General features: G+C 41.2%; 1 protein-coding gene across 2 annotated transcripts; it reads right to left on the bottom strand.

Moving 5' to 3' along the window:
• Window positions 1–30,667: 30,667 nt before the first annotated feature.
• On the bottom strand, window positions 30,668–67,472 carry LOC126469695 (high mobility group protein HMG-I/HMG-Y-like). 2 transcript variants are annotated; one of them, XM_050096865.1, is made up of 4 exons: window positions 67,425–67,472; window positions 66,653–66,758; window positions 38,306–38,455; window positions 30,668–34,038 (listed from the first exon to the last, which is right to left on the bottom strand). In XM_050096865.1, exons 2-4 carry the CDS (start codon window positions 66,728–66,730, stop codon window positions 33,928–33,930), a joined length of 339 nt encoding a protein of 112 aa, XP_049952822.1. In that variant the 5' UTR covers window positions 66,731–66,758; window positions 67,425–67,472; the 3' UTR covers window positions 30,668–33,927. The 2 variants fall into 2 exon arrangements, with proteins under 2 accessions (XP_049952822.1, XP_049952821.1); XM_050096864.1 differs by having other exon boundaries at window positions 67,289–67,427.
• Between the last annotated feature and the right edge of the window lie 4,617 nt (window positions 67,473–72,089).

Raw genomic sequence — 72,089 nt, 5'->3', positions numbered from 1 at the left:
CTCCCCAAACTTGTCCTCTAAATGCTCAATAAAATCGCTCATTGTCATGAAAGATTCCCCATCAACTCTCGAACATACAAGGTACCGGGATGAATAAGATCCGCTGCCATCCTTAGCCTGACATTCCTCCCATTGTGTGGCCAAGGAGGAGAACGATTGGGGTCGTACTTCTGTGTGTTGAATTGAGCTCATGATCGCTTGGAGACTGCTGGTGTTTCACCACCAGCAAGAGATGATGGACTACACTTCATCGTGTGTCATCCACCCTGATGCCACCACACCGACCAGTGGCCCTTCTCACGGGCGCCACCCAGCCACAGCAAAGGTCACCTGGCAGGATGGCCATTGCCGGTAGTCCCGATGCCCCAGGGGGATGGGCATCTACCCCTTGGCATACGCGGGGAGTTAATGGCGCAAGCATCACCAGATTGATCCCTGCATGGTCAGGGGGCTACAACCAACAGGATACATGGCGGCCCCACCACGACGGACTGGCTACTGTGCTGAATATCAGGTGCAAAGAAATCCATGGTCATCGTCGACGCAGAAATCGACACTGCATAGTGCATGGTGGAAAACCACCCAGGAAGGTGTCCTCGCCCAAGAGATGGAGAATGGGCAGAACTGCAATGCAACGGCGAGAAGGTGGGCTAAAGATCTCAATGCACAATGGACACGATGCACCTTGTAAGGCGCCCTTCCCCAATTGACTCGCTCTTTGGGAAAATTTTGAAGAATGGAAGTCAAACCCTACAGGGAACCCACACATAAAGGTCGAACCATATGAAACTCCTTTTAGTTGCCTCGTACGACAGGCCAAAATACCTCGGGTCTATTCTAACCTCCAGACCCGCAGGTGCGTTACCAGTACGTCATAATCGGCCCGTTAATGTTCTTTTTTTCACACAACACTGAAGAATGAGTGTTCTGTGGACACAGGATTTGGTGTGTGACCTTGTAATTTTGTATTTACATTTCTCTGAATGTAGTATCTGCTGAACTCCGTATGTGGATATATTTCATTCGAAAATAGTTTTACGTTCTCAACTCTGTTTGTTCATTGTGTGGCAATTTGTGTCTTCTGTTAACAAAATATCTCGCCATAAAGCGCTGTGTACTTACGCCTTAGTTTCGATATGTTTCAACAGTCGGCACTGAGCCGTTTAGTGCCTGTCCGTTATACTTCCCAGCAAAGTAAAATGAAGCTAACATCAGGCCAGTCGTTCCACAATGACATGCATCAGGAATTTAACTGAATTTATTTATTTGCCTGTAAACAACTGTTGTCTTGTATGAAGCATCGTAAGTTCATACATAATTGCACAAACGGTTATACAAGAACAGCAGCAAGTGAGGATGGTAATGAGGGGTGTGGAAAGAATGTATTAAACTTGTCTTGTTACACAAATGTGGACCAAAAATTTTGACATGGTCAGGTTGCAACTTGCTCCATCAAAAGTCACAGAATAACTAACACGAATATCATACACTCTTTCAATGCAAGATTTTATTAAAGTGGACCTTTCCTCTCCAGACAATGAATCAATGAAAAAAATATCCACAAGGGATTTTTCCAGCTGTTCGTTATAGCTGTGCAGGCAGTCACTGTTGATCTCAATCCTAAGTTCGACATAACCAATAATTTTATTATTAGCATACTCTATATGTTTAAAGGATCATATAAACACATATCATCCACGATATGAGCTACTATTGCCACAGTACTTTCCTGTTTACAGTCTTTTCCTTTCTACTTAGTTACATTAAAACGTTCTTGGCTGAAACCTGGTTCACAATTTAGTTTCATATACCAATATAATAATAAATCTATTGTAAAAATACTGCTCGCTTTAGATAGGAGTGGAATAAATTTGTGTCCTAAACTGTCACAAATTCACCTTGTCGCGACCTGAGGATCGACCGAGTGGTCTTGAACAGACAAGTGAGACTGCAAGTGTGAATGCAATATTTTTGGATATTAGTTGGGATATTTTAGTTGGGACGCGCACGTTTCTGCTGTATACCTAGCTATTACACAGTGTTAAAATAAAGTACATATCCACAACAGTGTGTGCCTATTCAATTAGTGGTTTGTTTGCATGGCCATACCAACCAAAAATCTTAGAGTGGTGGCTCCAAGCAAGAACACGAAGTATGAACAATCTAAAAGAGCGCAACGGCATCTAGCAAGTGGAGGGAAACGCCTTATGGCAGCCATTATCACTTGCAGCAGCTGCTTTTGCAGCACAGCTTACCACGCAACGAGCACCTCCAACGCTACGTAGGACAGCGCATCATTTTAAACTGCCAGCGTTGTGGGCTATAAGACCTGAGCTGTGCTTTGCTCAAGCCAAAGCATTTTCAGCCAACATGGCGTCAGTAACTAAAATCATACCTTTCAGGCCTCGGAAATCTTGCACACGCACAGTGACTCCGCCTTAAAAACAAGCCTTATCAAACGTTCCACGCCAACGCCTGAAGCAAGGCTGCAATGATTACTAACAGATGTTGAATTGGGAAACAGATCTCCAAGCAGCCATTAACAAGAGTTCCGGTCATTAGCGAGTTTCGATCTGTTACCAGCAAATTAATTATGGATACTGTGGCCTAAAAGACTTCCCACAAATATGTGGATTGTTCTGGTCGTGGATACAGAGTTGCTTCTCGCAGCGTTAGCAGATAAGACGAAAGCCATTGCAGGTTGCATACAGTTGGGTCGTGTACATTTCACAATACTCTTTCCAAAGACTGGTGTAATCGTGACGTAGTGGCGCTGTGAAGGCGACCAGAAACGAGGCTATCGATTTGTCTATGGCTATGACACCGAGTTGAACTCCGTAAACCAAGGCAGTGTTCATTACGGAATGAAAGGATGTAGGGTCGCTAAAGCTTAATTATACTACGCTTATATCAAGTCTTTATTATCGTAATATTTCTTCAGGCCTTGTATCGTTGCTGCGTTATTAACTGGCATATAATGATAAGTGTGATGTCTCTGTGATACATTCTCATTGCGCCATTGCTTTGTAACAGCATATTGCAGCGCAAACACTACAAAGCAAATGTATAGTCGAAATGCACACAGTTCACAGAGGGGTCGTTCACAAGCGCTCGGGAAAGTCGACGGTCGAAAGCCCACTAGTGACGTCACGGCTGCAAAAAGTAGAGTGAAGTCTACTCGACCAGAATGACGTTAAATGTTGGTAGCGCCATGTTTAGAGTCGACACAGCAGACGTCCCACGCTAGGAGTGCAGCCAACCAGCGGTCCAAGGCCAAGCACTCCGAGCACCGCACCAGCGACAGATCCACAACGCTTGGCGGAGAGAGTCAAAGTGCTCGGTGTGCGGATTACGGCACTACAAAAAGTGCAAGATCCCAATGAAAAAAAGCAAAGCAGATAACGTCTTACGTTTAACAATCAACGGAACGAATGGACAACCATAGATAAATCCTACTGATGCTGGTATCACTAACGCTTCGGAGTTATGGCGCAAAATTGTGTGGCTCCTTGCAACTACCCACAATGTGTTTGACAGTGACTCAGGGGCGCCAGTGCCCGTCCTCTCATTCCCTTGCTGCGTCAACCGCGCCGGTTTTTCAGGTGACACCCGAAACCATAAATGCCCGCGTTGTGCACCCACGAAGATTTCCACGAATGGTTTGTCGCTGAAAGCCCCTTCCTTTGGAACGACTACAACAAACCAGCTCGAGTCACAGAGGTCTCCAACTTCACCAGCCACTGAGGAAGTCTCGAACTTAACTGCAGTACAAGCGACAGCATCAGGTTTCTTCTCCAGGCAAGATATGGCCCACAGACACTTGACAAAGTGCCGGGTGCCGGTATGATAAAAACGAGAGCCCACTGCCAGGCTATGAAGAACTCAGCTTCGAGTAGATCCGCCAGGAACTCCAGACGAATTCAGGCGCTCCACACGCGTGATGCCAACAACTTTAGAGAATGGGTTTCATGAAATCATTCAACAAATCAAAAAGGCACTTAAAGGACAAGATATCAGGACCCATTTCTAGCTCGACACTGCTTCTGACCTCAATGTGCTACCAGAACACTGTTTCAAAGCAAACGATGCCGCAAGAATGCAAATATTTATGGCTGCCAATAACTCGGTTATTAAGACAAACAGCGAAAAGCGCCAAGCAGGATAATACTAATACTGTATCCAAACATTACAGGATTGTTCTTCCTACTAATTCTCATGAAGTTACATTATTCCACATTTAGAACTAGCTGTCATTCTTCGCACCAACTGGAAATTGTGTCTAAGTCATTTTGCACCTTCCTACAGTCACTCAACTTCGATACCTTACCATACACCACAGCATCATCGCCGGCCGATGTGGCCAAGCATTTCTAGGCGCTTCAGTCTGGAACAGTGCGACCGCTACGGTCGCAGTTTCGAATCCTGCCTCGGGTATGCATGTGTGTGATGTCCTTAGGTTAGTTAGGTTTAAGTAGTTCTAAGTTCTCGGGGACTGATGACCTCAGACGTTAAGTCCCATAGTGCTCAGAGCCATTTGAATCATCTGAACAGCATCATCAGCAAAAAACCAAAGATTGCTGCATCCTGTCCACCAAATCACTAATGTAAATAGATAACAACAGCAGTGCTATCACATTTCCCTGGGCCACTCCTGACGATAACCTTGTCTCTGATGAACACTCGCCGTCGAAGACAACATATTGCGTTCTATGACTTAAGAAGTCTTTGAACCACTCACATATCTGTGAACATATTCCATATGCTTGTACCTTCGTTAACAGCTTGCAGTGAGGCACAGTGCCAAATGCTTTCCGGAAATCAAGAAATATGGAATCTGCCTATTACCCTTCAGCCACAGTTTGCAGTATCTCATGTGAGAAAAGGGCAAGCTGAGTTTCGCATGAGGGATGCTTTCTAAAACCATTCTGATTCGTGGATATAAGCTTCTCGGTCCCAAGAAAGTTTGTAACATTGAAACGGAGAATACGTTCAAGAATTCTGCAGCAAACCGAAGTTAGGGATATTGGTCTGTAATTTTCAGGACTGGTTCTTTTACCCTTCTTATACTCAGTAGGCAGCTGACCTTTTTTCCAGTCGCCTGGGACTTGATGCTAGGCGAGAAGTTCACGATAAATGAAAGCTAGGTAAGGGGCCAGTGCCGTGGAGTACTCTTCGTAAAACCGAATTGGGATTCAATCTCCAGACCTAGTGATTTATTTGCTTTCAAATCTTTCATTTGTTTCTCTACGCCAGGGATTTTTATTATTATGTCATCAATACGGGAGTTTGTCCCATGATCAAGTAACGGGGTGTTTGTACGATACTCCTGTGTGAACGGTTTCTTGAACGTGAATTTAAAACCTCAACTTTTGCTGTCTTCAACTGCAATACCAGACGGGTCAACAAGGGACTGGATAGAAGCCTTAGACCCGCTAGGACCATAATTTCCTCAAGTTCTCTGCCAGATCTTTTGTTAAGGTATGACGATGGTAGCTGATGTATGCTTCATGCATAAATCTTTTCATATAAGCACGAATCTCCACTAATGTTTGCTTGTAGTCAGTCATATGTGCTATCCCTTTTGAACCGAGAGTGAAATCGCCTTCTGCTTCCTCAGCATCTTCCGAATTTCGTTATAAAACCATGGTTGTCTTCTCCATCCTTTATCCACTTATTAGACACATAACTCTCCAGGTCACGATTTACAATCTTTTAAACTTTTCCCATAATTCCTTTATGTCCATCTTACTGGAACAAAGTGATGTCAGTGCACTGTCTAAGTGAAATGCTACCAACTGCTCATCTGCTCTATTTAGCACAAACACTCTCCTAGCCTTCCTGACTGATTTATTATCTTTCTTAACCATAGTTGCTATAATGACATCTTGATCTCTAATCCCCATTTCTATACCGACATTGTCGATAATATCTGGCCTATTCGTAGCTACAAGGGCTAAGATATTTCCTTTGCGTGTGGGCTGCCAAGCTCAAGACGGTTTTCAGAAAACGTGTTCAAAAGTATTTTGCATGACTGTGTCTGTAACCCGCGCAATTAATCCACAGGCATCCCAGTCTATACTCGGTAGGTTAAAGTCGCCTCCAACTAGTATTGCATGAATGGGTATTTACGCATTACTGTTAAAAGGAAAGTGTATAGCAGGAAGGAGCAAAGTGAAATGGAGTTCAGAGCAGTTGACCGCGTTCAACTCCGCCAAAAACTATGCAGCGCGGGCAGTACTACTCGTTCATCCACATCGCAACACAACTACAGCGCTAATGGTGCATGCAAGCCACGTTGTAGTGGGAGCTGCTCTACATCAATTAAGCCCCTATTACACGATGCGCGTAAGCCGTACACCCATGCACCAGCGCCCCAAGCGTGCATATCTGTAACTATAGGCTGGTTCACGTAGACTATTACACCATCCACGCGAAATATACCCGGAGCACATGCGCAGTAGACTGTGAGAACGGGCGAAACGCAAACAGAATTGTCTGATCTCTTGTCGTTCGTTCTACTGTGCGAAACACAAGGGGGGCCGTGTGACGTATTGATACGTCATTCGTTCAAATTATTTATGTGACTCAAGGTTGCTATTTAATAAGAGGTTTATTAAGTAATTGTTATTCTCTTATGTAGGTTACCACTGTTCTGCATTACAGACTCAACAGTTAGTTTTATATGACGACAGTTGGTTACACAGGTATATGTATTTATACAGCATTTTGTGCATGGAGGACCCACTTGTTTTTGGAGCTATTGCCTTGGCAGTGACAGTAAATCTTCCGATTAGGGCAGAACGACTACGAAAACAAAAATCCAGACGTTGTTGATTTCGACCCTGGCTGTAAAGAAGGGACAAAGGCAGGGGACTATATTCACTGCTAGTGAAAGAACTGAGGCTCGAAGATCAGCATGAATTTCGGAGCTTCGTGAGGATGGACATGGCTGTTGTCCATGATAGAAGATGGAATTAGCAAGTGTGACAGTCAAGAGGGAGGCTGTCTCACATTCACGAAAGTAAGAATTAAATCGTATGTTTATACGTTTTGAGATCATACCAGCCGAGATCACGAGTAAAATACCGGTAAATGCCCTGTTACGTTGCAGGCCGGTTGTAACATTACGTTAACTGGCTACTGGGGAATCTTTTAAGAGTCTGGCTTTTAGCCACAGACTAGCACAGCCCACTATTTCAAAAGTTGTTGTGGATATAAGCACTGTAACTTCCTACACTTTAAAGGACCAATACGTAAAGATGCACTTGTGTTATTTTTCCAAGTTTGTACTACTCAGGGCTCTGCAGTCCTCGTCTGTCGCACTGGGCTAAACTGCATGGACTTTCTCCCCTATCACTGACAGTTTCTCTTTTCTGGCATGCTGAAATAAAGCAAGAGATGCATTCAAATCAAACATGAATTTTCGTAAACTAAGGCATTACGATACAAATCGAAAATCACCATATAACGTTACATGCATACTCAGAAAGAAACGATTGACGACGTATCTTATTAAGATACAGTGGGTCATACATACATCTTTCCTCGCTGTGTGCCCGAAATAAGATGCTAAATGCCTCTCTGTACCATTTCATTCGTGGAATTCGAAGCAATCAATAGAAAACATGCTTTCACAAACAGTTAGTATAAAAGAGTGTACTACAAAAAATAAAGTTTTTTCTGCATTTTTGAATCCTACTTACTGAAAGAAATGGGGAAATTCCCAACACGAAAATCTGAAATTAACCACTAGTCCCCTAACAACAAGCAGGAAGCACAGTGGTACACCCTTCTTCGCATGCGCGAGTTATCGCTGCCTACTGCGCATGCGCAGATTGACGGCAGTTCAGAACGGCTCTCTATTCCGGCGCGCGGATGTTGTGTCTGCTAATTTTCGTATTTTCACCCGTTCTACCACTAGATGGCTTTCGCGCTAGGCCAGTACCGCTCGCCGCGGATTGTCGTGTAATAACCACTTTAGTCAACAGGGCGTGGCAGCCTTTGGTGTTTCTGTCTCAGTCACTAACGACGGCGCAGCAATAATGAAGCGCCACTGGTAGAGAGCTGGATACCATATATGCAGTGATAAAACATTTCCAAGAACACACAGAAGGTAAACACTTCACCATTTACAAAGATCATGCTCCCCTCTCACGTCCTTCTTTACCAAGGAGACTACTCGGATCACAGACATTGCAAGCATACTGAATACATTTCGCAAGTCACGTCAAATCAGTGGAAAAAGTGCTGTGGTGGCCGACTTCCTTTCTCAATGCTGTGCTACTGTAAAAGATGTCCCATGGTATAGTATCACAGAACATCAGTCTAAGAACCCAGAACTACATTCAGTGATGAAGCAGGGGCCGTAAAGTCTTGTTTTGTCTCACAAATGCATGTATCAGGACAGAATGTTTCATTTTAGTGCGACACGTATCACTACCTGCTGCGAGTTTCCATACTGCAACAATTGCGGTGACCAGTTTTTGAAGCATTCCATACTTCATCTCACTTCGGAATATGGTCCATGGTTTGATTGTTAGCAAAAAGGGTAGTCTGGCTAGGATTGAAGGAAGACTGCCGCAAGTGGTCCCAAGCTTGAATTAGATCGTACCTACCCAAGATCGGCATGCATGTGTCCTTTCACACAATCACCAAGTCTTTTCCAGTTACAGATATTGCAGAACTAACTGTATCCCAAGCTTTCGTTAAAGGCTGGACTTACCAATTTGGGGTTCCCCAAACAATTAATATAGACCGTGGCAGACAGTTTGAATTATTACTTTTCCACAAACTATTACGACTCTATAGCTGCTTGCACAAAGCAGCTATCAGTTACCATCCCACAAGTAATGGGATAGTGGACATGGCTACATCACACCATGAAGGCTGCACTCCTGTGCATAGGCGAGTATTTGATGCTTTACCCCTAGTACTCTGGCTTCACAGATTTCATTGGAGGAAGATGTGGGCTACATTGCAGGCCAGCTGGTCTACAGCAAAAACTTAAAGACTGCCAGTTGAAATGTTCCCAAAAAGCCTCAGCTGATACCACAGGAGTAGGAATTTGCAGAGTTTTGGAAACTTCTACAAGAGAATACAGCCCTGCTTCACCCTTCTGCAACTAAATCACACGGCGCTGTCGTCTAGAGGTGAACAAGCACCTTCAAGATCTGGTGGAACGACTGAGAGGAAACAGCATCTATCGAGTGTCTGAAGCCCACGCACGTTGAAGAGGATTCGATGGAGTGAAAGCGTCTGTCTGGTCCCTCCAGCTATGCCTTCAGGATCCTCCTCCCACACCCCTACCACACATCGCTGTCAAGGGTCTCCGAGTCGTGGAGTAGTCGATGTAAGAGTACCTGCAACTATAATCACCTACACTACAGCGTCCAGCAGTAGTAACAAGAGGGGGCAGATCAGTCAAACACCAGTTTCCCCATATCCCTGGGGGTCCCAGGTTCAAAAATGGAGAAGGGGGGCTAGTGTGACGACCTGATCAACCGATCAGTCGTGAACAGACAAGTGATAAGATGTGTTTGAAATACTTTTTAGGGATCACGCATTTCTGTTTGTCACTGTATATTATGAGGTGTGAAAATAAAGTTCATTAAAAGTATATATATCCACAGCGATATGTACCTATTCAATTAGTGTTCTGTTTGCATGGCTATACCAACAAAACATCTACAACCTCAATGTAAAAGGCAGGTAAAGGCAAGTGGTTTATTTATCGATACAACTTTTTTCGAGTACCACAGCTAAGGTCATAAGGTACTTGATGTCCAAAGAAGAGGGAGCAGAAAAATTTGTTCAGCTTGCACATGTTGCATTTCATATCCCAAATGCCTGAAGATGCGATGACAAGAATACGCTATCATGTGGTTATGACATTCACAAGAATGTTCTGGAAAGAATTTCAGGGGAACTGTACACGTGTGCAAAACAAAAGAAAAAAAAAAATAGGCAATATAAATCGTTTGCTCCTATTCCAGAAAGTTCACACTGGAAATGGTAGACGGTGAAAGACAGCTGCAAGACATTAACTTTTCTCTTCAACTTACACCAGAAGAATTGCCTGTAACAGAAGGATCTGACTGCTCTGCATAACAATTCCGCTACCTGCTCGACTGCATTGCCCATCGGAAGAGAAATATGACGATACACTGGAAACACACACTAATGACATTTTCAGTCTTCCTGCTGCAAGTGTGGAACATTTTAGTTGGATGCTGATTTTTCATCGAAATTATCAAACTATCTTAGAACTATATTTTTCACTCGCATGAGCTTTATAAGGAGATGCTGAAAACGCAAAAGGCGGCGACAGGAGCAGCACAAAAGCGAAAATTCCGGCAGTGGTACTTTTCGTCCTCAACACCTGAACACGTAAATAAACTGTTTTAAATAACTTTCTGATACATTACTGCAGTTATAAGTAGTTATTTGTGTTTACAAGTAACTCACTGCGCCAGCAATTGCGTTGCTTTTCTCCTATAGTGGCGTCATCGTGCCGGCAAGTCACAGCCTGTTTCGCTCCAGGCCCAACCTTCCTTTGAATAACTTGGTCTGCACTAACAAGGGAAACTCTCCATCGAACACACTCACCCCCCTCTTTTTTTTCGTCCAGATTTAATGGTAAATTGACCTAGCGGATAGCCTGTCAAAAACTGATCACAAGTGAAGCATGAAAACAGGAGAAAGGTGTCAGCGAATTACAAGAGTCTAAGCTCTTCAGAAGCCATAACATGGATGAACAGAATGGGTGCCAAGGGGAGAGACGTGCGCTTTTAGTGAAATTGTTTTATATGAACGGCAACAATTACTGTGTTGTATTGAGAGAGTATTTTCTACTGCAGGGTTTGAGGAGAGGCCCGATGTCATTAACTGGTTTAAAGAAGATAACGCAATTCGAAAAACACAGATAAGCTTGGCCTGGCACCTAGATGAGGAAGACGTCCATGGAAGTTATTGACAAGGTTTCTGTTGCTGTAACTGACCATGCAGCACATGTTCCAGGCAGTGCTAGTGCCTATGCAGTGTCACAAGAATTGTACATCCCATGGTCAATGGTACAGAAAGTTTTGCAGTCTATTTTACATTGGTATACATACAAGATCCAGATGGTGCAGCAACTGAAAACTCACCATCTGCAGCAACATTCTAAATTTGCTCCTCAGTTTCTGGTACAGATCGAAATTGATGATGTGGCGGGGCAATATTCTACGGAGTGACGAGGCACATTTTGCACTACACAGTGCAGTGAATAGGCAGAACTGCCGAATTTGGGGTACTGTTAAACCGCGGGTTGGGTGTGAAGAGTCATTGCATTTGCCTTATGTGATTGTGTTGTGTGAATTCACAAGCGCCTTTATACTCGGTGCGTTCTTCTTGGAAGACAATACACACAGAGAGCTTATCAGGCGTACCATGACGTCTGCACGTTATCGAGACCTCGTTGTACAGCATGTGATTCCTGTTTTGGAAGAGCGCAACTGTGTGGAAACCACTGTTTTCATACAAGATGAGGCAACACCTCCCCATGAAAGATCTGCTCAATGCAACCTTCCACAAATGTATTTTCTCTACAGGTTTTCCAGATGCATGGCCTCCATTATCATCTGATCTGAATCAATGTGATTTTTGGCTCTGGTGTATCTACAAAAACATGTTTACCATTACCATAGACATATTCGGTCTAGCTGATCTGAAGGCCAGTATGCAGGAACACATTGTTCTGATTCCACCAAAACTGCTTCTAGCAATTTTTGATCTTGTAGTTTTATGGATGCAGCATCTCGTCGATGTCTCTAGTGCTCATACTGAACAAACTGTAACAAAATCAATATTGTTCCTTTCTCACTTTACCTTTTCTGCCCACATCCTGTTCCTAATCCATTGTTTCCCATGTGCTCGCAGTGCCAGGTCAGCACGTCGTTGCTAAAACTTGAAGTAATTTTCTTCCAGCATACATCGCTTCCACATTAGAATATCTATCAAGTTTTGCTGCCATACGATAATTATAGCCCACACTGGAGATCTGTGAGTAGTTGCACTTTAATTATAACCACCCAGTACATTAACTATGTAACTAGATTCACCAGCATGTTTGACAGACAAAACTTAACTGTGAAAGTGTATTGTAAAAATAATTCCATTCACTCAAAATCATTGATTGCAAGGTGATAATGTGAAAGGATCACAGCTTTTACAGTGTTGGGTTATCATTTAACAAACTTGTCGTTAAAACCAAACTATAGCAAGAAACAAGGCATCAATGCAGCGACACTACTTCCAGTGTAAAATTCAGGTAAGAGTTCACTATGCACATGTGTTTCTGGGAAACTGTTTCTTAATTCCTATTGTGATGTCTCTCACTGACAGCATTCTTTTGCTAGAGTTTTTCTGCAGCCAGGAGAAGGAAAAAAAAATTATCAAGCAAGAACATTATGACCATTGCCCATCACGAGATTGAGTACTACTTAGTGATGCTGCTGCAAGTCTATAATGTGGTAAGGAAAGTATGAGCGAAGCAGAGACGAATGGGGAATCATTCTAATGACGACACAGGCCACAAGTGGGGAAATCACTGACACAAGTGACCTTTACAAAGGGCAGACCATTATTGTCTCGCACCTGGGAATGAACATCTTGGGAAAACTTGGGGCTGGTTGACTGTTCATGTGCTACTGTCATGAGCATCTATGGAAGTGGCTGAATGACAGTGAAACAACGAGTACGTGACAAAGATTTGGACAACCATACCTCATCGCAGAACATGGTCATCAGATGCTTGGCCGCCCTGTAAAGTGGACAGGTGGCGATCTGTGGCTTATTTGACGACAGAGTGCAATGCTAGCGCACACAAGTGTTTGAGAGCACACCATTCAGGGCACATAGTTAAACATGGGGTTCCACAGCAGACAACCCTCATGTGTTTCCATGTTGACCCAACAACATTGTCAATTGCAATTGCAATTGCAGTGGCCATAGAATCGTCGAGATTAGATCGTGTGTCAATGGAAATGTGTCACCTGGTTAAAATTGGTCTCTGGACGCACCATCATCCAATGGCTGCTATGCACCGTGCTTCCACGGTACCTACGGTAGTGACTGAACGAACCACAACAGTTGTGGACCACATGCATCCCTTCCTCTTTGATGTCCCTCAGCGCTGTGGTATCTTGCACCAGCATACCTGTCCACATTACAAGGCCAGAATTGTGCTATAGTTGTTTGAGGAACATGACAATGAACTCATGTTTGTCACAACATTCACCTTACCTGAACAGGGCAGAAGACAGACAGACAGACAGACAGACAGAGGATGGTATCTGGTGCCATCTCAACATCGACAATCCGCCAGACGATACATTACAGGTGGCAGGACCTCTGATTAAGAATGCATGCTGTGGAAAGGCTAACAACTTGTGTCAAACATGCTTTTCATATTCCTATTTAAAGTGATATGCATGGGAACCAAGTACACAGGGAAAGGGGTGAGGTGGCTTGCTCTTCAGTTTGACAGACTATGTACACCCTTTTTTACTCCAATGATGGTGACTTCCCATGGCATGGATTCCACACGATGCAGGAAGTGTGGAAGAACTCAGTTGATTACTTACCTTTCTGCGTCTATCTCCAATTAAATTGTTTGAAGGGGAAAAAAGTTGCCTTGATTACAAAAATGGTGTACTAACAAACAAGCGTAGCAATAGCATCAGAATCTGTGGTTCAGTTACTTGTTTGATAGCAAATTGATTAGCATTTTAATATGAGAAAAATAGATTAATTCAATGCCTTTATCTTATTTAACAGATTATAAGCCTACTGCAAGGCTTATTTACTTCGAATGATCTTGATCCAGCCCCAACGTGAGGAATGTAGCTGACCACATCAATTAGAAAGTCTGTCAAAATATCATGGTAATTCCAGGGGAGAATGTACCTTGTCCAGATTAGGATAGTATTAGTATTGGACAGTGAAAGAGGACATACTAATCTGAAAATGTATACTGGACATATAAGTGGACACTGCTACATACTCCTGAGGATAGTAATTTAAGCACTGAACTCACATTTAGGATTAGTGTGGAGGATATCTCCATCGAGATTTGGGTTTCTAATGTATTTTGCAACTAAATGCTGTGAACAAAACAGTTCGTGTTGTGCTGTGCTTCGCTCTGAAAAAGTTGTCCCATTGACTGACAGACAGCTAAGGTATGCCGCCAAATTCCTGAGGACCCATAGACACAAGCAGGGTGCTTAATGGCCTTCCCCTTATTAACAGGTCTCCTGTTAAGCTGTTGGCTTCTTGGTAATTCGGAAATGCAGAGAAAAGATCTGGAAAGGCGCAGCTGTGTCTCAAGAAAATCTGTCATGTAGACCATTAGGGAAGTTGCCGTGAGCAGTGAGTGGTTGGTGCCATGACTTTAGAGGCGTGGGACTGCCATAAGAATGTGTCTGCAGATCTCTTCCTTCAATGCTGACCACTGCCCAGGGACTTCTTGAACCAAGATTTGAAACGTTGGCACCCTGTAACCAAGAGTGGCAGGATGGACTTACCCAGAATCCAGAGCGACCATTGCTGCGTATGGGTTTCTTCAGCAGGCGTCTGGTTCATGCACACATGGTGACTGCTGTTCATCAGTGACGAAGGCCGGCATTTGCACGTCAGTCTCGCAACTGAACGCCCATCCAGGGGCCTTTTCAGAGGACACGTTTTATGCTCCATCATACAGATGACTGTGTATGGTGTAAAACAAAGCAACCACATTGCCAGAATTGCATGAATGGTCCAGGCCAGCTGTACAATGTTTCTGTGGCATTCAGAGTGATATCATTATAGAAGGCACAATAGAACACCCCAAGTCAGCATCTATCCTTAGGAACCATGTCCACCCCTAAATGCAGTATATTTTTCCTTAGCACACATGCGTCTATCAGCATGACCCTTCAACATGTAGGTCTCCGTGTACGTGTGTGGTTCACAGGGCGCCAGGATGAGTTTACAGCACTCCCCTGGCCTCACCAGATTAAAACCTAATTGAGAATCTGTGGGAGCACCACGATCTGGTTTTCGTGCCGTGAATTATAGGACAGCTATCCATGGCACTGGAGTCACCATTGATCCACACCCCTGTCAGAACCTTCCAGAACTTCAATGGCTTTTTCTGCACACCTCGCAAGCGCCCACACCACAGGAGGTGGTGGTTATTCAGGCTTTTGACAAGCATACTCACATGGATATGACTGCACAGTGCCATTTTCTGGTCCAGTTCAAATCCCAATCTGATTTAATACAGTCCTCTTCAGCATTAGCTGGCGTACTCTAAGCATTAAGAGCCCTCCTGTCATGCGAAGAGATACCATGCCTTCTGATTAACAATTTTACAATATATAAAGCTAGGATTTGGAGCTCATGATTCGGGTTAGACAGTTTAGGTGAACAGTTAACGAAAGGAACTCAATACACAAGAATAGAGGAACGTAATAAATATTTTAGCAGTGTTTTAGATGCATTTCAGAAATGGCAGAAGTACGTTCCGTAAATAGATGAATGCATTTTAAGCTAAATAAAAGCAGAAAGGCTGAATTTAACTTTGGCAGTGCGGCAACAATAACGGACGGAGCTCAGCGGCAAACAGTGACATCGCCTGGTTCCAATGGTTATACGGCCCAAATAGTTACAAGTAGAAATGCCAGAAGTCATGAGTTCTTTTTCGATACAAATTCCTATGTAAAACCAATTACAGTGTTGGTCTTTAATCTCTATCTTTATTTTCTAAAATTACGAAGTAAACTTGGGTTCAAAAAATTTTTAACGAATTTGCTATCTCGACCCTATATGAACCTATTTGACTACGTGCTATCCTCACTGCATCATCTAATTTTGGCATATTTGACTATCATGTGAGACAGTATTCTCATAGTGTGGTTAAAATTACTGCACCTGACGAAAGGTGCACGCTGCACTGCCACCTGTCGCGGTGCAACAGGGCCGACATCTGGCAGATTGCATCCGACCGCAAAATGATTCGCCCCAGTAAGATAACAGGCAACATGTACGCTGAACTGCCACGTTAAAGTTACTTTAGTAGCACCATAGTTGCAATAAACATCTATACTGGACTGAGTAAACTACTCCGTCCACAGCAAATCATTTATGCGGCACTAAGTACGACACAAAAATGTGAAATAAAACTTCGATCTCACAGGTATGTTTCCGTAATTTGAAGAGGGCTCGTAAACCCACTTCTATAATTATTGGACACAATGTTGTTTATATTAGTCTGCAGTAGACACGCAACAAGTTCGTCCGTGGCCCCGAAGGACTGATCGTTACTTGCATGTCCGCAACACTGAACTTCCTGTTTATTGGTCTGCTTCACACTGCTGCCAACTTCCGTGATCTAACAGTTGTGGAGTTACTGTTACGTGGTCTTGGCTTTACTTTGTGCGCGAATGACATAATACTTGTTCCTACATTTAAATGCTGTATTGGATGTGAAGCACCATCACAAAATTTTGTGTTAATATAAATGCCAATTTTCTTCTATGCTCTGTGTTGTATTAGGACAGTGTTAATGTGATTTTCCTTGCTACAAACATTTTAAGGTCACAGTATCTGTAGTGTGTATTCACGAATCCATGTTACTTCAGTGTCAAAGTTTATGGTGATTGGTATGAGACTTGACTTGTGCATCTGCAATTTGCCAGTACGGAAAGATAAACACTAGAACATTCCCCTGTCCCATTCTCTAAACCACATTAGACGTGGTACTTACTCCTTTGCCCCAGAGATAAGCAGCCAACTTTACTTCCCTGCTAACAGCCGAATTACCAATGTCAGTTAAAGCACATCTTAAACTATTACTCTATCTGTAATTTTGTTTGTTACTGAGCGCTTAGTTACCAGAAACATACGAAATTGAACTGCAGGCTGCACAAATACACTGACGGAAAAAATTCGCAACACCAAGGAGGAGTTGTGTGACAAACGGAAGTTGGTAGGTGTGTCTCTACACCTGAAAAATGCTGCCTATTCAAACTTCGTGCGAGCCGCAAAAGAAAGGCACTAGTAGCGCCACTATGAGGATGCAAATCGAATATGCTTTAAAAAGGCGCTGGAGCAGTCGTCAACGTTAATCACCTTTAAGATTGGTCATGGCGAGTTGATGTTAGTGAAGAATGCCTTTAAGGCGACAAAGGTGCTATTATCAACACCTCACTGAGTGAACGAGGTCGTGTAATAGTGCTACGAGACGCTGGACATTTTGCCTGGGACACTCCAGATAAGACTTGGCAGGAATGTAGCCACTGTACGTAATTGCTGGCAGTGTTGTCACAGGAATGTACTGTTGCAAGAAAACTTGGCTCTGTACAGCTACTTGGCACTGCAGAGAGGGCAGTCCATCGTGTTCAGCGTACGGCTCTGGCGCATCGTACTGCATTTGCAGCAGCAATTTGAGCCACTTTGGCACCACAGTGACAACAAACTGATATAAACCAGTTAAGTCAAGGGCAGTTCCCGAGTCAGACGCCCTGTAGTGTGCATTCCACTGACCCCAAACCAGTGCTGCTTGCTACCTCAGTGATGTTAAGCGAGAGCTCATAGAAGGGCAGGGTGGACGTCTTGTGCTTCCTCATGAAAGCTGGTTCTGCCTCGGTGCAGTGATTGCCATGTGTTGATTAGGAGACCAGTTGCCGATCTGCAACCAACTTCTCTGCGAGCTACACATTAAATCTACACCTGGTGTTATCGTCTGAAGTGCGTATGTGGTTATCCCACGTGCACTGACTGAAAATTTGTACGTCAGTCTGGTGATTCGACCTGCTGTCCTGCCATTCATGAACAGCATTCGAGGGTTTTTTGTTTTGTTTTTGTGCGCAAAAACAACTGAGGTCATAAGCACTCATGTCAGAACCTTAGAACACCAATACGTAAAAATTAAAAAGCGACTATACGTTTAAGCCCTACTGACGGAAAAAAGCTAAAACTTGGGCACTTCTACATGGAGAAAAGCCCGCAAAATACGCCGTAGAGACAGCGGGGTCCCTAACCGAAGATTAAAGTCCTCCATATTGATCGATAGATAATAAGTAAAACACGATCGACAGCCCTCGCTAATACCACCGACAACAGAGGGCAACCACACTGGAACTTAAGCGGTTAAAAAAGGGCATTGGGTCAGGAAATTGCGACACACACACACACACACACACACACACACACACACACACACACACAGGGAGGGAGGGGGAGAGAGAGAGAGAGAGAGAGAGAGAGAGAGAGAGAGAGAGAGAGAGAGATACTGTGGGACAGCAGCTTTACCGGAGCATTAAACGTGGAAAGCACTGGTGAGCCAGTTGGTACAAAGAACCTACGAAGATGTTAGCAGTTGCAGTTCAACAGCAAAAAGATACGAACAAAGAAACATAGTTTCGAATGTAAATTTTCAAGAGAATGAAATAATATTCGGCGAAACTCCAGCACTACTGCGCACTTAAGTGACCAGATGGAAAGCATAAAATGCACCCTTCTCACCTAACATAGTATTCCAATTACAAGCCAGAGTGATGAAAATTCCTAACCTGAACACAGTGTAATTTTTCTTAGCGAGCTATGTGTGATGCAAAAGCATACTTCAGGGATTTCACCGTACTGTTAAATACTGAAGCTATTAATTACAGTCAATCGTCTGGTGATCTCTTAGCTGCTTCCTTATCCAAATAATAAATTTCAGTTCTGGAACTGTCATCTGCTAAGTTGATAACGAGTCTACCAACAACAGAATCCGCGAAGTCAAACAGGGGCCGCATTTTCTCCCCTTCTTGTATGTGCTGTTCTGTATCCGCCAGCGTTCGGCAGTGACGTGAAGAAGCTGCGTGCGTGCGTGCATACGTTCCAGTACGTATGACAGCTTAATCTTATTTCTCGGGGCCAAATCCCTTAACTTGGCTGCAAATCAGCTCTGCTAGGTTCATATTGTAATGGTACAATGGCAAATGCAAAAACGCAGCATTTGTATGGTGTGTCCGATGCTGTGAAAATGATTGTTTTCACGTTTCTACGACACTTCTGTATATTATCTGTGGTATAAAGCATAGGCCACAGCCCAGATAAGGAGAATTTCGTTTTCCATTTTTACCTTACAAATTAAATTATGTTTTCTTAATTTAAGCAACCTTTACTCACAATCTTTCATAAAATATCGATTATTAAGAACTTATATTTGAAATGAAACTAGGAATTTCGTGTGCGATATGTAAGTAAAGAACATGTGTATTATTCATATAAAATGATGATTTTTATAGCTATGAGAGGTAGGTATTTCATATTGAACGAGGAAGAAAGTGTCTGGCAACATTTGAACCAGCGAACTAAGAACTGTAACTGCAATTAGTCTACAACGCTACCGATTCCGCTATATGTTTAATGTGCACGTTTGTGTTCACTTTATGTAATACAGTACGCCGGAAAACTTCAAATCCGGTTATTACAGTAAATTTAAGAGAAACATTGAGAACAACCTATTTCTCGCCACTTCTGAACCATGTCACACACGCTTGTTTCGCTACGGAACAGGAAACAGACTCAGCCATTATGATACTACATATTAACAGTGCGACAATCAGAGCACAACAGTGCAGCGAAAGTGACTGTACACTACTTTTGAAATAAAAAGTAAACAGCTAAAGCGTGATCAAGAAAATCGTTGATGGCTGTTAATATACTGAATTCTTGAGGTTTCATTTAATGTAACTTAGCAATAATATACCTAATACACAAGGTGGGCCTACTTACAAGAGCGTAACACCAGCATATGTTTACTACGGCTTCTGAAGAATCATCGCGTTCATGATTGTATACATCAGGTTTATTCATACGATGAACGGCGTACAGATAAAATCTCCCAACAGAGGAGGTCGGCCAAGTCCTTGGGAGCAGTTTAATTCCCCGGAGCTTGTTCCCGTGGAGAGGAGACCAGTGGTCATGCCAAAGGGACACCACCTGCTGAAAAACGGCAACACAGATCATCCGAAACAATGGGAGAGCTAGCAGACCCAGTTAGGAAGACTGCAGCCTCATTTCCCGTCAGGAACCCAAATGAACATCATGGTGGCTCCATCAACAGCGAGCAAGTGAAAGCTTTCTTGGACCCATTGCACTAAGGGATGGACTGTGTACAGCACACAGAGGCTCAGAGCATCAGAGGACATGACAAAAAAAGTAGAGGTAGTAAAGGGAAGGACTCTAGTTGGGAGAGAAGGGACCCCACACGAACCGCAATCGTTAGCCCCGATCTGGGCCGCCGGTGCGCGAGATGGACTGCCACGAGCGGGAAAAGAAGACGGTTATTCTGATGCTCAGGGGAACTATGAATGTGTGCTACGTAACTGGCGTGCATTTGAGCACGTCTGATCTGCAGTGGAGGGACATCAGTCTCCACCAGTACACTGGTCACCGGACTCGTCCTAAAGGCTCCTGGCGCTAATCGCCCATTGTGGTGCACAGGGTCGAGTAAAAGCAATGCTGAAGGCGCTGACAGACAATAAACCAGACTCCCATAGTCAATTCGGAATTGGACAAGGGCTCTGTAGAGCTGTTGCAGCAGCCTAAAGCGATCTGCACCCCATTTGGTGTTGCTCAGGCAACGGAGGGCATTGAGGTGCTGCCAGCACTTCTGCTTAAGCTGACGAAGATTAGGGAACCAAGTCAATTGAGTGTCGAAAACCAGACCTAGGCATTGATCGTCATTAAGGTAAAGTGCGGGTTCCGGATGAACGGTACGACACCAACAGAAGTGCATAACACAGGCCTTTTGGCTGAAAACTGGAAGCTGTGGGCTAGAGCCCGTGACTGCAGCTTGTGGATGGCTCCCAGGAGGCGCAGCTCAGCAACAACAGCACTGGAGCAGCAGTACGAAATGTAGATAGCTGCATACAGAGAAAGTGAGACGGAGGGCCCAACAGCTACTGTTAGACGCTAATGGCCACTAAAAGTGGCGAGACACCCAATACAAAGCCCTGCGGGACTCAATTCGCCTGGATATGGATGGAACTATGAGAGTCACCAACTTTGACACTGAAAGTACGGAGTGACATGAAGTTCTGGATGAAAATCGTGAGTGGTCCCCAGAGGCCCCACTCATACAATGTGACAAGGATATGACGTCGCCAAGTCGTGTCGTACGCTTCACGCAAGTCCAAAAAGACAGCAATCAGGTGTTGCCATCTAGAAAAGGCTGTTCAGATGGCAGACTTGATGGAAACAAGATTATCAGTGGTAGAACGACCCTGGCGGAAGCCACCTCGACACGGAGCCAGCAAACCACGTGACTCCAGGACCCAACCCAACTGCCAACATACCATACATTCCAGCAGCTTACAAAGAACGTTGGCGAGGCTGATGGGCCAATAGTTATCCACATCAAGTGGGTTTTTACCGGGTTCGAGCACCGGAATTACGGGGCTCTCCCGCCATAGGGATGGAAAGACGCCATCGCACCAGATCCGGTTGAAGATGACGAGAAGATGTCGCTTGTAGTCAGATGAGAGATGTTTAATCATCTGGCATGGATGTTATCAGGCCCAGCAGCTGTGTCGGGGCAATGTGCAAGGGCACTGAGGAGCTCCCACTCTGTTAATGGGGCGTTATAGGATTCACTGCAGCATTTAATGAATGAGAGGATGTTCCTTCCAGCCGCTGAGTGTGCTCAGAGCTTTGCCCATACTTGGGAAGCTCACATGTGGCACCCAATGGTGGAGACGTATCTCTCCCAACACTCCTCCTTCTGCTGTTTGATACAGTAGCGAACATGGGCAGGGAGCCGTTTAAAGGCTATGAGGTGCTCCATGGAAGGGTGCCGCTGTAGAGCTCGCCGACACTCCTGGATTGCTTCAACAACTTCCGGCGACCACCAACGGACTGCCTTACACCTCTGGCACCCTAAAGAGCGAGGGATCACATTTTCTGCCGCAGAAACAATTGTGCTAGTCACCTGCTCAACCATCACCTAGATTTTACCATGTGGGGGAGATTCAACAGTGACAGCAGAGGTGAAACTTTCCAGTCCACTTTCTTCAAAGCCCATTTGGGCAGGCATCTGTGTGCCTGACACTAGGGCAATGACAGGAAGAAGGGGAAGTGGTCACCACCGCATAGGTCGTCATGTGCTATCCAGTGGATAGATGGGGGAAGTCCAGGGCTGTAAAATGACAAATCAATGGCCGAGTAACTACCATGAGCCACAATGAAATATGTGGTGGCCCCAGTATTGAAGAGGCAGAGGTCGAATTGCGACAGTAAAGTTTCGACGTCTCTGCCTCTGCCAGTTAGCATGGTACAACCCCACAAGGGTTTATGGGTATTAAAATCTTCCCGCAGTACGATAGGTATAAGGAGTTTATCAATCTGTGCAGCTAATACATTCAGGGGTACTGCACCATCTGGAGGAAGATATACACTGCATACTTATTTCCTGCGTCGTTCTTATTCTGATCGCCACAGCTCCAAAAGGGGTTTGAAGGGGCACAGGTTCAATACAGACCAAGTTTAGGATATAAATGCAAACTCTACCTGACAATCGATTTTAGTCGCTATGGTTCCTGTAATATCCCTTACAGCTGCAGAGGGCATGGTTCCGCATTGCTAGGAACCAGGTTACCTGGAGGGCAATGCAGACAGCACATGTAAGGCTTAACAGTTGCCATAGCTCAGGCAGGCGGAGGAAAAAACCGCTGCAAGTCCATTGGAGGTTGACATTATGAGACTGGGAAGGCATGGAACATTCAATGAGGCAGTTTACGTCTGAGTCACCTGCTACCACCAATTTATTGCCTGAGCAGTCTATATCCATTGTGTGTGAAGGTCTGGCGAGATCTAGGTCCTCAGCAGACACAAAAATCTCTACCCCATCCTCAGCTGCAGAGCTTGTAGGTAGGGGTGCCGCTGCAAGTTCCTTGGTCTTAGGAGTTTTCTTTTTGGATTTCTATCGCTGCTCCTTGGGTTTCCCTGGCTGGGAGGACTTCACTGGCTCAGGCTCCTGGATTGAGGATGAGCGTGAAGCCATACGACCAGCTGCTTTTGGGCTCTTCAGCCACTGGCGGGTGCCATCTTTCCCACTAGAAGAAATCTGGGAAGGGAGTGACCCAAGGGACCCCCTTCCTAGAGAAAAGCCAAAGAATACTTACGCTTCTCCAGCTTAGAAGTGGGAACGGACGTCCCCAATGGCTGGGTGTCGGGGGGGGGGGGGGGGGTGTTGCTCCCAAAGTAAGTGGTGCAGGAGCAATAGGGAGGAAATGACCCACACCATCAAGCGGGCAGTTGTCTTCCAGCTCCAAGAAGCGAGCTGGGTTGGCGGAGCTGATGGTGTCAGAACTGTTGTAGCGGCGGCGTAAGATGATTTCATATGCACAGGATGCAGGCATTCAAATTTTCTCTAAGCCTCAGTGTAGGTCAGTTGGTCCTTTATTTCTGGAGAATCCTGCAGTCAGGCGAACAAGGCGAATGGTGCTCTCCGCAGTTGACACAGATGGGAGGCGGGACATCGACTATTGAGATGTGATGGGCGTCCGCAAACTCTGCATGTGACACTGTAAGTACAGCGGGAAGACATGACCGAACTTCCAGCACAGCATCGGGGGAGGGATATAGGGCTTTACACCACACCGGTAGACCATCATCTTGACCTCCTTGGGCAATGTATTCACCCTCAAAGGCCAAGTTGAAGGCACCAGTGCCAACCTGATTATCCTTCGGACACCAGTGGACACACCGGACGAAATGTACATCTTGCTGCTCGAAATTGGCGTGCATCTCACCATTTGACTGCAAAAGAAGGTCTCTATGAAATACGATACTATGGACCATATTTAAGCTCTTATGGGGGTGTGATGGTTACAGAAATATCCCCCAGACTGTCACAAGCGAGTAGCTCCTGTGACTGGGCGGAGGATGCTGTTTTGATCGAGACTGACCCAGATCTCATTTTGGACAAGCCCTCCATCTCCCCAAACTTGTCCTCTAAATGCTCAACAAAAAACTAGGGCTTCATCATCATGAAAGATTCCCCATCAGCTCTCAAACATACAAGGTACCGCAGCAAATATGATCCGCTGCCATCCCTTGCCTGACATTCCTCCCATGGTGTCGACAGGGAGAGAGACAATTTGGGGTCGTACTTCTATGCGTTGAATTGAGCTCGTGATCGGTTAAGAGACTGCTGGTGTTTTACCACCAGCAAGAGATGATTTACTACACTTCATCGCGTGTCATCTGCCCTGAAGCCACCCACTCTGACCAGGGGCCCTCCCCACGGGTGCCACCCAGGCGCAGCAGAGGTCACCTGGCAGGATGGCCATTGCCGGGAGTCCTGATGTCCCACGGGGCTGGGCATCTACCCCTTGGCATACATGGGGAATTAATGGCACAGTCATCAGCAAAGCGATCCCTGTGTGGTCAGGGGGCTACAACCAACAGGGTACATGGCGGCCCCACCACAACGGACTGGCTACGGTGCTGGTTATCAGGTGCAAAGAAGTCAATGGTCATCGTCAACGCAGAAATCGACAGTGCTACCACCATGGAGGAAAACGCACCCAGGAAGGTGTCCTCACCCAAGAGATGGAGAATTGGCAGGACTGCAATGAGACGATGAGAAAGTGGGCTGAAGATATCAATGCACAATGGACACGATGCACCTTGTAAGGCGCCCTTCCCCAATTGGCTTGCTCTTCGGGAAAATTTTGAAGAATGGAGGTCAAACCCTACAGGGGACCATCACAAAAGCGGAAACGTGTGAAACTCCTTTTAGTCGCTTTGTACGACAGGCAAGAATACCTTGGGCCTATTCTAACACCCGAAACTGCAGGGGGCGGGCAATTCTGTGGATAACTGCCATAGAGCACGAAGCCGTTAACGAAAAGGGAGCCGGAGACACTTGGCAGGAGACAGTCCATAATAGTGTTAATGGCTATAGGAAAGAAGATGCTCAGTACAGGATCTTGAGGCACTCAATTATCCTGGATAGTTTCTGAAAAAGTCATTCATACGTACCTTGAAACTGAGTGTTTTAAAAATTCCTGAAGGAAATTGGGCAGGCTAATTCAGCTGCCCCACATGTATAGAGTACAGAGAATACCAGTCCTCCAGCAGGTGAAGTAGGCTTTCTCCAAATTAAAAACAAGGCGTGTGTGGTATTTCCACAGAAAACCATTCATGGAATGGGTTGGCGAAGTGACGAGATGGTCGACTGCAGAATAGTGTGCACAAAACCCACATTGTACAGTGGTTATCAGATTGCTAGACTCAAAACACCATACCAGCTGGCCATGAATCACACGTGCCATCACTTTGCAAACAAAGCTGGTCGAGAGAAATTGGGTGTTAGCTAGAAGGTAGGTCTGTCCTTCCCAGGCTTAGGTATAGGTATGACAGTGGCTTTATGCCAGCATCTGAGAAATGTGCCATCTGCCCAAATGCGATTATACGTACGAAGCAGAAAGTGCTTGCCCACAAGAGAAAGTTGTTGCAATATCTGAATGTTAACTTCATCCGATCCTGGAACAGAAGACTGGGATGAGGTGAGCACAGCCGTAGTTAAGGAGAAATTGTAGCGTTCACGAGTCTGAGGAAAAGCAACCACCAGAGCTATCTCCACTCATTTCCAATGGAGAAGGGCAGGGTGTTGGTGGGTTGAACTCAAAATCTCCAGAAAATAGCAGCCCAAGGTGTTGGGGGTCCCCAGTGACAGCACCTGCTACTGTCAGGCTGGAAACTTGGGAATGAAACTTGGTCCCAGAGAGTCAATACAGGCTGCCCCATAGGACAGAGGGTGTGAAACTGTTGAAAGAACTAGTAAAGGAAATCCAGATAGCTTTACTGGTATACAACAGATGCAACAACACTGCGCACACAACTCTTATTAATGAACACAGTTCACAATCGCAGGATAATGGGCAAAAAGGCACAGAGCACAATTTCGTGTCATGGCACACCTCAGTCCACCAGGGGATCAGAACATGGCACGGTAAGCAAGTGAGAGGTATACAACGTTCTGCAGTGGTTAACATTCATAAGGCACTCTGCCTGGTCATCACAACTGGAGAAATGTTTGTCAAAAATCACCAGGGAGGAGTAAATCCTCCAGTCAGCCTTAGAGGTTTACATGCACATGGGGTAGGAGGCAGAGAACTGATATTCTTTGGTCACCCGAGTATGTGTCAAAGAGAATAGAGCACTCAAGACGACAGGCAAGCTGGGCAGTGCAGAATGAGATGGCCAAATGCGAAATGTGTGCATGTAGTCTGACAGGAATGTGGGCACTTCAGTTAAGACTAATGAAGTTGACATATCAGCCAAGAAGAAACCTCTCAGACAGGTTCTCTTATAGCCTCAAAGGTGATTGTGTGCATCAGTGTTAAAAGTCGCCAAGCAGCTGACCAATAAACTAGAGTAAGCATGCCCTGGTGACAGTAGATGAAGATTACAGTAGATGACATTACAAACGGAAAGAGTGAAACAAGGAAGGAAAATAGACTGCAACAGCTTGCAGCTCTGTGTTCAGTGAGATGATTTGGCTATGCATGTCATCTCAAATGAGCAGGAGGGGGAATGCTGTCCTTTGGTGTGAAGGTCCAAGCAGTCATGAGGATGCAATTTTGTTTCTTGGAGGCAAGAAGAAACCAGACACTGGAATTCCCAGAGCAGCTGTAATTCCTCCTCGTTGGGTACAATGCCACAAAAATTCCACTTGACAGTAGTCATAATGGGGAATGGGGTTACAAAGTGCTAGCCTTTCAAAGACTGCTACAGGGTACAGAAGCTAGAGTACCCTGTTCCATGAAATCTACAGTGGCATCAGCATTCTCCATGGGTCAACCTGCGGACTCCATGGCAGAAAAATGAGTGCACCGGTGAAATGGAGGTCAACTAGGTGATGGTATGACACAGCAACACTGTTGAAGAGAATCTCCATCAGGGCAGGAAAAGATCATGTGCATGTTAAATTTCTTAGAATCTTGACAGTTGGCAGACAAAGACTCACATTTTTTTGGCTGGAGGGATGCAATATCTTCGCAGGAGTCTTCCTTGTTCTTTCTGGCCTGCCAGTTGCATAACAGGCATTTTACCACTGGGGACAAAGATTTGGCGGTTTGTTGCACAGCTGTAGAAGGGGATGTGGATGCAACTGTGACTGGGCAGTTTCACAACTACAGTGCTGTACTGGTCACCATTAAAATTGGTACAAAGAGACAGGCAGTCGAGTGCAAATAACACCATATGAAGAATGCAGTGTACGATGGGCCTCAACATAAAGAGGATAGCCATGGTGCGGTGGAACTAAGCAATTGCAGTCTCCAAAAACAGAGTCTCATTACATAAGCAAGAGGATGATTTCACAGTGCCTGCAGTTGTATCAACACCTATCTGAATAACGAACAGGTTAACTGTAGCAAAAGACTGACCTTCAGTATGGGACACCATGAGGAACCTTGGTGCAGCTGAGAAAGTTTTTGAATTTTAAACCTCATTCTGTTTACATTTAGTGGAGCACATTGAGAAGGTAAGCTCTCTATGAAAAAATCCCATGACTACCAGCACCTCTGAGGGTACACCTGCCAACTAGGGGACCCCTTAGGAGGGGGGATGCACCTCACCCACCTTAGGGGATTGTTCACACCTCCAAAATTCCAGAGGGACCAATTGGCAACTGGGAAAGTAACAGCTCAGGCAGTCACCCCTCCCTGAGCCTGGCCTGTATCAGGGGGTATGAGCTAACCCTACCTGTCTATCCAAGGTTCAGCCACCTGTTGCACATCAAAACGTGTGGGCCGGCCTTCAGGATCGCACAGGGAGGAAAAAGAAACTAAGAGACTTCAAATGCCAAAACAGAGGAGATGGAGAACAACGAAAAAGGGGAAAAAGCAGACTAGAAACTGTTCCAATGCCAAGCTACCAAAACTAGAGAACATATTCCTGAAAATACTCCAGACATATTCCCCAATGCAGGAGGGAAAGAATAACAGGAGGATAAACATGCAGCATAGAAATGGATGCGATGCTGCAAAGGCTAGCGGCCAGAAGCCACACGGACTCAAGAGTGCTAAGCCCCCTGGCAGGTTCCAGGGTGTGTTTTCGAACAGGATAATGCTCACCCACATACCACTGTTGTGACACAAGATGTCGCCTTGACCTGCTCAATCACTAGATCTGTGTCCAATCTAGCACATATGGAACACAGTCAGGTGACAACTTCTGTGTCATCTACAAACAGTAGTAACTGTCCCTGTACTGACTAAAGAAGTGCAACAGGTGTGGAACTCTGTCCCACACGGACATCAGGCACCTGTACAACACAATGCATGCAGGTTTGCATCCATTCAACACCCCAGCAATTACACTGGTTATTAATTATTTTACATTTGCAATGGCTTATCTCTTATCGTGATCTTTCAATTCGATGCACTGAAATATCAACATATTTCTCAAATTTCATTACTCTACATTAATTATTTTTTTGTTTTGCTATTTTTTCATCAGTGTACTTGATTCAGGCTGCATGTGGCCTGCAGTTTGATGACAAGGGGCATATTGTATTAATCTTATCTATTTTATAATAGCCTGTCATTATTGCATAGAGTTCAGTTAATCAGAATACTTTTAACCACCCATGTAGAGAAAAAAGAAAAGTGAAGGGATTTGATATTATGGTAACCTTTTCAGTAATTGCTGACCCAACTCTCCAGTAGAAAGTAGTAGTGCTCAGTGAGATTACTGTTGGCCTCCAGTAAGCTAAGGGCTAGTAACAGACCCTATATTGACATTTAGGTAAGTAAATCCTTAACTTCCTAGTACACTCACCTCACCCATAGTGGAATGTCAGTCTAGAGTAATTTATCACTGTAATCATTATCCCACATGGTGGCTATATCCCACAGCACTGACTGACAGTTATCATACTACTTGTCTTAAAGCCATTGACAGTACGCAGTTCAGTACCTGAACATTTGCACCTTACATCAGTCACTATGAGCCCTGCTTCATCATAGGCTAGTTGAGACAACATCACTGCTGTTTTGGGCAAAGGGAATTGGACGGTATCCAATGCAGATACACAGCATTGTGTTCCCAAGCGCAATGTTGGATAAAATATAGTGATACAGGAGAGTCCAGTAGGATTGGAGAAGCTTGGGGAAAAGAAGTAGTTGTGCAACACCAAAAGCAGTACAATGTCACAACTGAAATGTTGTGTTTCTACCAAGTGACATGATTTGGCAGTGGCTGGAGAGGAGGGGGCAAGGGAGATACTACAAATCAAACTGTCAGCTGTTGAGGAGAAACAGTCAACTATACCAATTAGTGTTTGCTCAGGAAAATACATATTATGGTTGGTAGAATGTAAGAATTTCCAATGGACCAGTATTTTCCACAGCAAATGATGGTCCAGTATGCGTATATAGCCTGTGTAATCCCAACCCCACACCAGTGTCACTTTACAGTGGCTATGACAGTTTGGTGCTGGATATGTTCCTGTGGACTTTGGTTGGCTTGAAACAATAGATGGCAGACTTCATTCTGCTCAATATACTCATTACGGATAATGTTTTAGCCTTATCAGTGCAACAACGCTACCCTGAGGGACTGATCTGTTCCAATGAAGATCACTCACCAATACACATCAGCTATGATCAGCTGCAGAACAACGAATTTTTATCTTCAAATGGCTTCCTCTTTCATCAAACTCACTCAGGAAACATGGCTAGAGATATAAAGGCCTGACCTTGCACCAATAATTAGATACAAATTTTGTAACACCACCTCGGCGATCTGGGACAAGGTGGCTGAAAATGCCTCCTCTAAAAATGCAGATGGTCATCGACATGAAAGGGCTTTGGGCAGGGTGTTAACTAATAAATTGTTGATTTCATGTCTTATACAGATTCAACAAATAGTAACACACAAACAAAATATCTACAGCTTATATTCAGTTATTTCTTATTGCTGTTCAGCTCAATTCCACCTCAATTACAGGTGCCTTTTTCATGTCTCAAATCCTAGGGATGACACTGGGCAGGTTTTGTTGCACTTCTAGAGCGTATGCTCTTCTTCCTGAATGTCAGTAACTTCCTCAATTACACTTGCAACTGAAAGTGACCTTTGTTTTTATGAGCAGTAATACAGAGTTTGTGAGTGGCTCCTGAGTAACAGGACTGCCAGTTGAAATTTCAGCAACTGATACTTTTTATGCTCTCAAGCATACATTGTCAAAGAAAATTGGAATTAATCAAGTGTTAGAAGTAATGTGACATGTGAAAAACTACAAAAGTTTACGGTTTAGTGTTTTGCCTATGCCAAGGTTATTAGCAATGGAACCCAAGCCCATATAGCACTATCATGCTCACACACTAGACAGACCTGCATCCAGCTGGGTCATTACCAATGCATCATGGTTCAGTATTTCCATCACAATTCCACGCATTACACAATTCTTAGAACATCTATTACCAAAACAAAAGACCCTTTATGACAATACTCACCCTTAACATGTCTGACAAATTTTACATGAAGGATGGATGTTTTTGTTGTTGTTAACATAATTACAAAGTATTTCTGCAACTGCTCATGTCAGCTTCTGGAAATCTGTTTGATTCATAATACATATATATATCATTTCCGTATGTTTATTTAGAAAAGAAAATGTGCAGTCGATTACATGATCAAGACAATCTTATGACATTTTGATGATTTGTATGCAGATCTTAAAACTACTTCCTTATGTTTACAGTGTTAAAAGTAACACTCAATTTGGACACAAATAACTGATCTGCTTTACAATACTCAAAACAGAAATAAATCAAGTAAGAACCTGTAACATACTTGTAATGGCATGGCAATTGATGAAACTGAACTGCTTATGTATGCAGCATTAAACTAATCAGTTTTATGTATTCAGTGATGGGTTCAAGCCTTAAGGGTGACACAGACCCAGATGCATGTGATACACTTCTTAGATAGTGAACAACCCAAAAGTTTTCCACTCAAAACTTTTTACTGTTAAGTTTAACTACAGCTTGTACAAAATTCTGCAAAAGATAAAAGGTCTTCTTCATACATTCAAATGTTTGCTACTGATCTAGCACAGAATCTTAAGCATTCTGTGATATAATATACTACTAAAATCTATACATAAAACAGAGTATGGGGCTAAACACTGACTATCAGACTCCTACCAAATATCAGCCTTGAACTACAGGATCCATATATTTTAGTATGCTTCAGTAATGAAACGTTCAGCAATATTGCCTACTTACGAATATCACACACACCTGTTTACAGATCTCTACATGAAAATTAAATGTGTGCAGAGAATATACAAGCTGGGAGAAAGGGACAGCACAAGTGTTAGAAACTTTGGTGCCAGTGGCCTCTTTCCCTAACACCAGATTTCGAACAACCACACGCAGCACTTCATTATAACTGTCACCACGACAATGACATATTATAGATCAGATGGCAGCTAATCTAAAAACTTCAATCACATTGCTGATGTTACCTGTAGCAGCAGTGTAAATGTACCCCATGCCGTACAGATCACAATATTTACTTTTTACATTACATGTTAAGTACCTGCAATAACCAATCACACTAATTAAACTGGACTCATTGGCATTACTACATAACATTTTTAGCAACTGGTTTTTGAGGAAACAGTCCTTTTAATTTAGTGTTCCAAATCAAAATTTGCAAATTTTTTTAAGCCTTAATGTCTTTTTGCTCAGAGAGACCAGCCTAACAGATGCCATTACTGGTGTTTTATTCTATGATCAGAAGTATGGTATTTGCATTCCTACATATCAGTAGAGTATGTCTGCTACATAGACAATTTTCAGTGCCAGCGGCATGTGTTTTAAGGCAACATGCTAAGGGCTGATATGTTGGATTAGTTTCTCCTATCCATCAATCCATTAGGACAAAAATGAAATGCCAGGATTCCAAGTTCTGTAGTTTATTTTCCACAGTTTTCCTGATAGACTTAATGACAATATAGAATTTAAACATTAAAATACTGGTTTTTTCCTACTGAGAACAAACAATGGCTGCAAATGGCCTCCGAGTCACTGGTAAAATAAAAAGGCCGAACACATCAATATATCTCTAAACTTGAAAAATCTACACACGATTCCCATTAACGAAATTCCTGTTATATTGCAGAAGCTTAAAATATGTGTGTGATCAATGTTCTATATTTAGTTTCCAACTAGTAGTGCTGATATTCTATAAACTAGTAAGGAAAAATAAGGTGTTTCTGGTAAATAACACTGACTGTTACAGTGAATAATGTAAAGTGAAGCACAGTTCCATAAATAAAATACATTAACTGTAATCCACTAGTCACAAAAAGCTGAACACTGTCATTGCCTCTGAATTATCCCCAACACGTAATCTTTTTCTAGATACCTGTGAGACGAAGTAATGCTGTGCACTTCACGTTTGCTAAATACTGTAATTCTCACTGAGGGAAAATATGCAGCTTCCACGAAAGAATACAGCCAGCACTTTTCACTGAGCTGACAAACTTAAAAAGTCCTTGTTAATTAAAAAGAAATTCATCCTATTCATTGAAATTCTGCACTAACTTACATATGAATACATCATAAAATAAAATATCGCCAGATTCACATACATCTGGGAGGATAAATTGAAACACTATGATTCCTATCAGACACACGTCACAAAATTAAGTGTCATATTGCACACACTACAAATAAAAATTGTCAACATAGTAGGTCACACAAAACAGGACTCAAACTTCATTCTAAATCAATGTGTATGTGGCAGTGAAATGACTGATTATTCTCGACCATTTAAAAGAATTAACAACTATTCGCAATGAACTAATTCTACAATATAAGAAAGTTGCTAATGAATAACTTCAAATATTTTCAGTGTGTTCATTTAGCTGAGAACTCATCTGAAAGTTGAGATAAAACACAAAGAACAGGCATAAAAAATTATGTATGTTGGTATCTCCCACCCATACTGTGGAACTAAGCTTGGCCACTGTTTATAATGTAATGGAACAGCAACAGTCCTTTCCATGTAATTCCCCCAACACCTTTTGTTAAAACTTTTAATGTTGCCACATATAAATTTACTTACACAAAATCGGAAAGGGAACAACTGCAGTGTTATTTTATTAGAAGCAAGACCAGTCAAATGCCTTGCACTCCTGGGCAACTCCCTAACTTACTTTGCTTGCCTATAGGCATACTGCAACATTAACAGGTACAAATTTCTTATTTTTCACAGGTACACGCATATGAGATTCAAGAACCTGTAAGAAGGAACAAAAGGGGAAAGACAGGAAATGAAACTGTAGTGCACATTATTTCAATGAAATCTAAAATGGAAACCTTAAACATAGTTGTATAAATGGAACAAGGAGCTACTATTTTAAGAAAGAACTGTACTGTGTCCAAATGTGTAGCAATGGAGTGAAGTGTCTCCAGGCTCTAATCCATAGTTAAGGACTTATAAAATCTGTACAGTTTAACACAGCCCACACACAAAGTTCAAAATGACAATGTTAAAAAACATGCATAAATGCAGTGAACACACCACCTCCCCTGCATCTGAACTGTCAATTCAGTACACCTCTAAAGACATAAACCTTATGGTCACAAACTCACTCCCTAAATAGTTGAACATACAGATTAAGAGCCCAAGCAATAAACATATTGCCCACTCACAACATAGTACACACATTATCAAATTTTGATCCCAAAGGAAGAGGATTTGTCGAAAATGTTACCACACTGTCACTTGACAAACAGTTCCAAAGAAAACAAATGCACTTTCAAATCTCAAGATTATTTTGATCTAAACCACTTGTCAAGTAGTGTGGGTTATATCATACACTGCTCATTAATCTTCCCCTTCTTCCTCTTCATCCTCATCAACTTCCTCCTCATCCCCACCAGATTCTTCTTTCTTATCTTCCTTCTTGGGGCGACCACGAGCTCTGTTGCCAGGTTTCTGTTTGATAAAACATGCAATTTTTCAGTTTTGTGGCAATTTTATATAAAATTTATTAAAATAAATGCACTGCTGATTACCTTTGTTAAATAATTTTTTTAAAATTTTCTATCTGAAACATATCAATCAACTGATGGTATATGATAAAACAAGATTGCAACAGTTGTAATTTACAATAATTTAATTACCTACAAAATCTAACAATTATATTTATGAATTACAGGAAGTAAATGAAGCTTCAATCAGTTCCAAACATTACACCACTCCAGTACCAGGTTTCTTTCAGACAATTTTAAACTCCCAATACAACAAATATTTAGGAGAAGCACTACCCTGACAGGAAAGATACATGTCAAATAGTTCACAAATTTCACTTACAAGAAACATCTTACTCTGGCACTACTTCACATCATCAATTCTTTACAAGAAACCTGTACCTCAAATGCTCTTAAGTCAGTGAAAAACAAACCACCTCTAAAAATCTAATACATGTCTTATTTTCACACACAATTTTACATAAAAATAAAGCACATATCTTACAGAAAATGGAGTATTTTAGAATTCTCTAACTAAAATGGATAACATCAAACCCAAATCATTTCCCTTTACTCAAGGGCAAGTAGATACTAAAAAATTTCACATAGCTGACTAAATATTCCATTATTTGTTTACAAATAATATAAAAGGGTGGCTTCTCAAGTCTGTTAAATTTGCACGAAAGAATGGAACATTTTTATTGTGCCTTCACAGCCGTTCAATTATTTCAAGGCTCGTATAAAAAATTTCAACAGTTAACAGCGTACAATTCACTGCTGACAGCTGTCTGAATGGGTCAGTGTGCCGACTGCAATTGGAAATGGAGAAAACTGGGTTTCATGCTGTTAAACATTTTCATTTGAAGGGCTGGGGCACCACACATATCTAAGTAAAATTGGATGAAGTTTACATGGACTCTGCACCATCATTGAACACCATTTACTTTTGGATTAATGAATTTAAACATGACAGGATAAGCACCGAAGACAAAGCGCACGCCAGCTGTTCAATTGAGGTCACCACAAAGGAAACCATTGACACAATCCACAATGTGGTAATGCAAGACTACTCAATAAAAATTCATCAGACAACCGAGACTGTAGGCAACTTAACTGAGTGAGAGTATAATATCCTGCATAGAAATTGGCTATGAAGAAACTGGGTGCAAGGTGGATGCCACGATTGCTCAGTCGACCAAAAGCACATCCGGCACAACATTTTAACACAATGTCTGGCGAAGTTTAAGTCTCAATCTGCATAGTTTTTGCATCTATTTGTGACTGTTGTTGAAACATGGATCCATCATTAGACACCAGAGTTAAAATGGCAGTCAAAACTACGGACGAAGGTTGGTGAAAGAGCACTAAAAAAGAAAGACCATTTTCTCAGCTGGTAAGGTGATAGCCACTTCTTTAGAGATTCCACAGAATAATCCTTGGAAAAGGCACAGACATAACTGGACTATTATGCTTCATTGTTGGAGCATCGGACAGTTACATTGGCAGGCAGAAAAAAAGAAGGAAAATAAGAAGCAAGGTTGGCACGCAATAAAGAGCTCTTTCCCCATAATAATGCACCATCTCATACATCAGTGACAATGGAAAAGTGCACTAATTGGGCTTTGAATTTAATTTCAATTCACTAGACTTAACCCCAAGTGTCTTCTTCCTGTCTCTGACATTTAAACTGGCTTGCTGGGAAAAAATTCCTATCGAATGAGGAAGTGATAGTTTCAGTCTACGAGTATTTTGCAGAGTTTGACAGAACCTATTTTTTCGATGGGATGAAACAGCTCAATGATTACTGAATCACATATATCCCACGAAGGACATTAAGTTGAGAAGGTGAGCTGCTCATGAAAAACATTTTTTTTATTTCTTTATTTTTAAACATTTGTATCAAACCAGCCACATTAGCACAAAAACCACATAATCACAAGCAAATTTATTACTTTACAAAACAACCGATTTATCAGGTTTTAAAGTAAACCTTATTTCGAGTCTACAACACAAGACTTCATCATGAAGTGATGCCAGTAGTCGTTCTGCCACATATCTGCAGGAAACTCACACAGAGAAGGCTATTTCATCAGGTAACAATCTGGTGCCATAAGAGGGAGTAGATATTATCAGCTACCAAAACTCTGCCGCTGAAATATGGGTAGAGTATGCCAACAGGATGACAAATGTGGCCACAGTCTATCAAAACATTTTTTTTATCTCTGTTCAAGAAACAGGAGTTGTGGTCTTTACTGGTTACAATCCAACAACTTGTACGCAATATGTGAGGCATTATACACTGAGTGTACACTGCTTCAAAATTTCCTGCCCCCCCCCCCCATCCCTCCCAATTCCTATAGTCTCTCCCTCCCCTCCCCCTTTCCCCAAATGCCCAATTCATTCCATGGACAAAAGTTGAGTCAAATTATTCCTTATTCACTGTACACAATACATTTAATCCCTTCTTTAAAGTTTAGCGTATGAAGTATGATAAGTATATTACTGCTTCTTTCACCTGCAGAATTTTTTTTCAGAATGTAAGGACTAATCTAGATCTGCAACCAATTTCAATAGCAATGAAACATTCCCAGAATGGAGTACAACAATCACTAACTGCAGTAACAACAGCAATACACTTATCTGAAAGTATGCTACTCTAAGGGCCCTGCCTCACTGGGATGCCACGACAAGTCTGCTGGCAGACACACCAGACAGAAGAATGAACGCAATGGAGCCTCTCGCACCGGGCAACACCTGACAGTGGCAGCTCTGCCGGCAGAGCGACCAACATGAGGTTCTGCCAGCAGGCCTGCTATCAGAATACACGATTGCTTATGGCCACTCCGTCAGGATGCCAGTAGAGCTGCCAAGCACTACCTGCCACTCACCTGTACCTAGTTTTATATGCTCACATGAGCATTATTGACAGTTTTGACACTGAATCTTATCTGTGAGATTCACTTGGGACACTACATCTCAGAACTATTCGAAACATGAAATGGAAGAAAGTGTTGGGAATTATGAGGGTCATAAATGAAGTTCAGTTTGAAGAACAAGTCTCCACATTACAATCACGTTCAAACTACTTACAATAATGCACTTTCTGGACTCTGGCTGGTTGGAGATAGTGGAAATTAATCAAGTCCCAATTTCCTCACAGCCACTGTGTTTACTATCCGGGCTAAGAATGTTTTCCTCAAAACCTAAATCCAGACCGAAATAGCACAGCTACCTCTCCTGCTGCTGCAGCAAGTGATGCTTACGGACCAGACAACAGACACGCTAGAATTATTTTAAGAAATATGTAAACAAAGGAGACACATTTAATTTCAGTTTATAATAACATACTCTTCAAATAAAAACTGGAGGGCACTTCTACGTATACTTTACAGTTACAACTAAAACTATAAATATCACTGCAGACTACACATAAGTAGCTGCCACGTACACAGGTCACTAAACTCTTTTCCTCTACTGAGACTACTTTCCTCAAAACAGTGACCTTTTTGTCAGTTAATCTCGGGAGATCTCCACTACCTCGTCAACTGAACAGAATGACGTTATCAGGATACTAGAAAATTTGGCACTGCAATTTCTTTAATCATTATTAAGCGTGTCAAATAACACGTTACTGTCCTGATCAGCAATTAAGGTATGTGCCCAGAAGTTCTTTTTCTGCATTCCCTTTTTATTTTGAACTTGCACACAATGCTTGTAGCTCCTCTTCTGAGCAGCGACCGGAGGCATTCCTCTGGCATCTCTGCCAACATCTTTTACTGTAGGACCTGAGTGCTGTCAACAGTGCAACCAGCAGACCTGCTGTGGCGCCCCAGTGCAGTACTTCGCTAAGACTTGGCACCCACAATTACTGACTTGCCGGTAAAAAAACATTTGATCTTTCTACCCCCAATTCTCAAATTGCAATGTACAGTACATTCACTTAACAGGGGTAGAATGGTCTACAAAATCAATTGTCCGACAGTTGTAATCTGATGCTGGAGATTCAAATTACATGTTGTTCTGTTTTCATGTACACAAAAATAAGATGACCCCAGATAAATTTCTGCTATGGAGACACTTCCTGAAATCAAGACATTACTGGTTGGAACACAATTTGGCTATCTAGCTTCCTGTGACTCAAGTAACTACTTAACTAAAGCAGTTATAATGTTCTTATACTCTGAAAGAAGAGAAGGCAACTTAAAAACTAACAAGTCCTAAAATACTCATACCTTGGCAGCAGCCTTTCCTTTTCGCTTAGTGGAGCCCTTAGGCCGGCCACGGCCACGTTTAGCAGGAGTAGCACCATCAGTTTTTTTCACTTCTTTCTTATCTTCTGATGGAGCACGGCCACGTTTTTTGGCTTCTTTTGCAGGAGACTCCTGCATGGAAAGCGATAATTCAATTACTAAACAACAAACAAATGACATTCTAAATAATGGACTAATCTTTAAATAGTTTGAGAAATGACAAGTTTTTGCAACTGCTGCAATGAAAATATACCACCCCACATTTCTGTAACACTTTTCTTAGGAAATTTGACAGTGCATAATGCCATAACAGCATAACACTTTCACTGTAAGCATGAGTATAAGCCACTAACTCAGATGTTAGAAACTGGGTGCAATGAGATGAATTACTAGAGTAAAATACTGTTAAGTTTGTATTCTGTATATTTCTAATATCAACAGTTGACCGTTTGACAGCTTTTTCCAGAGACAATGTATGGTCATTTTAGTTATGTCTTATAAGTAACAAAATGAAAAGAGTATTTCTCATTTCATTTTCTGACATGGTGAGGGTAGGGCATACAGGGCTACTAATAAGCACCTCTGGTTCAGAAGATAACTGCACAAAAACTACATGACATACAGAAAACAAATATCAGTGCCTAGAGTACCTCTCCAAGTTATTGACCTGGCTTGTTCTGGTTCATTGGTTGGTTTAAAAGAGGGGGGAAGGGACCAAACTGCTAGGTCATCGGACCCTTGTTCCGAACGACAAAACAGATTACCATGGCTGGCTGACCAAAAGAATAAAAAGGAGAAGCCCGCCACTTTGCAACACATTAAAACCTCCACCCTAAAAGCACTAGGGTGGAGGACACAGAGGGACAAAGGACATGTGCTAAAATTTAGATTAAATGATAAAACGCACCCTCACAAATAAAACGTAAAACTATATCTGCCAATGAGGCGTTGTCAGATAAAATTAGTGGCAATGAGTCCGATAAGCAAAGCTTTCGTCGCAGGGCAGTCAAGGTGGGACAGTGCACCAGAATATGGGCCACTGTCAAATGGGCGCCGCACTGACACTGAGGCAGGTCTTCACAGTCCAGGAGGTAGCCATGAGTTTGGCCAATGCGGAGCTGGCAGAGAACCACAGATTCCCTGCAAGAGGCCCGCATGGAGGACTGCCACACATTTGTAGTCTCCTTAATGGCACGCAGTTTGTTGTGCGTACTGAGACTATGCCATTCCATCTCCCAAAGCTGGAAAACCTTGTGGCATAATAACGAATGCAGGTGAGTTATTGGAATGCCAATCTCCATAAGCGTTTTCTGTGCAGCCTGTTTGGCCAGCCTGTCAGCAAGTTTGTTTCCTGGGATTCCGACATCTCCTGGAGTCTACACAAATACCACTGAATGACCGGACCATTCCAGGGCATAGATGGACTCCTGGATGGTTGCTACCAAAGGATGACGAGGGTAGCACTGGTCGATAGCTTGTAGGCTGCTCAAGGTGTCAGTACACAGAAGAAATGACTACCCATGGCAAGAACGGATGTGCTCAAAAGCATAAGATGTAGCCACCAGCCTTGCAGTGGAACACTGCAGCCATCTGACAAGGAATGCTGTTCAATATTCCTCCATGGACATATGCGAAGCCGACGTGACCATCAGCCACCGAGCCGTCTGTGTAATCCACATCATCGCCTTGGTACATCTCAAGGTTGGTTGGTTTGAGGATTAAAGGGATCAAACTGCATAGGTCATCGGTCCCTTGTTTCATAAACACACAGAGCACAGTGAAACCATCCATTAGGCATTCGAAGCACAAGATAAAAATTCCTTGGGGAAGAAAATCCCCAAGGTCAGTAATAAAGAAACATGGAAAACAGAGCACAGCAACAAAAACAATAAAGAGAAGAAAGGCAGAAAGAATTAAAACCGTACAGCAGAGGATCGTGGCTGGCTGATCACGAAAATAATAGGACGAGCCAGCCACTCTGCAACACGTTAAAACCTCCAGCCTAAAAGATTAGGATGGAGTCAAATTACAACGCAAAACTAATTAAAAGATACAGCGTAAAAGAGGGTGATGTAATAAAATTAAATGGACCTATAAAAGCCGCTTGCGCGAATAAAACTTAAAACCCAATCTGCCATAGAGACATTGTCACCTAAAAGAGAGGATAAATCACCCTGGAGATTAAAAGCACACCTGAGAGCGGTTAAAAGAGGACATTCCAACAACAGATGGGCCACCGTCATGGTTGCACCACAGCGACAATGAGGGGGGGTCCTCTCGACGCAGCAGATGACCATGCGTCAGCCAAGAGTGACCAATGCGGAGCCTACAGAGACCAACAGAATCCCTGCGAGAGGCTAGCATGGAGGAACCCCACACGGTCGTGGTCTCCTTGACTTGCCGCAGCTTGTTGGGGACAGACAGAGTGCGCCATTCGTCTGCCCACATCCCGAAGACCCGACGGCGTAACACTGATCGGAGATCAGTTGCCGGGAGGCCGATCTTCAACGGCAGTTTGCGGGTGGCGTCTTTAGCTAACTTGTCGGCTAGTTCGTTTCACGCTATCCCAACGTGTCCCGGGGTCCATACGAACACCACCGAACGTCCCCGCTGTTCAAGAGCATGAACGGACTCCTGGATGGCAACAACAATGGGATGGCGTGGGTAGCACTGGTCAAGAGCCTGCAGACTACTGAGAGAGTCACTGCAAATGACGAAAGACTCTCCAGTGCTGGTACGAATACGCTCAAGGGCACGAAAAATGGCTGTTAGCTCTGCGGTGTAAACACTGCAGCCTTCCGGCAAGGAGCGCTGGTCAACATAGTCCGCATGAGCGTAAGCGTATCCCACACGGCCATCAACCATCGAGCCACCTGTATAGATAGCCTCGTACATGTCAAGAATTGAGAGGAAGTGACAGCAGAGAGCTGCGGGGTGAAATGTGTGTTTTGGGACTCGTGAAAGGTCCACGCGAAGTTGCGGCCTAGGTGTACACCATGGAGGAGTACGCGAATGGACCTCAAAAGTATAGGTGGTAAAGGCAAGGACTCCAGTTCAGATAGAAGGGATTGGACGCAAACTGCAACTGTAAGCCCTCACCTAGGCCGCCGATGGAGGAGATGAACTGCCAAGAGTGGGAAAAGGAGATTAATTCAAGTGTGCAGGAGAACTACGAATGTGTGCAACATAACTGGTAAGCAGTTGTGCACATCTGACCTGCAATGGAGAGGGACTCCAGCATTTGCGTCGGTAGATAACACACCATTTATGTGAACACTGGGAACACCTGTTTGAGTCTGGTACCCAAAAACTTGTTTGACCTTTGCCCAGACTTGGGAACACCTTCCCATGTACTGCACCCAATGGTCGAGACGCATCTCTCCCACCACCCCTGTTTCCATCATTCATTACGCTGGCGAATGCGGGCACGAAGCTGTTTAAAGGTAGAGCTCGCCGACACCCCTTAATTGCCTCAGCGACTTCCTGTGACCACCAAGGGACTGTCTTTCGCCAGGGGCACCCTAAAGAACGAGGGATCGCGTTTTCCACCACAGAAACAATTGTTGTAGTTACCACATCGATGTTACCATGTGGGGGTGATTCAACAGTGACAGCAGGCATCCCAGTCTGCCTTGTTTAGAGTCCTTGAGGCAGGCATCCGTGCACCTGACACTGAGGCAGTGACAGGAAGATGGAGAAGTGGTCATACCACATAGGTCATCATGTGCTCTCCAATGGATAGATGGGAGAACACCAGCACTGCAAACAGAGAGATCAATGGCCGAATATGTGCCGTGAGCCACACTGAAATGTGTGGGGGCTTTTGACATCCCTGCCTCGGCCAGTAAGCACAGTGCCACCTCACAAGGGGATATGAGTGTTAATCTCCCCAAAGTAGGAAAGGTTTAGGGAGTTAATCAGTGCAGCCAATGTGTTCAGGAGTACTGCACCATCTAGAGGAAGATATACATTACAGACAGTTATTTCCTGCATCGTCCTTATCCTGACAGCCACGGCTTCAAGAGGGATTTGAAGCGGCACAGGTTCACTGCATACTGAGTTCAGGACAGACGAACTCCACCTGACATTGTTATAGTCACTACGGTTCTTTTAATACCCCCCGATAGCTGCAGAGGGCAGGGGTCAACATTGCCAGGAACCAGGTTTCCTGAAGGGCTATGCAGAAAGCTGGTGTAGAGCTTAACAGTTACCGCAGCTCAGTCAGGTGGCGGAAAAAACCGCCACAATTCCACTGGAGGATGACTGTATCGGGAGGCTGGGAAGGCATGAAGTCCGCAAGAATGCAGGTTATGACTCAGGGTCACCTGCTGCCACCAATCGAGTATTTGTAGCCATTTCAATGGTGGTTGGGGCATCAGTGAGATCCAGATCCACAGGGGACACTACGGTCTCCACCGCATCCTCAGATGCAGAACTGATAGGGAGTGGTGGTGTTGGGGCCACCAGAGGCTCCTGGTTCTTAGCAGACTACAACTTAGTTTGCTTGCTCTCCCTTCTCTTTAGGGGCTCGCTGGGAAGATTTCTCTGAAGCAGCTTCAGATAAGACCGTGAAGCTATTCATCCAGCTTTCAGCTCCTTGAGCCATTGCCGGGTGTGTGCTGTGGCATTAGTGGAGTCTTGGGAGAGAGGGCCCCCAAGGGACCCCTTCCACACGAGAGGAGCCAGAAGAGGCTGTTGCTTCTCCAGCAGGGGGGAGGGGACCAATGTCCCCTGAGCTTGGGTAGGTGGGTGGAAGGGGGCTTGCTCCCAAAGTAAGTGCTTTGGGAGCAACGGAGGAAGATTTGCCACCAAGGGGGCGGATGTATTCCGGTGGCCCGGAGGGCCCACTGTTCGTTGCACAGAGTGAGGAACCACTGGCACTTGGAACGGCAATGGTGATGTAGTTGCAGTATATGTCGACATCAACCGAATGGGGTGTAATCTTTCAAATTTATGTTTAGATTCTGTGTAAGTAAACCGATCCAGGGTCTGGTACGCCACGATTTTCCACTCCTTTTGGAGTACTGGGCAGTCTGGCTAGCAGGGAGACTGGTGCCTGAACTGCCAGCACTTAATGCGTCACATAGGGGGAGGGACATATGGTTTAACATCACAGCGGTAAACTATCACCTTGACCTTAAGATTAAGGCACTGGTAGCAACCCTGTTGTCTTTGGATCCCCTGCAAACGCACCAGATGAAGTGAACACCCTGCTGTTCTCAATTGGCACTTAGCTCCTTGTCAGACTGCAAGAGGAGATCGCAATGGAAAATGATCCCCTGGACCATATTGAGGCTTTCATGGGGAGTGACAGAAAATAGAATATCACCCAGCTTGTCACAGGTGAGTAACGCTTGGGATTGGGCTGGGGATGATGTCTGAATCAAGACTGCACCGTTTCGCATCTTTGGCAGCGCTGTCATTTCTCCAGACTTATCCTAAAGGTGTTCAACAAAAAATTTAGGCTTCGTAGGTAGAAAGGAGTCCCCATCAGTTCTCCTAACAGATTAAAAACTGAGGCGAATATGGCTCTGTTCTGTAGCTCTACATTCCTCCCACGGTGTGGCAAGGAAGGTAAACAATTTAGGGTCATACCTGTCGGCATTGTATTCGATCTTGCCCTTCTTAGAGACTGCCGGTACCGTACGGTCACCAGCAAGAGATTACTTAGTCCACTTCGTTGCGGGTCATCCACCCTGATGCCACCCACTCTGATAAGGGGCTCTCCCCACAGGCACCACCCAGCCACAGCAAATGCCAACTGGCATGATGCCCCAAGAAGACAGGCATCTACTCCTTGGCATACAGGGGGAGTTTACAGCTCAGGTATCAGCAGTGCAATCCCTGTGTTGTCAGGGGGCTACCACCAAATGGGTACATGACAGCCCCACCACAACAGACTGGCTAACGTGCTGGATATTGGGTGCAGAGAAATCCAATATTGTCATGGGGGGTTAAAAGAGAACAGGAGACAATGGAAGAAGATGACATACACCGGAAAGTGTCCTCGTCCAAATAGTTTAATCTCGGGGCACTATGGATAACTCGTGCACCATGTAACACGTCCTTCCCTATATGGCCCCCACATCTGTAGAATTTTGAAAGTTGCAGGTCAATCCATAGAATGGGATCAGAATTCCGAGTGCCAAAAAAGTGAAAGACTCCTTTTAGTCACCTCTTACGACAGGCGGGAATACCTCGGGCCTATTCTAACCCACGGACCCGCAGAGGGTGGCGGGGTGGCTTCTTCTGTTCACCTGAAGTGATGGTTTTTGCTAGAGCTGTTTTGGTCTTGTTTCGCTTTTTATGATGGCAAGTTTTAAGTGAAGAACGTGCAGCTGTAAATTTAATTTTCTGCTTGGTAAAAATGCTGCTGAAACTGTTTTAATACTGAAAACAGCTTACCAAGATGACACTATGGGAAAAATTCTAATGTACAGGTGGTTTGCTCGATTAAAAATGGCAAGATGTCGATTGACTATGACCCTTGTTCTGAACGTCCAATTGCTTGAATCTATGAAAATATTGAAAAAATTTGAGAGCTTGTGCTCACAAGAGCATTGAAAAATGTTTTATTTGGAAGCGTTCGTCAAAAATGACCCGATTTGTGGCAGACAGGACACTAGTTTTTCCACCACAACACACCTGAACAAACAGCCATCTCAAACACTTTTTGGCTAAAAATGGCAAGGCTCCAGTACCCCACACACCTTTTCGCCTGACTTGACTCCATGTGACTTTCTTAGTTTCACACATGAAAAGGAGCATGAAAGGATATCGATTTCACGACCGTGAAAAGTTGAGAAAAAACGAGGGAGGAGCTGTCAGCCAATTCTTAAGACAACTACAAAAAAGTTTCAAGCAGTGGAAGCACCAGAGGGACAAACATATTAGTTGTAATGGAGAGTATTTTGAATGGGATAAGGTTGTTTTTTAAACAATTTGAAAATATATAGCTTTTAAAAATAATTCAACTTTTTTGGGTACCCATGTAGATATTAATGATAGACAAAGGGTTGAAGTTCACAGATGGGAAGGTGGTGTTTGCTGTCATGTCAGCAGCACTGCTATCGTGTTCTGTCCGTATCCTTCAACTGGAAACACTCTTTACATCTCTCAATGCTTATTATTCTTTGGTTGGTTGCCATTTTGCACGATTTATGTTATGTGGTCTCATCACTATGAATTTCAACTGAAGGAAGTAGTCACAATCATTTAATTCTGTACTTATACACCATTTTACTTCAAGTATTTGTTGTACAAGTAATGAAAATTGGAAAGTGCTATATCAATAATGTGGGAGAATAGTTAATTTTAAGCCAGCAAACTCCCACATAAATATGACAGCATATGCTCTGTCGTATCAGTCTGGCAGATTCACACTGTACAAAACCCTACTTTTGAGATTTACTGGCACTCTTATTATGCAATTCTGTCAATACTTAACCCATAAGAACACGTGTGGGGTTAAATACACCCCACAGTAGCTCTGATACATTGGAAGCATTTTTACATAAATTCTACAGTCACGATTTTCACATACCTTTCAACCAACTGTCCCTCCCTGCAACCCATTAAAGTCTCCCAGTGTCACACATTGTCTTATTGAGTATATGTGCGTCTGCTAACACCTGAGTTAAAAATACCCCACGTGATAATGTAGCCACTGAACTTCGGAAACAGATTGCAGATTCTAACACTAATGACTGCCATCCTACTCTAGGCATGTCTTGGAACTAGTAACTTCCTGTAGGGGAGGGGAGGGGGGGGGGTAGATTTAAGCCAGTACAGGTATTAGCTTCAGTGAGTTAACTTTTGCCCTTAGAAAATAAAATCTCTAAGTGTAGTCCACACACCTAACCTTGTCTCTCTTTGGAGCACACCTGAGAAGGTAAACAGCATACATAACAATTACATGGAATAACTACCTTCTTATTCAAGCAGGTATTCATGAAACTATTATTCAGTCAGACATTGGTGTCTTTTACTTTCACAGTGTAATTTCCAGATTACTAATACTAGTCTAACTAGCCTACCAAGAAATAATTTCTGTAAATAAATATTCCTGAAATTCAGTACAGAAGTTTAGTAGCTTGAATTTTTCTAATTCCAAAACTGTCTACTTCTACTAAAAACTTTATTGGTCAATTTGAAAAACTCAAGTTTTCAGCAAATTTTGGTGGGCTATGGGAATCCCCATGGAAGTAAGAATAGTTAACATGAAATCATACCTATAATTTTGTCTTCTGGTAATACAGGTCATCGTTAAATCAATTTCCTGTTTTGTTATTAGAATTATGCATTTTCTCATGTTAATATGCAACACTAATTTTTATTTTTATTCTTAGGTATGTCTATAAGTATGCAGGTTAGTGATTCAATCAGTTTATGACTTTTATTCATTACATCAATACCACAGACAGTTTTGTGTTACAAAATATACAATCAGTCCTTGTAAATGTCGTGTGACTAGGGCTTCCCGTCGGGTAGACAGTTCGCCGGGTGCAAGTCTTTTGATTTGACACCACTTCGGTGACTTGGTCGTCAATGGGGATGAAAAATGATAATGATTAGGGCAACACAACACCCAGTCTGATCAACCATTAATGTGTTAACACCTCTCAGTTAACAGTCAGTTGCAGAAATGCATACTTCCTTGTGCATTAGTCACAAGTTCAAAACAACATGTACCTACTTTGCAGATACCATGAATTAATCCATGGGTACAGCTTACCAGTCTGGCTTAAATATTGAGACTTCAGACATCAAAGGCTGATCATAATAAAACAAAACTGTATTGCAATAAATATGAAGAAATTGGAAACCACGAGCTCTAGTTTTGTGTGTATCCTTTAATGAATATCAATCATACCCAGTGCAGTGCATTTTTAGATTCAATAGGATTGTAGCTATTTCAAACTATAATAATAAATTTCCATGTAAATATGATGTCAGCTTCTGCTCCTTTCAATGCAAAACAAACTTTCCAGCATGTACTTTCCACCTTGTGTACTTTTATAAAATGTTCAAGACTGTTCAGGAGGGACATTTTAATGTCCTATTTATGCATTTTGTCTCCTATATGTTGTCTGAAGAATTGCGGTTTCATCTAAAATAATTCAACAAATAATTCAACAAATAATTATTAATTTAACCCTACTACTGCATTTATAGTATAGAGGCATGAATGGGAAGCAGCAGTTGAGAAGGGAGTAAAACAAGGTTAAAGACTTTCCTCAACATTTTTCAGTCTGTACAGTGACCACATAGAAAGGGAAACAAATGAGAAAACCATGAGATTAACATGATCATGTAGCTGCTGCTGCTCACACTCTTCACTGTATCTGTATTTTGAAACCAAGAATGTTTCTTCTTGTATTCTTGTGACTTGACACTTATCACATTACTTGTGTAATGGAATATCCAAGCTAAGTGTGCATCTTTCATTAACAGGTCTCCAGTTACAGATCTTAGACCCACCTTCCGTATCATCATTCACATCTTCATTCATTTCATGAACTACACAGAGAAATATGTTATCTGTAACTAATAGGTGTCCTGCCCAAGTGGCCAAATGTTCTGTAATCTTCCATTAACATATTTGCTGCAACTGGTGATACAGGACAACACATGGTGACACTGTGTCATAATAATTATTTCCATTGAACAGGAAGCAAGTTAAGGTGAGAACAAACAAGTGTAGTAAGGTTAGTCTCACTACATCAAAACTCACCAGCGGGCCTGAACAATTGCAGCGATGTTCCTGTAAATGACGTACAAAATGAAAGTAATTACAGGTGTTGTCTTGGCATTTCTCCCCACAAATGGACTGAAGTCAGGTGTTGGGCCCATGTGTATATTGCTACTACTTTATTGCTGACTGCAGTGGGCTGTCCTCTTTGTGGACTTTGCACAAAAATGTCATGGTGTTGCAGCAGTTTTTGGTTGAAGTTTCTCTAGAGTTTTCACATCAAATGTCCTGCGAAGAAGTTTGGTGGGTTTCTCTTCGAACCACTTGCTCGGCCGTCTCCTATCGTATACACCGTGTAATTGAGATGGTTGTCAATTTTCAGTTTACATTTTGTGTGCAGGAGCAACAGCATTCCCACTGCCAGCATACAGAAGACAATCTGGGTTGCCACACATCACACAGATGACCGGTTTTTCCAAATTTGAAACATCCACCCTACAGTAGTGTGGCCCTAGTGAACATGCAGCCTCTGTCACAGCATATTTGTTAAGCATCACTTACCGTGCAGGTGGCTGATTCCACAATGCTTTTGATGTCTATCATCGGTAGTGATGTTGGTGTCAGGGCTATGTTTAGTCATTTCACTAAACAGCATTGCTGCATCATCAGTCTCTCTCTGATAAGTTGATCACATAGGTTCATATGTCAATTCTTGATGCACTGTTAGCCTGTTGTACTCACATGACAGTGTCAACCCACTCCCAAGAACTGGGAAAGAATGCTGACAATCTTGAGGTGGAGGTGGTAACAGCCAAAGTATACACAACATTAAGCGGAGCAGCAGTCATTAAGAACCGCTTTTCAATGGCAACTAGACTAGCTGCCAAAATACTGTGGAGATCTTACGGGACCCAGGGAGACCAGAATTCTACGTCTTACAAGTACACCAGGAAACCTCAGACTGCCTATCAAGTACCTTTACAGGAAGAATAAGCTTCCACAAATGAAGAGGCTGGACATGCAGAATTTGCTATACTTGTCATTGATTACCTACAACCTAAAAAAAAACTTAGGTACGCATCTCAAGACACAATTCTCTCACTTTTTATTTCTATGTCTGAAAGATGTCTAATACAAATTTTGTGGCAGTTGCATAAGAGTGCCACTAGTAGTACCACTAGGAGGGTACAAATCACATTTGCTTTAAATACAAGCTTTAATGGTCATGAGTGTCAGTTACTTTTGTGATTGGACATGGTGAGTTGATGTTAGTCAAGAATACCTTTAGGGCAACAAAGATACCAATATCAACACCTCACTGAGGTTGAATGAGGTCATGTAATAGGGCTATGATATTGTAGAAATACTTGGCAGGAATGTAGCCACTGTACACTACTGCTGGTCACAAGAATACACAGTCACAACAAGACAGGGCTCCAGATGGTTACATGGCACTACCGAGAGTAAGACCATTTTGTTTGGCATATGACTGTTGGATCATACTGCAAATGCAGCAGCATCTGAGCAACAGTTTGTGATACAGTGACAATGAACAGTTACAGATATGCTACCTCATAGCCAGCTCCAAACCAGACACCCTGTAAGTGTGCATTCCACTGACTCCAAACCACCACTATTTGTGACTTCAGTGGTGTCAAGCAATTGAGTTCACAGGAGGACAGGGTGGAGGTCTATTGTGTTTTCTGATGAAAGCTGGTTCTGCCTCAGTGCCAGCCATGGCCATGTGTTGACCAGGAGGTGCCAGTTATCTCACAAGTCCAGCATCATCCACAAACAGCATTAACTCTTTGTATTGACCAGCCTAGTGCAAACGGTATGGAACTCCATCCCACAAACTGATACCTGGCACCTGTACAACATAATACATGTATATTTACATGCTTGCATTCAACATTCTGGCAGACACATTGGTTATAAGTCTATCAGCATTTTACATCTACAATGACTTCTCACATTACATTAACCTGTGATCTTGCAATTTCAATCAAATATGTTACCTAGACAAATTTATTCCCAAAATTTCATTACTCGATAATTATTTTTTGGTGTTGGATTCCCCCCCCCCCCCCTGTCATTATACGTTGTTAGGCAATATAATTTTTTAGTCCTTTACGCACCAAATCAACAGTTATGACCCCTGGGACAAATTTCAATTCATATTCACATTTATGTTAGAGGGGTAATGACAGTCCGATTCAGATTGTATGTTGCACCTGTCTATCACAGAAGAAAGGTAGCTGACAGTCAAATTTTTTATCTCGTAATGCCTTAGGGTTTTTCATCTTAATAAAATGGAAATGTATACCTCATAATACACATACATACTATTAACAGTATTAGAACATGACAGGTGGTTGGCTGAAGCCTTGCTATAGAACTGTCCTGGCATTTGCCTGAAATGGTTTAGTAAAAACCTTATCAGGATGGCCTGACAGATTAAACACAATCCTCCCAAATATGAAGTCACCGCCTTAATAACTGCACTGCCTCATTCACCACGTCCCTATACTGTGTTCCACTCAAAACTTATCAGCTTTGTATGTCGCCATGATTCAATGAGAGCAGAAAGGCTTCAATGAGTTCAGTTTCCAGTGTTAACTCTCAATAGTCATCACCACAAAATTTATATGACTGACCTACTGGTGTTTTTATCATCTGGATCTCAAGGCCGGCCAGTGAGCACAACTGACTTTGTTGTTAGCTGCACTTATCTGCAAATGTACTTCAGCCTCCCAATGGTTATGGCCTCCAATTTACTTTAACATGACAGCCACTGTGTTCAGTAGAAGTTACAAATAATATATACGCTGATATGAAACTTCCTGGCAGATTAAAACTGTGTGCCGGACCGAAACTAACTCAGGACCTTTGCCTTTCGGGGGCAAGTGCTCTTGCATCTGAGCTACCCAAGCATGACTCGTCCTCACAGCCTCAATTCTACCAGTACCTCGTCCTACCTTACAAATTTCACAGAAGAGCTTCTGTGAAGCTTGGAAGGTAGGAAACGAGGTACTGGTATAATTGATGATGAACGGATTGTGGGGCACTTAACTGCGAGGTTATCAGCACCCGTGCAAATTCCCAACCTTTGCTCAGTCCAATCTCGCCACTTGCATGAATGATGATAAAATGATGAGGACTACAGAAACACAGAGTCATCGAGGCAAATGAAAATCCCTGACCCCGCCAGGAATCAAACCCAGGGTGCCGTGGTAGAATTGAGGCTGTGAGGATGGGTCATGAGTCGTGCTTGGGTAGCTCAGATGGTAGAGCACTTGCCCGCGAAAGGCAAAGTTCTCAAGTTCCAGTCTCGGTCCGGCGCACAGTTTTAACCTGCTAGGAAGTTTCATATCAGTGCACACTCCATTGCAGAGTGAAAATCTCATTCTGAATATATACGCTGTTTGCATAACTTTTAAACTTCTGTTCACTTTCAATTGGTAGGCATATTATTTTACTGAAAAATGTTGGCAATGCTAGAATATGTCAGAATGGAGCTAGCTCTTAACATGCCCCAGAACATTTAGTGGGTGGAATGAACATTCAGTGTAGTATTCCTTCCTCATCTGAAGACCCGAGCCTCGGTAAATTTTCCATTATGTCTACAAATTCTATGTTGAAAACTAGATAAAACCATTAAAACAGTATTTTGTAATATTAAAAATATTTTCCCATTTAATTCTTGCAATATTTTATTAAGCAGATCAATTCTTAGAGAAGGAAACAGCAACCACCCATTTTCAATAATGCCATTTATTCACCTAAATAGCACTCATCTGTTTTCAACCAAAATGTTCACTACCAGATGGCTGATCACATTAAGGTACATCTTTATTGTTTCTATTGCTTTTCAATTTTTATTCCCTTTGTGGTGTGCCCTACAACCAAAATGTGAGGAACAGCCTATTTAACTGTAGCTTTACTTAACAACAAATGAAAATAATGTAAACACTTTTCTGCATCTACATATATTGTTTTCAATCATTAGTAGGTACAATTACAGTTAAAAAGGCTATTTCTCACATGTTTTTGTTGTAGGGCACCACCATTCCAGGAATTTTCACAAAAGGAATAGAAAGTGAATAGTAATGTGAACAAGAGTAAATGTGTGTCAATGTTAACGGCTGCCTGACAATGAACACCTCTGTCTAAAACCAGTGATGGTGCTATTTAAGTGAATAAAATTATTAAATGATGGAAACACTGCAGACAGCTAGTAAACTGTTTTAACCGACCACACTACAGGTTTCGCCACTAACATTCTTCGTAAATATACTGCCATTCTGACAATGCCATCGATATTTAATAACTCGACAGACGAAGAATAATTGAGACAGGTACCAGTACATCTCAAACCAGACATGGAAGGTGTAGCCTTGCAGAAGTAGGTCCTGGTCTTCACCAGCCACTAGGAAACACTGTCCAGGTAAATAATTTCATCACGTGTGAAGTGGGATGAACACTACTCTCAACCAATTTTGTGATCTGCTGACATTCACTTGTCAGCTCCTTGCACATAAACTTTGTAACCAAACTTTTAGCAAAAAGATATTCAACACCAATTCTGGTTTTATATAGTAAGTAGCTAATGTCCATTAAGTTGCATCAGGTTCCAAAAAGCCCTGAAAATTATTTTGTAGGGTCAATCATGTGAGAATGACTTAATTCTTAAGTTTTGAGAGAGTTAACAGTGTGTAAAAAGTAAGGTTGGATTTGTCTAAACTCATTAGTGGAAAACAAGTGAAATGTTAAATGGGAAGATTTGATTGTCATTTGCACACTCCTATCAAAGCATGAAAGTCTTTTCAGCAAAGGCAATTCCAATCCAAGCAATACAGAAGGATTTACAGCTTTTTCATAGTATATTTGATGGAAGTTCTGATAACATCAGACAATCACTATCACATTTCCTAATATGACAACTTTTTCTGTCACTGTGATTCACAACACTCAAGTTCTACTTGATAAATATACATGATGTGTCTCTGGCTGTTTAGTTTTAACTAGTTTTTTGGACTTTTGACACTGTCACCATTCAAGACATCCCAATTTTGCAGTTATTTCTGTTAAGTGGCCTTCATTAAGGTGACCGTACTACTGATCCAATCTTATTACAGCATTTTATCTGCATCTGACTAAAGCTTGGCAGTGACAAACCTGAAACAGAAATCCGGTCTATGTTGATGTGCCAACAACAAAGTACATCAACCAAGCTGAGGATTTTGATTCTATTCACATATTTTATTAGCATTCATGATCACACAGCAGAGCTGGTAATATTTACATAGAAATGGGTACTATCGAAACAAGTATCCACATAGCACTTAAAACAATTACCCAGTGGTCAAAAAATTTGACGAATATGTATGTAACTTTCAGAAATTACAAAGCAGTAACTTTCAGTAAAACATCTTTCAGAGGCTCATAAATACTTACCAATAGCAAACTTATCCCACATCTATTTTAAGGTTTTCATACAGACTACATGGGTTTCCATCTCTTGCACTTTAGCAATACTCAATGATGGTCAAATGAATGTTGTGCAAGCTATCTCCTTTACAGACTGATTACATTTTCCCAGTATTCTACCAATGAACCAGCCCACAACTAGCTTTACCAAAACATGAGCCTATGTGATCATCTTTAATTTCATATCCAAACAAATAATGCAAGGAAAATAAAATTCACACATGCTGCAGGTATCGTGTCCGTTGTGTGAAACTACTCTGCATTTTTCATGATATACCCTCTTCAAACACATTCAGAAAATTTTAAGTAGGGGAAGTACTTCCACTGTGTAAACTAAGTTTTCTCCCCGTTCTATTCTGCACTACACTCAACAGTTCGAAGAACACACACCTGACATGTGAAGCTTCCATTGGAAATAGCAAATACATGCTTAAGTGCATGACTTCCCACACACAATGGGAAAGATTGCTGTTTTTGCCCAGTGACACTTCTCACCAGCTATAGTGCATGCCTACCTGTTTTGTGCGCCTCAATTAGCAGCAGTTTTTGACAGTAATAAAAGTACACCAAGTTTTCTGAAGGCTAGAGGAGCAGAAAGCAAGTCCTGAGGAACTTTAGTTCAAAACATATGCTTCTGAAGTCTGAACATTGCAGCAAATGAAAATAAAATTAAGTCTGATATACATTTTTTTTTTCTAGAAAACAAAAGTTTCACTATGTGCCACATTTATTAATATCAAACTGAACACAGTCCCTTAGAATCATCCTTATGTAATCCATGTTTCAGACTCAATCACAAAAATGCCCTGTTTACAAACAAAAAAAGTAAGGAAATCACACCTGAATCACCTATTGTTAGGTAACTGTTTTCCATGTTATACCTGTACAAATTCAACAGCATTTAACAATCATGCCCAGAGTTGTGTGTTCTCAATATCCCAAACAATATGAAACTCCAACTGTGACATACAATTTGAATATAAAATTCTAAATATCTCTGCATATCTTGCAATACAGTAGGTCTTCTTCCTCAATGTTGCACCAAAATAGGCTTGAATGAATAACTGCGAATGTACAGAGATTACTGCACAAACACTGGCAACATGTACACAACAAGAGTGCATTTTTCAGTTTGTTGAACCAGTTTTTACATGTAAAATTCTGTTTGTGCTTCATCAAAGGAGACTTTAGTGGACAAAGGCAACAAAGTGGTGGAAGGATCAAGAATGCCAGAAGAGTTACATTCAACAAAAAGCACACCAAGGACAATAAATTTGAGAAATAGTAAGTGCCATGTACCAAGTTAGAAGTTGATTGGTGACAACATCGTACATGTTGGAACATTAAGTATTCATCTTCAGAGATTTGATATACTAGTATTGTAAAGAGATACATTACTGATGTGTGTGGTTTATGAAGCATTTACATTTTCAGAACAACACTGCAAAATTTACATTCTACTGTTCCTAAAAGTAGCTAGACACTCATGTTAAAGATACACAAAGTTATAATAAGGGATATTACTTCAGTTATATCATCAAAAAAGATCTGCAATCAATAGTGACTAAATGAGAACCATGTTCCTGTTGTTGCTTTGAGAGATGGAATAATGAAGGCAGCAGATAAACAGGCAAAAAGTCCTAGGGTGAAGTGGGGTAAGTGTAACCACGTTTTGGCATAGTTAAACTTTGACACCAAATTGCCAACTTGTTATTTAAGATATGATTTTGAAATTTCTCTTGCTTAGAGTTTGTTTGACTTACTGACTTTTAAACAATATACATTTTGTTTTTGAATATATATATATATATATATATATATATATATATATATATATATATAATAGAAGGAAACATTCCACGTGGGAAAAATTATATATACCTGTCCTTTTTTCCCCCTAAGGTAAGTCTTTCCGCTCCCGGGATTGGAATGACTCCTTACCCTCTTCCTTAAGACCCACTTCCTTTCGTCTTCCCCTCTCCTTCCCTCTTTCCTGATGAGGCAACAGTTTGTTGCGAAAGCTTGAATTTTGTGTGTGTGTTTGTGTTTGTTTGTGTGTCTATCGACCTGCCAGCGCTTTTGTTCGGTAAGTCACCTCATCTTTGTTTTTATATATATATATATATATATATATATATATATATATATATATATGGTCAAATAATTGTTTTCAAAATTTTGTGTTGTGAGGTTACACTTGCCCCATGGTTCGGGGCAAGTGTAGCCCCGCATTGTTGTACCCATACAGAGAATTGTAAGAGACTTGGGGTAAGTGACCTGATTACCCAATTTTTACTGAATTTGAGGATTTTTAAATTATTAAAATATTTTAAATTTTACTCAAGATATGAACTTTTTTGCACACGCCTCTGTGTGTATTATGAAATACACAGAAAATGTTAGCTAAACTAAAAAATAAGTGTTGGCCTAAACCATAAAACACTGAAACAGAATGCATCATAGATGATTTATTTTTGTTTTAGGCCAGTAATTTACTAGTTTAAATTCTACAAAAGTAATTTTTTTTCTTTAGTAGGCAATTTAACAAAAATAAAATATCTAGTCTCAAGAGAAAAGAAAAATTCACTTTATAAGTTCACTTTATTATTTTTCATGGTAATTGAACTAAAGTTGTTAGCAATTTGTGTTTGATGCTAAACTGCCCTAATTCAACTTATTATATTCACATCTAGGCCCTAACTATTATTTAGTCACTGAATGTTGTATAAATCAAATGTAACACCAAATGTAAGGTCTCCCTTGTGACCCAAAGTAGGCTCAGGCAGCCCTGAAATGACATCAGAGGATGGAACTTCCATCTCATCTCTTCTATCAGGCCAGTAGAATGTGGTACCATGCTTTGTCTTATTTTTGCATCTGAGGAAAATCACTTCTGGATCTCCTAAATCACTCATTTTGGTAACTTGTCCAATAAAATGAACTTTTTTACATTTTGTTGCAAAAGCTACCAGAACAGTTTCCAACTGGCTTCAAAAAAGTTTGCCTCCTCCTCCTCCTCCTCTTCTTCTCGTCCTCCTCCTCCTCCTCCTCATTTCTTTCCCGAGATCGTCTAGTGTTATGGTTCCATTTTCTTCATCACTACTTATTAAAGATAGGCCTCCTTCAGTTTCACTTTCTTCACTTGTTGATTCAACTTCCAGTCTTTTTTCTTGTTACCCACATGAGCAATCAAGGATTTTTTTTCCCCACAACATTCTGAGATGCCATTTCGCATAAAGTAACAGCACTTTGTTTGGAACATTTACTTTTCATTACCAAGTCCTTTTTTATGCCAATAATGCTATTTTGTTTTGATTTCTCCTTATTATTCTTGTTTCCTTTAAAATCTTTTTCTTTATAGATGGCATCTTGAAAAGTGATAACATCAGCTCCTAATGCAATCCTTTTTTCTTTGTTTTACCAGTGGGACTACACTGTCGGACTGTTTCCAATAATAAGTTCCAGAACATAACGAAACATTGGTTAGCTCGGGAATGGTTGAGAAAGAACTCCGATACTGTGAGAACTGCAGGGCTCAGTAGACGTAGGCCTACTAAATTCTGGAGGTTGTTCAGCTGGAAGCTTCCCAAAAATCTGAGTACTTTCTGTTAAGAGATGTAGCTTCCACACAGTCTATTGCTGCATTATCGTGAGCTGGCAATGGATTTGTTTCTGCCAAAGATTTGGTATGAGCTACATATCTTTTATATGCCTCCAGATCATATTTAGTTTTATCAATTACTTCTCTACTGTAAGGGAATATTCCTGCTTTTTAAAAACCACTTCCCAACAATTCAGGAGGTGTTTCATTCCACACAGCAGTGAGGAGATTGGAAAAGTCACGTTTGCTAATTTTTCCCCTTGATGATGTCTCTGGTGACAAGTTAACTTTTGGTCCCAAGTAGATTTCACACTCTTAAACACTGCTACATCCTTTGGCTGCAGGATGAATTATCATGCTCAACATTGTTGTCAGTCAAACAATGCTTCACATACTGTATTGTAATTGAAATGGTGGCATTCTTTACAGTTCTGTGTCATATTTTATAAAAGGAAACGTGATTTAAAAATATAATAGACTTAAATAAAAAATAAAATATATATCACACAAACTCTGTAGACCTACAAATCCAGCACATCAGGTATTCTGGTATCCATATGTACAGGAAGGCCAGTTTAGTTGATCTAATGTGATGGCAAAAACAAGGTTACGGCTTAAATAAATAAATATGTTCTGGTAAGTTTGTTTGGGGCAAGTGTAACCCCCTCTGGTTACACTTGCCCAAGCCGATTGGTTACACTTGCCCCACATGGGAAAAAGTTGGGGTAAGTGTAACCATGCCTGGCATATCAAGAGCTTTATCAGTAGAGTAAAACGAAACTCTCATTTGAAATTATCATGCAAAAGTTAGTTTGTAACCAAAAAAATGTGCAGTTATCTTTAAAACTGCAGAAATGACAGACCACCAAATTCTGAGCATGTCACTCTCTCGCAGAGTGAAAATTTAGACGTCAATTCAAGTCCAAAAATTAATTACCAATTTATGCCAGATTTGACAACTTATGGTTAAATATAACAAAGAAAGGAGTAAATTAACGTGTGATAGGTCAGAGATAAAAATACAGCTTCTTTAAGGCACCATAAGCCGTGGTTACACTAAACCCATGGTTACACTTACCCCACTTCACCCTACTTAAAATTCCTTAATAGCTTGGGAGAGGTTGAATTTAACAGACAAAATGAGAAAATATAAAAATGCAGCAGGCAAAAGGAAACACACGGGTCTGAAAAACAAGTGAGAGAAAATGCAAAATGGCTCAGCAGTAACAACCCAGACCACAACTGCAGAAACAACTACAGGAGGCATGGACACCACCTACAGGAAAATTAAGAGACTTTTTTGGGGGGGGAGGGGGGAATAAGATGGCTACTATACAAAACTGTCCCAACTGGTGTGCAAGATATGAGAGAAGTGAAATACCCTCAGACTCCAAGAAGACTATCATTTCACCTCCAAATAAATATGCCAACGTGTGTGAATATTACCAAATCATTAGTTTAACACTAGAACTGCCAATGCAGTCAAAATGACCGCAACACATTTTCAAAATTACTTTTAACAGCACTTTGTTGTATTGAAATGAACTTCAGTGACTCCAGGTTAAAGGGCAGAATCGCCTGTACTACATATATTTTTTTCAAAAATGGTTAGGATGATAAGTATACCTAGAACCATGAGAGCAATCATTTTGACTGCTGTATTAGTTACTGTAATAAAATGTCTTACAATATTACTCGTTTCTCTGGTTGAGATTAAATCTATTAATCAGTCTCTGAACAGTAATAATACACACAATAATGGAACTCTTAATTTACTGATGTCCATTGTTTGTCTCTGCATCTCCAGTCATATTGTCATTCGTTAGCTCGTAGTAACATAGTAATAATGGCTTGTAGATCTCAGTCGCTTACCGATGCAGAATTGTTTGGCTCTCTTACATGATATTCCAGATGATGAGTAAAGCAGAATGTGACCTAGATGCAGAAGACCTAAGAGAAGATGCAGACAAAGATTGCTGTCAACCAAACAATCACTCTGGAAGTGGCGATTCAGACTATGCTGAAAACGTGCTTGTTCAGCCAAGTTGGTAACAATTTTGAACTGTGTTATTTACATGCCAAAATTCAACTTTCAAATAAAATTTAGATGACAATTTAGATAACAATTACTCTCAGCACACACTTCTAATTTGAAGTTTTCTATTGCTCCAGTACAGCAGCAGAAAACATAACTTAAAAGAAGATATCAGAATGGACATAACATGCCTCCCAGGACCACATACCGTATTTGGTCACATCCAAGCCGCACTTTTTTTTCCGGTTTTTGTAATCCAAAAAACCACCTGTGGCTTAGAATCGAGTGCAAAGTAAGTGGAAGTTCTGAAAAATGTTGGTAGGTGTCACCACAACTAACTTCTGCTGTCAAATATATGTCGCGCTACACAGGTATGCTTTGCAGGCACAAAGATGAATACTGGCGCCAAAACCTCTGCGTCAGTAAATAAATTAAAAGGTAGAAGGATGTAAACATTATGCCATGTATTCTTTCGTGTTTGCTGCTATTTCATTTAAATCCTGTCTGCCTAATAAACTATGAAACTAGAACAGCAAACGCGGAAGGATATACATATCATGTCATGTTTATATTCGTATTATTCTTATGCTGAATAGTGATACAGTCAGAAACTAACCACGGCAACTGACTAGATTTTTAAATCTAAGATGACCCTAATTTCTGGGCAGAATGTAATGTACTAAAGAGTCGTCTGCAAAGATTTTCAAACAGAAAAATTTTCACTAAACTCTCGTTCAGAACATCATCATACGCAGTCTATTATCTGGTTCTTGTTGATCATTATCAAAGAAAGCAGCAGTTTGGCTAACAACAAATAGCAGACTCTTGCCATTGTTTCGCTTATGAGACAATTCCTCTTTGTTGTTGTTGTTGTTGTTGTTGTTGGTGTTGTTGTTGTAAGCCACAGTAGCACGCACAAAAGCAAGCCTTGCCGCGAGCGGCGACAGCTCGTAAACACACATTATCAGAATGTGACAAACAATGCATGACACAGTACAATAATGCATTTTCAGCTTAGAGTGACAAACACCTATAACAAAGAGAATGGCACTTATCAGATCAAAGCAAAATAAGAAATCGATTCAAACCAGACAAAGCATGCGAAAGAGGAAGGGTACCCATATAAATATGGACGGAGCTCCTGACACACAGCACTGGCTACCTGTTAAAGCTTAACTGTTAAGCTTGCGACTCAAACCAAACTACTGTAGCTGTATCTTCATCCATTCAACCACAATTGTGTTTCACGTTACAATGGACCAACTGTTTTTCGATTTGGAGGGCCTGTCTGAAACTTTTCTCTCACCTTGAATTTCGAACCTCAAATTTCAGGAGCGGCTTAAATTCGGGAATTTTTTTCCCCCTTGATTTCGAGTCATTTTTCGGGTGCAGCTTAGATTTGAGTAAATACGGTAATATGTTGCTGGGTACTGATGGCATCATGGAGTGGTCTGTAGCAGAGTTAGGAAAGACCACACACAACTGGCAGATTGGCAAATCAACATCGTGAGAGAAATCCAGGACCTACACCATATTCAAAGTGGTAGGTTTTTAATGCCAGTGTAGTGCGTGCATGGCGTCTGTTTATTGATGAATCAATACTGAAAGACATAAAACACTGTACGGAAATGGAGGCAAAAGTGTTCTAGGAAATGAATTCTGGAGTGTAGGTTTGGAGAAACTGGAGGGTTTTATTGCTTTATTGTACACTTGTGGTGTTCTTGGAGTCAATAGTACTGAATCTTCTAATAATTTCCAGGTATGCAGCCGGATCCCGTCGACATTCTGCCACGATATTTCGGCCCAGAGACGTCCGGCCATCATCAGGTGAGTACACAACTACTGAAGAGCCCAGGTGCAGTCGCGGTATTTATGCTGAATCTCGCGCATGCGAAATGTACTGGCATCCTACAGCGCATGCGTCAGGTGTTGACATGCGCAGCATAGCCGAGTTGTACGTGCTGCCCTCGGTGGTGAAAATAAAGGTTCATCTAGTCATTGAGTATCGAATGACACTGTCGATTCCGCTGTGATTGTATAATTTTAATAACAGGATTCCAATTTTTATCCAGCTGAAAGCCGTTGTCAATTTATAAGATTATTGGCAAGATGTATTTCCACTGATTCCTTGATTACAGAATCCCAAAAACCGGAAACCGGGGCTAAAATTTTTGTTCCATTGTATTCCATTGAATGTCCCAATGAAATACAGTGCTCCGCTACTGCCGATTTTGACAGCTGCCGCAGACGGGTGTATCTTTCTTGTGTACTCACCTGATGATGGCCGGACGTCTCTGGGCCGAAATATCGTGGCAGAATGTCGACTGGATCCGGCTGCATACCCGGAAATTATTAGAAGAAGAAATACGCCGGGAAAATTTCAGAAGTCACATCAATAGTACTGAACTTTATGAACTGTGGTCAAAAAAGTGGGGCCCACCTACCTTCAGTGATACTATGGGGAAAAATTGCTTTTGAGAAATTCTAAGATTTTTGTACTTCAATGTTATAAAAACACAGGACCAGAACGTCTGAAAGCAAATTCACTTTAGTATCAATAGTTTGGAACAAATTCATTGAAAATTGCCATCTGACCTATTCCAAGTGAAAACCTGACAGCTGACAAACAGCTTTTCCCAAGCACAACAAGGCAAAATGCCTAACAAACCAGATAAATTTGTATACAATTTTAGCATCTTGTCTATGTTGACAAAGTTTCTGTGCAATGGGTTCCCTTATTTAGGAAAAGACAACCACAGATCACATGGCCACACTCTTCTTTCATTTGTAGTAATGAAGTTGATTGAGCCGTTTCAAAAGAACAGGGGAAACGTGACTATGGGCAATTTTTCATTTTAGAACAGCAAAACTGGATGAGAAGTTTAGAACTAATGGTACTAGCATTGTTGGAACAATTAGACAATCAAGAAGAGAAAGCCCGCATGCTGTGAAGGCAATGAAGACTAATGTTTACAACTCAGATCTCTTCAAACATTCCAGTGGCATTCTTACTGTATACCAAGGCAAATGAAACAAGAATGTGCTTCTGCTTAGCACTTTGCATTCAGAATTTGAACTTCAGACTGGTCTAAAAAAAAAACTCTTCCAGAAACAATATATTTCTACAACCATACAAAATATGGTGGTGATGTGGTGAATCAAATAGCAAGAAAATACACCGTTTGAGCTGGTACTCCTAGAGGGTCAGTTCATGTATTTTATAATATTCTTGACCCAGCTGCTATCAATTAATGGATCATTTTCAAGAAAGTAACAGGAATGAGGATCACTCATCGAAATTATATCCTGAAGCTAGCAGAGGAGCTTCGTATGGGGTACATGGACTCAAAGTAACTTGGTGGAAACAGAAGCTGAATCTGTAAACACTATGGAAGGAAATAAAATGATGAGACAATGTCAAATGAAGTTTAGAAATAAGACAAGTTATATCTGCAAAAACTGCAAACAGCAACTGTGTGGCTCTTGTTCACAGGCCATAACTAATGACATGGTATGTAGTTCCTGCTAGTAATAAAGATATAAAATTCACATCAGTGAGCGCAAATAAAATGAATAAAAAAAAAATCAGAATTTTACAGATATGATATGGTATGTGGTTTGGCAAACAGATTTCATGACTACATAAAATAATTACTGTAATTAATTTCACAATAATTACTACACAATAAATATGTTGGCTTCTTTACTAAAATAATTTGAAATAAAAATCTGTTTATTAATTAGACAAAACATTTCTAAAAACTCCTTGTTTATGATAAATGGAAAAAATAGTAAATTTGAGAAAATTTGTATAATTCATCTTATTTTAGTTTTATAAACACACATTTGAAACAATAATGAGAACAAAAATAATAATTTTCATATAGCAGTCAAAATGACCACATTGGTGGTCCTAGGTATATAACATGTTCCGTCAGTTCTACTATTAATAAGTTGTGCCTCAAACTACTCTCAGATTATTTACAGAATAATGGCACACTGGCTGAAGCTGACGTCAGGAGAAATCAATTTGTGTTCCAAATACTGAGACAATACTGACCCTACAACTTTTTTTACAAAATGAGTTAAAGAAAAGCAAATTATGTTTACACCCTCAATAAATTTAGATAATGCTTTTCATAATGTTGACTAGAATACACATTAAAATCCTGAAGGTAGAGAGCAAATGGTTATTCACAACTTGTTTACTCAGTATGAACACTGAGCAAACTGAAGGAACCACCGTGAAATCAGAGAACAAATGAAAAAAAAAAACTTTGGTGTTTTCTGCTAACATTGTAACTTTTCTGTTCCTAAAAGTTGAATGGAATGGATAGTGACTTGGAAGGAGAGTATAAGATGAATATCAACGAAAGTAAAACACGGGCAATGTAATGTAGTTTAAATCATTTGACGCAAACAGAATTAGACTAGGAAATTGAACACTACAAGCAGATGATTTGGCTATATGGTCAGCAAAATACTGATTAAGTACAACAAGCTATAGAATACAGGTTGGAAATAGTAAGAATAGCACTGCCCAGCAAGGGATATTTGTTAACTTCTAAAATAACGATTAAGAAGTATTCTCTGAAAATATTTCTCACATGGAGCCTTGTACAGAAGTGAAACATGGGCAACAACAGTTACGACATGAAGAGATTAAAAACTTTTGAAATGTGGTGCTATAGAACACAGAGGCATCAATGAATGATCAATTTTGTGACTGAGCAAAGAGGGCTGGCGCAGGGCAGGGGGTGGGGTCTAAAAGTTGTGGATTCAGATCAAAGGTTGACTACAGTTAGCAGGTTCAAATTCATGTAGGTTGCAGCAGGAACTGTGCAGAGATGAGCAGGCTTGCATAAGACATAATAGCATGGAGAGCCACATTCAAATGAGTGTTCAGGCTGATAACTTTATTTGCCCAGATACAGCTCTTCACACCAGTCTATCCTGTGCAGGCCCCTTCATCTCTGCATAACATTGAAGCCTACATTCATCTGAATCTGCTTACTGTACTCACACCTTTGTTCCAATTCCACAATTATGCCTCTTTACACCACATTCCATTGCCAAACTGACAATTCTTTGACGACTCAGGATGTGTCTTATCATCCAGTCAATCACTTCTTTTAGGCAACTCTTGCCATATATCTCTTTCCCCAGTTCAATTCAGTACCACCTCATTTGTTATTTGAGCTACCAATCAAATCTTCTGCATTCCTCTATACCAAAATTCTATATTTTTCTTCATGTTTGAACTACTAATCACTTCACTTGCATACAAGGCTACATCCCTAAAATGAAGCAAAATACATTTCACAATTTTCTGTATCTAATGAGTAACATATGGGACATGAAATTTTGAAAATGTGTGGAACTAAATTTAACAATCGCAAAATTAACTGTAACAGTGTTGACAAAATATTCACATAAAAAACAGCATTCTAATGTTGATTTCTTTGAATTTGCAAAAAAATTGAGAGATTAGTACTTCATCCTGAATCAGATTTAAGTAGCAACATCACAAACAGATGTGAAACTCTACGAAACATGTCTGAATGAATACGTCAATCAGTCTACAGTTTTATTATGTCTAACATCGTAACTTTACTGAAAAACATGTATGATATGATAACATATGCAGTTTTTGAACCTATGGGCACACACATTATTCTGCACCTGAAGAGGGGTATTATGTAGCAAAACCCAAAATTATGGCACAGTACAACAAACCTATATGGCACAGCTATCACAGGCATGCCAACAGAACTACATTGGACCAACGTAAGGTTACTAATGTGGTATATGTCAATGGACGGCTACTGCACGGACATCATATGGTTCAACATGAGAAAATACAAAGATATCACTGTTGCCCCTCCCTCCTTCAAGCTTGTATTGCTACTGGTCTACTACTAGCACAGAAATCAAGCTCCCAAAAGATGCAGAATAAAGCTTAATCACAAGAACTCTACCTAGGACTGTGGGCAGTGTTACATTTATGGGCATTTTGATCACTTTGGAGATACAGTAGAGAAGAAATGTCAATGAAATGAGTATATTAAGTCAAGTCAATTCAAGCCTTACCGTAAATACGAGTTTCCACACTTTTCATGGAAAAGCATATTTAACCAGGTCATACAAAAGGAGACACCTCAACATAAAATCTTTCGAATGTTTATCAATGCTTAGGGTACAGTTAGCTACATATTTAAAAGAAAATTGTCACAGTCCAAGTTCTTAATTAGCAATGCAGAAAGATTATGAGCTCTAAAATGTGGTGTGTAAATTACTCTTGTTTAAAGAAGCCAATGTCTCTTCCTATTACATTACATGTAATCACTGCTGCTCAAGACATTTGTGAATAAAACCTACCAAAATGCAGCTAATTTCACACTTTTTTATCAACATGAAAGAAATTTAGATTTTGCACTTTTTTCTCAAACCCTCAAAAACTGAGAAAGAATGGAGTATTAACTAGGTAAATACCACCAGTTTCCAGACATACATTGCTATACATTTTTTTTAACTTGGTCCAACTGCGTGCACAACAACCATCATATTGCTACAATATACTATCTTCCAGCCTTAAAAGTTCATGCAAAACAAAAGTATTTCCAGTAAATGTTTACAAGTGTAGAGAATACAGGAAAACTACATGGTACCAGATTGAGCAACTGCTTCAATGAGTAACAAATATCAGAAAACTATAGCAAATTAATTAAAAAATTACAACTACAAAAATCAAGAGACATATCACTGGGTGTAAAACTTATCTCCAGACAACCACAGGACTTTTCATCCATAAAATTTAACTATGTTAATCAGTGATAAGTTTCAAATTTACTTAATGGTAAACAATGCATGAAAACTTATGTTTTGGAATGTTTTTAAAACCTCATAAGCCTACTGGGAACTGGTCTTCTAATAAATCTTCCGTTCCCAGTTTTCACAAAAGAAAAAAGAAACTTTGTTTCCATTCAACCAGTTCACCACCACACTTAAAACACCTTATGACAAATTTTATATCCAGTTTTGCCAAAATATTCTATGAAAGAGATGAAATTTTTCTTTTTAACGTATTACAAATTTCTGCAAATTTATTAATGAAAATGTAAGACAAAGATTAAACTGCCAATTTGCCGACAACATGTACTGCAAAAGAAGAAAAAAATTAGGGTAAGCAAATGAAGATATAAAATTACTGGATACAAAAGCATCGCAATTACATTACAGAAGACATGGACCCCTCTAATATTTCCATGTGACTCCCGAAGAAATCTTAGCACACGTTTTACCTCTGCAAATACAATTATGCAGCATCATGTGAGACAACCTGAGCTTTTGTTTTTGAGCACCAATATGCTACAGAAATTTGTGTATTAAATATAAATTTATTTTTAATTAGACATTTAAATTCGATGGGGGGGGGGGGGCGATACTGCATTCATAGCAAATATTTTGTCAACTGGTCAGGCATCACTGCGTGTAACAGATTACTGACGCTACCTTCACTTCTCCTCCTTTCGCTGGCCGCCCTCTCTTCCTTTTAGTATCTTCAGCGGCTGAAGAATCGTTATCAGACATCTTGACTTTTCTCGTGGCTATTTTGACCCTGTAATAAATAAAAGCCTTACTGAAAGACTAATTTACGTACCGTCTATCATTAGCGGACAAAATTCATATAGCGCCATTATGGCGCGAAATCTCTCCCTCTCTCAAAAAGAACCACAAAAACATAAACTGCCAATCACATTCATGATACACAGCGATGAACTTTTATCCGCACACCCATTAATACATAAATTCTATGACTGTTCGTTACGTAAATACAAACAGCACTTCAGATTCCGTGCCCGCCATTTTCAAATCAAATATTTCTACAAAGAATATTGAAGCAATAATGCCCCTATTTATAGCAGATACTAAATCCACCGATAAAGGGCGAACATATAAAACACCAAAATTATATACCTCATATCTATCACTAATTAAGTGCAAGAAAAACCTTAAAATAATTCTAGTTTCACTTGAAATTTAACTACTTCGTCAAATAATCAGGCTACACCAGTCTTCGATCCACCGGACGCCATGGTTCTACTACAAAGCTTCCACAAACGCCAATAAAGTTTTAATTCATCCTACCTCATTTATGATCCCAACAATTCCAATAAAATTTTCAGTAAAATGTATAAATTTATTCCGTTGAGTTAAAGCGCCTCAGTTCTGTATCGAACGCACACAATAACGTGAAACCCCCGGCAAAATACCTACTGCTCACCTCGCACCGGCGCGATGACGGCTTGGCAAGAAGTTAGTTCCAAAGCGTTCACACAGATAGCGCACGCTTCCCGCCGAAAATTCTGTTCGTTATCAATGGTTAAAATGAGAGAATACAACAGCGGAAAAAATATATAAACAGAGGCATCCTGTATTTTCTTTATTAAATATGGAATTTTGTCAATGTCACTTCGCTCAGAGATGAAAATGTATTTATTGAACAAAACGAAATTCAACGTACAAACAACGTTACTGCCAAACAAAAAATTGTTACATCGGGAAAAAAGCAAATAAGACTAAAATTGTATTATTACGTATCCGAAATAAATTAAATTTTAAGTTTAGTTAGTTATCATTGAAGTTTACAGCTTTCAAAAAAACCTATGTATTTAATTTCAATTATAAATAAATACGACGCCATGAGTAGTTGGGTGCCAGAATGGAAGTTTGTAACCATTTTCGTGGCAAAAAGAAAGACTCCAACATGAAGCGACAAGAAAACCAATATATTACGTTATAACAGAATATTTCTTCCTCTCATTAAAAGTAAAATTATAAATCGATTGCTCAAAGCTGTGAAGAAATTTTTTCAGCTAAAGTAAATGCACGATCCCAGTACCTGCTAACAACTATATAGGCGTACAAACATTGTATTGATTTAACCATCTGCTGCCTCAGGAGACAAAATTTTGTAGACATACTGGCGATACAGAGAGTTACGTCTTCTAATCGCTTTCAGCCTCGTAGTGTGAAACAATTTTTCTATGTTGAAAGAATAAAGCGTTCTGACTTGAAGCAGAAAAATATAAACAGCCAGACTGAATTTGATCACTTTAATTTATTTTTGTTGGAAACAACACAGTTTATGCAGATGAGTTTAAAGATATAGTGATTTAAGGTCCTTGTATTGGAAATAAAATAATTTATACGACTGAAACTCCAAAATACAAATCCAGAGCTAAATACGGATACTTATTATTGTGGGGGCAGACATGCAATAGATCCTTCAGTTTGAGAAGGGACACAGACATGAAATTCTATATTTCACGTGTCATTTACGTGGATCTGCAAGGGCTAAAATTTTATTAGAAATCTTAATGGGAAAATAACACAACGCTGTTTTGTCGAAAATTTACATTTTCAGAACCGCGGCTGAGACATAAGGTTTATAACTGGACCAGCAACTAATCACACTTGTGCTTATTCAATTATAAACATGATAAACACAACGCGTATCGCATTTTGCAGTATTGAGACACGCTGTATGACTACCGGTAATCTGAAAACTTTAATGAATTCGTGGTTAGAGATTTGAGAACTGGATGAAGGTAATGGTGTTCGCTTCCTGACGGTATATGAACAGTCATTTATGAACAACATGAGGACGTTGATGGTATCTGCAAACCATTGATATAATTATACGTATTACTACCGGCTGAAATATGCTTAAAAATCGCAACAGTTTACCTCATGATCGTAAGCCTTTTATCACATTAGTCCCAGTCCTGGTCTCCAGACGGAGATTTCTTAGTGAAGATGCAAAGAAAAATAATAATTAAAAGCTAAAATTCGAATCGGCGTTATATTTAGTTTTGATTATAATACATTTACCCCAGAGGGGTATAGATTGGATTAGATTATATTAGATTCAGTTTTCGTTCCATAGACCCAAAAATGATTTGCTCCTCATGAATGTGGAACAAGTCAGTAAGTATAACGTAAAAAAAATAGCATTGAATATCAACTCGCTGCTGCAGCTGGTAATACCACCAATTAAATTGTAAAAGTCTGCCGAGAAAGTTGTAGTTATCGTGTACCGCTATAGAAAATTAAATTACTTTCATAAGAAATGAGTCGATCACAAAAATACATTTAAATACGAAAAAAAAAGATTATGAGTAATAAATAACACGTGCATGTGAAGAATGTAGGTAACATGTAGTGTGCAAGAGATAAAGGAACTTATGAGTCATTCATTTAAAAAACAATGCCATTAATCTTCAAAAACTCACTCCCAAACTCCGTAAACATCAAAGTTTTTCCTCTCTGTGGTGTATTGGCCATAATTACGGCCAGGCTATTGATTTTTTTTTTAATGCAGAATGAGATATTAAGTATAGAAATGGCTTACCAAGCAAGCTGACTAGATAAACAAGAATTGATTTCATCAAGTTGGCTTTGTTTCTGTCTTCAACACAACTTTCTCTGTCTACCTGAGTTCTAGTATGCAGCCATTTTTGATACGCCTTCTTTTTCCTTTTACAGGCTGCCTTGAGTGTGTCATTCCACCAAGCTGTTTGCTTCATCCTACCTTTACACACTACTGTTCCAAGACATTCTTTAGCCACTTCTAGTACTGTGTCCCTATACCTTGTCCATTCCTTTTCCAATGACTGTAATTGACTACATTCAACTAACTGGTACCTTTCTGAGATCACTGTTATGTACTTGTGCCTGATTTCCTTATCCTGAAGTTTCTCCACTCTTATCCTCCTACATATGGACCTGACCTCCTGCACTTTTGGCCTCACAATACCAATTTCACTGCAGATTAAATAGTGATCACTGTCATCAAAGAATCCCCTGAAAACACGTATGTCCCGCACAGCCTTCCTGAATTCCTGATCTGTTATTATATAGTCAATGACAGATCTGGTTCCCCTGCCTTCCCAAGTATACCGGTGAATGTTCTTATGTTTAAAAAAGGAGTTTGTGATTACTAAGCCCATACTGGCACAGAAATTCAAGAGTTGTTTCCCATTCCTGTTGGCCTCCATACCCTCTCCAAAATTTAACCATAACCTTTTCATACCCTTCTGTTTGATTTCCAATCCTGGCATTAAAATCCCCCATGAGCAGAACACTGTCCTTGTCCTTTACTCTAACAACTACATCACTGAGTGCGTCATAAAAACTATCCATCTTATCTTGATCTGTCCCTTCACAATGCGAATATACTGACACAATTCTAATTTTCTTGCTAGACACTGTCAAATCTATCCACAACAGTCGTTTGTTTACAGGCCTTATTGCAACTATGCTAGGTTCCATTTCTTTCCTGATGTAAGGCCCTACACCCCATTGTGCTATTCCTGCTTTGACTCCTGACAAGTAGACCTTGTATTCTCCCACTTCCTCTTCTTTCTCACCCCTTACCCGAATGTCACTAACCACTAAAACGTCCAACCCCATCTTACTTGCAGCCTCTGGCAACTCTACCTTCTTCCCAGAGTAGCCCCCATTGATATTAATAGCTCCCCATCTCGTTACCATCCGTTTGCCAAGTCGTATCTTAGGAGTCCCTGGTTTGTCAATTAGAGGTGGGACTCTGTCACCTCCAAAGGTCCAAGGCATTTTGCTCTAATTGTTGCCAGCATCATATTTAAAGTACCAGGGAAGCAGGTTGCTAGCCTTACTTGCCCAGGGTCCCATTGAGTTTTACCCCTAATGGTTGAGGGACTAACCGGTGGATTTGGTAGTCTTTGCCGTCTGAGCACAAAGGTGACCATGTCTCAGAATATGTCCGAGATGCTCACCTTATTCCAAAGTAACTGGTATCCCGACTGTAAGGACCACTTACTTGGCCACTCATACATTGCCCGTGGTTCATGCACTAGGACACGACAACAGGAACCCACACCGTGAACCAGTCTTTTATGCACATAAAAAAATAGCCGTAGTAATTACTGTGGAAATAGCTTTGTCCATGACAGTGGAACAAGATCTAGACAGGATGTACATTTATCAATGAAGAATAAACGTAAAACTCAAAACAACTTTTTATGTGAAGGAATAAAATTTTGCAACAATTTGCCCAAGGAAATTTAAGGGATTAGTAAAACTAACTCATTAAAAAAAACTGTTAAAAAGTAACTGTTCAGCAATAAATTCCATACAGTGAAGGATTACTTATATAATACAAAGTAGGGGGTCGGGTAAAAAATGTAAAGCAAATAAATAATAGCAACAATAATAAAACATGTTATTTCACACAACACATTCTCACTATGTTTCTTCCTTCTTTTTATCTTTTCTGGATAAACTTGCTGCCAAAGCTATGCAATGTATAATACTAGCACATTGTTTTCTTTTTTAGCACATCATCTCATATCACTCATAATAAAGGGATTCTGACCCAGATTTTTAGTCTAACAAATGGGAAATTGTGGCACACAAAATGGAAACCAAACATCATTGCTATGGCCCTGATGTCAGCTGATAATGTGTGCAGTGTTACAGTATGAAACAATGTGTGCATAGTATGTGCAGTGACTGAGAGTGAGAAATAAATGGACACTGTAGCACTAGCCTTTTACATTATTAAATAACGACTCTGCAAAACAATATTGTATACTTTAATCCAGTCAATGAAGGAAAATTAGGGGAAAAATTCATATAGTCACAAACTTTTGTACATTGGTAGGGGGAGTGTCATGAACAACATACTAAACACCTCTGTCTGTGGGGTGTGAGTGTTGGGGTGGAGAGGGCATTTAAAAGTTGCTTTTTTATGTCTCTCTTGAATAACTCGAAAACCACAGCTTCTTGTGAAAATGTTTCCCAGTACAAAATTAAACTGCATTAAATTTCCTAAAAAACAGGTCCTATTCATTTTTCTCTAGAACTAATAGTTTATCCCTTGCAGGGGATCTAAGAATTACAAATA

The sequence above is a fragment of the Schistocerca serialis genome, chromosome 3, assembly GCF_023864345.2.
Source record: "Schistocerca serialis cubense isolate TAMUIC-IGC-003099 chromosome 3, iqSchSeri2.2, whole genome shotgun sequence".
Taxonomy (NCBI): Eukaryota; Metazoa; Arthropoda; class Insecta; order Orthoptera; family Acrididae; genus Schistocerca; species Schistocerca serialis.
Note: the sequence above shows the minus strand (reverse complement) of the source record. Positions and strands in the feature narration are given on the sequence as shown.

Bases quoted from the DNA above. Each gene is read 5' to 3' on its own strand.
- LOC126469695 (XM_050096864.1), bottom strand. The intron at 38,456-66,652 runs GTAGCGTCAGTA...CTTTCCATGCAG, and splicing joins CGAAAGGAGGAGAAGTGAAG to GAGTCTCCTGCAAAAGAAGC. The intron at 34,039-38,305 runs GTATGAGTATTT...TTTATCAAACAG, and splicing joins AAGGAAAGGCTGCTGCCAAG to AAACCTGGCAACAGAGCTCG.